This window comes from Apium graveolens, chromosome 10 (genome assembly GCF_009905375.1).
Source record: "Apium graveolens cultivar Ventura chromosome 10, ASM990537v1, whole genome shotgun sequence".
Taxonomy (NCBI): domain Eukaryota; kingdom Viridiplantae; phylum Streptophyta; class Magnoliopsida; order Apiales; family Apiaceae; genus Apium; species Apium graveolens.
The window spans coordinates 143451097-143523185 of NC_133656.1; the positions used below are offsets into that span (position 1 = coordinate 143451097).

General features: G+C 35.5%; 4 protein-coding genes, 1 long non-coding RNA gene and 2 pseudogenes across 8 annotated transcripts; 5 read left to right on the top strand and 2 right to left on the bottom strand.

Annotated features, from left to right (window-relative positions):
- The first annotated feature begins 574 nt into the window (after nt 1-574).
- LOC141688998 (GDSL esterase/lipase EXL3-like) lies at nt 575-1823 on the top strand (annotated as a pseudogene).
- A 10498-nt stretch (nt 1824-12321) lies between these two features.
- Nucleotides 12322-16156, top strand: LOC141690196 (tetraspanin-18-like). The gene is made up of 6 exons (XM_074494879.1): nt 12322-12790; nt 13591-13690; nt 13962-14042; nt 14123-14227; nt 15082-15270; nt 15792-16156. The coding sequence occupies exons 1-6, from the start codon at nt 12489-12491 to the stop codon at nt 15819-15821; spliced, it is 807 nt and encodes a 268-aa protein (XP_074350980.1). The 5' UTR covers nt 12322-12488; the 3' UTR covers nt 15822-16156.
- A 1368-nt stretch (nt 16157-17524) lies between these two features.
- LOC141690195 (uncharacterized) lies at nt 17525-22960 on the bottom strand. 2 transcript variants are annotated; one of them, XM_074494878.1, is made up of 6 exons: nt 22580-22960; nt 21406-21492; nt 21094-21167; nt 18997-20775; nt 18604-18742; nt 17525-18513 (listed from the first exon to the last, which is right to left on the bottom strand). In XM_074494878.1, exons 2-6 carry the CDS (start codon nt 21476-21478, stop codon nt 17795-17797), a joined length of 2784 nt encoding a protein of 927 aa, XP_074350979.1. In that variant the 5' UTR covers nt 21479-21492; nt 22580-22960; the 3' UTR covers nt 17525-17794. The 2 variants fall into 2 exon arrangements, with proteins under 2 accessions (XP_074350979.1, XP_074350978.1); XM_074494877.1 differs by having other exon boundaries at nt 21406-21552.
- A 1794-nt stretch (nt 22961-24754) lies between these two features.
- Nucleotides 24755-25700, top strand: LOC141692788 (photosystem I reaction center subunit IV, chloroplastic-like). The gene is made up of 3 exons (XM_074497727.1): nt 24755-25086; nt 25280-25345; nt 25451-25700. Exons 1-3 carry the CDS (start codon nt 24841-24843, stop codon nt 25550-25552), a joined length of 414 nt encoding a protein of 137 aa, XP_074353828.1. The 5' UTR covers nt 24755-24840; the 3' UTR covers nt 25553-25700.
- A 125-nt stretch (nt 25701-25825) lies between these two features.
- Nucleotides 25826-27112, top strand: LOC141691085 (putative indole-3-pyruvate monooxygenase YUCCA8; annotated as a pseudogene).
- A 21151-nt stretch (nt 27113-48263) lies between these two features.
- On the bottom strand, nt 48264-52591 carry LOC141689500 (uncharacterized). Of its 3 annotated transcripts, XR_012562403.1 has the most exons (7): nt 51997-52591; nt 51741-51832; nt 51511-51578; nt 49711-51300; nt 49269-49375; nt 48871-49185; nt 48264-48764 (listed from the first exon to the last, which is right to left on the bottom strand). It is a non-coding gene; the product is annotated as an uncharacterized LOC141689500 (long non-coding RNA). The 3 variants fall into 3 exon arrangements; XR_012562404.1 differs by having other exon boundaries at nt 48871-49370; XR_012562402.1 differs by having other exon boundaries at nt 48871-49375.
- A 7126-nt stretch (nt 52592-59717) lies between these two features.
- Nucleotides 59718-63456, top strand: LOC141693488 (uncharacterized). The gene is made up of 3 exons (XM_074498601.1): nt 59718-60834; nt 61072-61431; nt 62764-63456. Exons 1-3 carry the CDS (start codon nt 60732-60734, stop codon nt 62805-62807), a joined length of 507 nt encoding a protein of 168 aa, XP_074354702.1. The 5' UTR covers nt 59718-60731; the 3' UTR covers nt 62808-63456.
- Nucleotides 63457-72089: the final 8633 nt, after the last annotated feature.

The window sequence follows — 72089 nt, forward strand, 5'->3', positions numbered from 1 at the left end:
ATCATACTTTTTTCTTGGTTTCAGATGCATCATGGTTTCTAATCTACAGAACTGGAGTTTACCCAACAAGAATTGGATGATGTTCCCATGCCAGATGACACTTATGATTCCTCTAAACCAATTGAGTTCCTTGTTACTCATACTCAGGTGGAGCACGAGCTCTGTGAAACCATCTACAGTTTGATTGTTGTCAGCACCTTCATAGGTGGATCACTTATCTAATTTCATTCATAAACTATATCTTATATTATTTTTATGTCCTCACTTATTTGTAATACGGTCCTCACTTACACTTTTTGGAATGTGAAAACTCTTTGGCTAGCATAACTAAACTTTTAAACAACATTTTTAAATTTATTGCTTGCTCATATAGTTTTTGTACATTACCTGACCAAGTTGGTGTATAACTGTATATTAATTTTTGTTAGTTGTATATTTTATGACCAGAATATATAATAACTGCATATACCTACTATCTGCTGACATTGTAAATTTGGTTTGTTACTATAAGATTAATGAGCTGGAGCTGAGTCATGCTGCTGACATATATGACTGTACAAGAAATTAAACATGAGTGAACTTTGCTTCAGGCAGTGCAGGATTTGATCCTTTAACATCTAAGCTTGCAGTGAACATTTCAACTCTGCAGACAACATATTATTATTATTTTTAGCCTTTTGAAAGTGCACATTCAGATATTTTTATTAATCATTTTTCATTTTCTCTTACTCTTATTAAAACAATCAGTTATATCGTTATCAGATTAGATAGATTTATTTAATGAGTACATCACAAAGCTGAAAGTTGCAGTGGGAGCTCAAACAACAAGCGCGATATTGACCAACAGCCTGTTTGTAGTAGTTGCAGGCAGCAATGACATTACCAACACTTATTTCAACAATCCTATTAGGAGACTGCATTATGACTACTCTTCATATACTGATCTTCTGATCTATTCAGCATCTGGCTTTGCGCAGGTACACATACAACACGAAACCACAAAAATTGTTACTTCAGAAACATGCTATGATATAGTTAACGGTAGAGATATATTATAAGTTATAACACTCACAATTTTGTAAGAACTGTAGATCTACTTTCACATCTATTTTTGATAGATTCTGAATTTATTGATGTAAAGGAGCTGTACAAATTGGGTGCTCGTCGAATAGGTGTATTTGGAATACTACCTATTGGATGTCTTCCATCATAGAGGACACTACAAGGAGGAGTGCAAAGACAATGTGCTGAAAATTACAATGAACTAGCACAGTTATTCAACGCTAAACTGTCAGATGAAATGAATTCTCTCAACAACCGTCTTACTAACGCAAGGATGGTTTACCTGGATGTGTACAATTCTCTGATAGAACTCATTCACAACCCTCGGAAATATGGTACATGATCTATCTTTCTTTATATGTACTAGAAAATATTAAGACTTACTAGTCTGCATCGTTTTTTCTATCCTCACACCCTGTTCTACAAGTGGGGTACAACGAGTAGAGCAAATTCAAATGCTTATTGAGTGATATGTTTTGCAGGATTTAGAATAGCAAACAGAGGTTGTTGTGGCACAGGCACCATTGAAGTGGCTTTCTTATGTAAATGCCTTTGTCCAGATGTTAACAACTACGTTTTCTGGACAATCAATATCCCCAGTCCCAATATACATCAATTAGTGGAAAAGAGCCTTGGTAGACCAATCTTCAAGGAGATAGCTAAAGATAGATGCCGGATTAGTTAAGTTAATTGCGATTCTCGTAAATTAGACTTGTAATGTTTGTATTTAGTAGATTAAGAAGTTTGGGATGTATTAGATATAGTTCATTTAATTGTACATCGGTTTTATGAAATGGTATTGTTGGATGGATCGTTGAGTTAATGAATTTATTTTTGGGATTGCATAAATATCAACAACAAATTTTCATTTTTTTTATTAGCAAAGTGTTACATTAGCTTTATAAAATGTTACAATAACAAAAAAATGGGACCCATATTCCATGTAATAATTGTGGTCCTATATGTGGGTCCCACTTTTTAAAAAAAAATTAGAACTATAAGGTAACATAAAAAATAAGTTACAACTGATATCTCTTTCTGTTGCATTAGCAAGCTAAGGCAACATATAAACAAGTTAAAACACGATGTTGCCTTAGGCACCAAAGATGTTACCTTAGACCCCTAAGGCAACATGGAAAAATCTATCTTTAAGAAAAAGCTTAAAAATGGGGCAAGAGCAACATATTAACCCCCTAATGCAACGTTTTTTTGGTGTTACAGTAGGCATTTTATGGTGTAGTGTGTTGAGAAGCAAAAGCAGAAGATAGTGAATGAAGCTGAGCAGGATGGCAATGTGGATGTTTGACTGTCAAAAGACTTCACATTGGAGATGGATCAGGTCTTGGCAAGATTCAGGGAGGAATATGTCACTATTTTAGGGAGTAATTCCAAGGTCCTGACTCCACAAGAAGTGTATGATGAAGTCAATAAAGTCTACAAGGCTCAAATCAAAGCTTTTCACCTATTTGGTAGAGCACTAGAATTGACTTTGACTGGTCATCAAGACAAGATCAGAAAGATGGTAAGGGAGAAGATGGATGAAGTTATATCTTCATAAGTCAAGATTCAATCAAAATTCCAACATTTTGCTGACCAAATGGCAAGATTTGATCTGACTTCAATAGATACAAATGTTAAAATCTCAGGCAATCTTTTATGGCTCTACATGAAGTGGTTCAATAGCACATCACCAAATCTAATGACACTGGACTCAAGCTAGACCAACTTCATCAAAGCAGGTATGAGCCAACTGCTCTTTTGATGGAAGGCATCAAGAAACTGTCCAAGCCACATTTGGTACCTCAGTTTCCTCCAACTCTCAAGAACCCATCTCAACATCAACAAACTTGCAAATCCAGTCTCTCCAAAATCAAGTATCCACTCTATAATCAGCAAATGAGTCCTTGACAAATCAAGTATCTCAACTCACAGTAATGGTGTCAAGTCAACAGACTGATATTTAACTCTGGTAGACTCTCACAAGCACCTCCCAATGTAAAATTTTGTGTCTTTGGGAGCCATCATGGGTGCACTCAACATCCCACTGCCTGCACTTCCAGAAGCTGTGAGTCCTGAAATCCCTACACCTCTTATCATGCCTGCCAACAAGACTAAGGGGGAGAGAGGCTAAGTAATTAAGATCATTTACCCAAACTGTTCAAGCTGCTAATAAAGGCAAATCTCAAGCAGTTGATGTTGCCATGGAGAGGCTCATCAAAGCAGCTGAGGGACCCAGTCTGAGCAGGGATTTAATGAATTGCTCAAGGCTCTCAGGGCTTCTCTAAACAATAACTTCTTCACATACAAGAAGACCTCGGATAAGACAATAAATTCTATAAGGGTGATCTTGGTGACAAGGGATAATTTCCAGAAGAAAAGGATTGTGGTCAACATAAATGACTCAGGGGTAGACAAATGTATATAGGTGTCCCTTAACTATCTCATTACTAGAAGGGCATCTGAGTTGGACATTCTAATAAATAAAGTCCACAGAGTTATTCAAGAAGACACTCTCTTGCTAACTGAATTGAAGAAGGCTCAAGTAGCTGCTTTTCCAGAAGCATATTTACAGCCAAGCAAAGTAGTGGCATACATCTGTTCTACCACCAAACATTGCAAACACTTCCAAATTCCTAAGCAATGTGTCATGTTAAACAAAAAGCTCATTATGACCTTGGAGACTGACTTGAAGACTAAGCAGTACAAGACTGTTGAGGATGAAGAAATGATCAAGTTGTTGGGGAGATATATAAGGAATCCTGAAGCCAATTTGCCTAAAACTCAAATCAATAAGGATGACTTGGATGATGATGAGCAGAAGAAAGATAATCAAAAACCTTTTGACTCAAATTCAAGTCAATCTTCTAAGGCAGCTGGCAGCAAAGAAGGAGATAAAAAAAGAGATGCCAAGAAGAAAGGAAATGATGAGATGAATGGTGAATAGAGGAGAAGGAAGAAGAAGGAGGATAGTTCAGAACCACAGAAAAATACCCTACAAATCCAAATCAATCGAACTCAAACCGCTAAGCCAATAAACTCAAACACGCTACCACCTCTAACCTTTAATCCTAAATTCTTGTACAAACACAGTGCTAACACCATACTGAAAATACCAATCACCTCAAGCCAAACTTCTCTAAAGCAAATCTCAAACCTACTTTCTTTTAAGCCACCAACCAAAACTCATTACAAATCTGTTGGAAGAAAACCAAAGAAACTGCAAGTTACTGAGAGGGACATCTAGAATTGTTTCAATCAAAATGATTTTCTACCTCTGAACTGGTGCATCATAAATGAAGACTACTTTCAACAATTAGCTGAAGAAATGGTCAGAGTTTGGGTTGTATCATTGAGGGAAGTAAGAATCTACTATCAAGATGGATCCTACACCTTACTTGGCAAGAATTTAATGGATATATTTTCAACCATAGAGATAAAGAGGGTAAGAAGCTTACTAAAGGATAAGGATACTGGTACAATGGCATGGAGGTCTGTATTGGCTGTATGGTTGATATTAAGGGAAGAAAGAAGAGCAAAAGAAAAGGCTGAAAGAGAGGAGAGTGAAAGAAAATATATTGAAGAGATAGAAAAGTTTGAGCAAAGATCTGAAGAACTCAAGGCAAAGGGGATGAGCATAATTACCAAGGATGGACATTTTTTGAACATCAAGGTTGGCAGATTCTCAAGAATTAGAGTTGGTTACTTGAATAATTATTCATTAGATAAATGGCTCAAGCTTGTAGAAGCTCTAAGAGGGACGCAAATCATAGAGGAACTAGAAGTGCTTGTAGAATTAAAGGACCTCATTTGCAGGAAATAGGCTATGAGAAATTTGTTTGATGAATGTATCTTTCAAACTCATGTAATCACTCAATGTATTAAAGTTGTAATTCAGTCAATTTTGTGTGTAATGTTTTATTGTTCAATATAACTTGCGGTTAGTCTTGTTACCAAGCATGAATTTGTAATAAGCAATCTTCCCACAAATTGAGGGAGATTGTTGTGCAAGACATGCCTGTACTATAACAAGACTAAGTCAAATTGATATCCCTAAGAATTAGTTGTATGATAATCTAAATTTGTTATTTGTATTTTATTACTGGAGTTTGTAAAAATGTCAAAGATTAGACTGGAGTATTTTTCTATAAACAGTCTCAAGCCTAAGAATAAACTCTGGAAGAAGATCAAGAAGATCATGCCTCAGAGAATTTGTGAAGAAGCTTGGAGTTGAATAAATCTGTTTTGGGAAAAATATTCTAAGTCAAGATATCTATAAGTCACAGATCAAGTCATATAGAGAAGTCATTCGAGAACTCCAGAATGACTTATCGAGAAGTCCAAAACAGCTTATAGAGAAGTCTCACATATATAGACTAGTGAAAATATCATTAGAGATCTCAGAGATATCGACAAGTCAAAATGCCTATAGAGATCTCAGAGATATCCACAAGTCATTTCTGCATTAGAGAACTCAAAGATATCAACAAGTCAAAATGAAGATATGAAGATTGGAGATATCGATAAGTTAATTCTCTCATTAGAGATCTCAGAGATATCGACAAGTTAAAATATCTATAGAGATCTCAGAGATATCAACAAGTCATTTCTACAAGCAGAAGTTTAGAGACCTCGACAAGCCAAGTTCACTTATAGAGAACTCAGAGACCTCGACAAGTCCATTATACTTATCGAGATGTCAGTTCTCTATACAACAAACTGGAGATCTCGATACGATGATCAAGTACAGAATTCAGACAAGTTAAATAATCAAGATTATCAATCAACAAATGATCTAATCAGTTAGATTGAAAAGTCTAGAAAAACAGCTTGAAGAGTGTAAGATCAAAGGCCAAGATTAACTGACAAAGGAAAGTCACAGATTCACGGGATTTGAAAAGATACACTAAGCTAGAAATGGAATTCTTTAGAGATAACATAAAGTAGGCTTTAGTACATCTTATTGTATGCTGTGTAAACCTGTATTTAATAATCTATAAAGTAAAAACTGGTCCTTTACTTTTAATCGTATCAAACAGATCTAGAATTTCTTGTAACGCTCTCAAGGAAGAAGCTGAGTTCTTCACTTACAAAGAACCCAGGATTTGTAGCAAAACACTAGCTTGATTTTAATACAAAATTAAGTGAGTTTTGAAACATTGTGTGCACTGTTTATTTTCAGTTAACATAATATTGCTGCATTTCTTATCTGCTTTGTTCACCAACTAACAAACATTCAAAAAGCCTTAAAAATATCCAAAACACATTCACCCCCTTATGTGCTGTATTCATTACCTAACAGGAACTTCTACAATCAAGAGGATTTTCTACCAATTTTAGAAGAGATATCAAATGATGACTACACCAATTAATTAGCTAAAGAAATAGTAAAAGTCTGTGTGAAAACTCTGGGAGAAGTGAAAATCTATTTTAAAGATGGCACGGTCAACTTACTCAATAAAAAAGTAATTGAAAATTACTCAACAGTAGATCTTGAAAGAGTAATTAGTTTGATGACTGGAAATGATGCTTTCAAAAAGATGAGAAAGGTTGAACTAGCTAGAAGGTTGAGAGAAAGAGGTGAAAGACATGCAAGGGAGAAGACTGAGATGGAAGCAAATGCAATCAAGAAGGCTAAGGAAATAGGGTTGTTTGAGAAAAGATCAGAAGAACTAAAAGCTAAAGGGTTGAGTAGAGTTTCTCAAAATGGTGTATTTCTGAATATCAAGACTCATAGATTATCAAGATACATGATAAAATTTCTTGACAGTTACTCAGTAAATGAATTGTTGAAACTGGTGGAAGCTCTAAGAGGCACTAAAATAATTGAAGAACTTGTTGTCAGGCTCAATAATTTGAATAGAGAGCAACGAGAATATGAAAACTTTAGCTGATTCTATAAATTCAATTTTCTATGTAACTGCAAGATGAGTCTCATGTATAAAATATGTACTTTGTTAATCTGTTAGTTTCTTTTAATTTTAGCTTGGGGTTAGTCTTTTTATCATGAATGAATTTGTGACAAGTAATCTTCTCACAAATTAAGAGAAATTATTGTGCAAGACATGCCTGTACATAACAAGACTAAGTCATTTTGACAGCCCTAAAAATTAGTTGTATGATAATTTTATTGTATTTTGTATTTATATTTCTTGAGTCTGTAAAAGTGCTAAGGAAATTAGACTAGAAGATTTTTCTACAAATAACCATCAAGCTAAGAAATAAACTCTGGAAGAAGATCAATCCTGATCATACCTCAAAAAAAAGTATAGAATCTTGGAATTGAATAATGTTATTTTTGGAAAAATATTCTAAGTCAAATAACGACACGTCACAGATCAAGTTGTATAGAGATGTCTGTCGAGAAGTCAAAAATGACTTGTAGAGAAGTCCAGAGAGATATCGACAAGTCAATCTGCTTGTAGAGAAGTTAAGATATCGACAAGTTAAAGAGTCCATGTGGAGAACTGGAGATATCGACAAGTCAAAATTTACTTGTAGAGAATTGGAGATATCGACAAGTCAAAATCTACATGTAGAGAATTAGAGATATAGACAAGCCAAAAGCCTATATAGGGAACTGGAGATATCGATAAGTCAATCTACTTGTAGAGAACTGGAGATCCCGACAAGTCATAATAATTATAGAGAAGTTGAGGTATCAATAAGTCATTCTACATATCGATATGTGACTTCTCTATACAGTAAAATAGATATCGACAATAGCTTCAAAATTTAAAATATAAACAACTTAAAGATCCAAAAGTATCATTCAATAAACAATTCTATCATTGAATTGGAAAGTCTACAAATGCATCTTGAAAAATGCAAGATCAAGGGCCAAGATGAACTGGACAAAGGAGGGTTATAGACTTGTTAGATTGTATGAAAATTTGTTGCACCTAAAGTGATAATAGACAAATAGACTTTAGAATTTGTGTTAGTCCATTTTAGTGTAATCTTTGTAAGCTATGCATGTTTTTCTATAAAATGTCACAGGTCCTTTGTTTAGAAGTAATTAAACAGATCTAGAAAGCTCGGATTCTCTCAAGAGAAGTAATCGAGTTCTTATCATTTAAGAACGCAGATTTGTAGCACAATAAATTTGATTTTAATATAAATCAAGTGAGTTTTGATAATTACTCGTGTATTTTTATTCAGTTATTTATCACTATAAATACATACATATATATATATATATATATCTAGCTGTTGAGTTTCAAAGCCTAAAACACTATCTGATTTTCAAGTAATTAAAATCAAGAAAATTAAGAAAACACATTCACCTCCCTGTGTTACACTTCATACCTAACAATACTTAAACAAAATTAAACAAACTAATCAATAATTGGAAATAAAAACTTAACAAAATAAACTAAAACAGATTTCTTACCATAAAAGAATCATATTTGGTCAATATTTTAATCTTGATGTAAACAATATTAACATGATAAATTTTGCATGTGGAAGGCCATTGTTTTTTAGAAAAAGAACTTCTTTCATTCAAAAGAACTGTCATAACAATATATTTTCCAATAACTGGGAAGAAGAATATGTAAAAAAAATTGTATCAATTGACTGAACAAGGGATTTAGCTATTCGATGATTCTAAAAATGTATAAATCTTTAGATGAAAAATGTTATCAAAAATTTTGATTTAACAAGAAATATTTTTCATACGCGTTATTAAATTTGATGTTAAAGATACATTATGTATAATTGTTCATAAAACCCACTTCCAGTTGATTAACATCAATTTTGTTGATCGCATACACTTTGAGTAACAACTTCAGTTCAGTTATTACTATTTGCATTTGGCGATCCATCACCCAAAACATGATTTCTTTGACAACCATAACCTCATGTTCGAAAACTGAAAGTGGACCTAGCATACATATGTTCTTTACTGTTACAAATGTGCCTAGATCATCACATTTAATGATCACTGTTATTCACTAATAATCAACTTTGGTTAATTTGTAGAGGGGTGGGGGTTGAATACAAATTAAAATTTTCAAGTTAATTTGTGCATGGGAAAGAAAATATGAACACATATATTTATAAATTCAGGTGGGTTATTTTTCGACTTGCCACCTGAAGTTTATTTTTGAAGAAATAATTTGTTGCAATTACATATGTAATCTCACAGTTGTGATTTTCAGTGTTTCACTCAGAGGAGGATATCTCTCTAAAGTTCTGTGAAAATGAAAAACCTATTTCTTGAGTGAAACACTACTACTACTTGGTTTATATATCACCAAGTTATAAAGCTTGCTAGACAAAACATATTGCAGTCTTCGAGGTCCAACAAGGTTGCTTCTTCATTTTCTTTCCCGTGATGCTTGACAAATGAGAATAGATTCTATCTTGATATGCAGCCTTGAATATCTCTCCAATTTTCCATGCATGAAAATGGAATGTTTCTTATTCTCCAGAATCCAAGATCACATGCAAGTTTTTCTTGGCTACCCATCTTCTTTTATTGAGATTCCCATCAGCCCATGTACTGTGACAGTCTTAGGTTTTGATCACTGTCACGTCATATCAATAGCTATAGATCTTCATAGTTGTTGATATCCATACGACCAAGAACTTCATAGTCATTGAAGACCTTTTGCTACAGCCTTCCTTAGCCACTGATAGTCACTTGCTTAGCAGTTGATGGACTGATGTAGATAGCTGTTGATGCTCTGTCTTTACTAGCAGTTGATGACTTACTCCACTTAATCTGAATTACATGGCACTGAATATTTACACTTAATTATCCGAATATGATTATCCATTGAGTCAATATGACTTCTGAATGAATAATTGCATTACTATCTGTTTATGTCTTTCTCACATAAGATATTACAATGACCACATCATTTGATGTGCTACTTCTCCAATGGATATCCCTTAGGACGGATAGTAATTGGAGGTTACATTTTATCCTAACATAATTATGCAAATGTGATTTTTTTTATCATCAGGATTTAGGCTTGATTCCTAACAATCACTATCGTCTACGTTGCAATAATTTGAAAAATAAAAGCATTCACATTCAATTTAAACAGACCCTCATTTAAAAATAGACTTAGTTACATTTTGTTATCTTGAACTATAATGATTTTGCACGGAAATGGCTAAATCTTTATTTGTGTCAGAGTGATGGCAAATTGTTGAACTTTTCAGCAGTGTGGTGGTTCAGCTTCCCTCTCGTTAAATTTTTTGTTAAATATAACAGTTGTTTATATTTATAGATATTTATATTACAAATTAATGATAAATAAAGAAAGTACCAGTTTTCCCAAAATTAAAATTTAAGATTCATGTACGAAGTTGAGTTTTTTTTGTGTTCGTAATCAAATGGTGAAACTGAAGTTGGTATTAGATTGAGGACGTGATGCCAATTATGTTGGTGCATATTGTGAACTGAAGATTACCAAACAAGGGCAGAACCATCGCGACCCGTGGTCGCCGGCGATGGTACCTAGCCGAATATACAGATTTTTCGAGCATAAACGACTTGGAGAGAGATGAATTGAGAAGTGTGCGTGTGTGTTTCTTGTGTGTGGCTCTGAAGTATATGTGTGAGTTCGTCGATTTTGAAAACCTGAAATTTCGAAATCGGTAACATTTGATAATTTTGATGAAGGGAATATATAGATTACGGGATTTAGTTAGATTACGGGAACGTCAAAATCTGAAATCAATAACACCGCCAAATTATTTTTGATCCGCATGAACTATCAAGAACCCTATTTTTGGAGAATTTACCAGATTTTAGGTAATTTTTCTGATTTTTATTAATTGAAAAATAAAATTCCATTAACATTTAACGAATCAATTAACAGAATAGACGCAGAACCACCAAAATATCGAGAAATTCAACAATTAAATATCATTATTGTATAAATAAAGATTTAGCCATTTTCTGTGCAAAATTATTGTAGTTCAAATTAACAAAGTTTAGTTAGTGTGTTTGGTATTGTTGTTAGTGGCAGCAACAACAGCTTTCCGCTGAAAAGCAGTTAAAAAATTATTTGGTAAAATTCAAAAGCTGCTTTTCGCAAAAGTGCTTTTGGCTTAAAGTTGATGTTAGAAAAAACAAGCCCCCATACTTTTAGAAAAAGATGTTTTTAGCTTTTGTGGGAAGCAAATGCTGATTTCACCATCAAACCTTACCAAAAATATTATTATTTTTAATTTTTTGCATCAAAACATATATATATATATATATATATGTATATATATATTAAAAAAATTACCATACAATCATCTGATTTTTACAACAACACTTTGTTTAGCAGCATTTTTTTCTAACAGCACAACAATTTTTAACAGCAATCTCAAATAGAGCCTAAGTCATAAAAATATAATCTAATCTTAAAATAAATTTGGCCACAAATTAGGTAACTTAAACTAATCCAACAAAATATTAATTTTTTGAGGGGTTAATGCTCCTAAGTACATACTCACCTAAGTTAAACTTAGGTGAGTACAAAACATTTTTAATATAAATACATAATTTTTGTAATTGTAGCACTTGATTAAAAATTATAAATTTTGCTATTAAAATATACTACATACTCGTATAACTCACCTAATTACGTATTTAGGGATATTTTTCTCTTTTTTTAATCAACAACTCGAATAAACCTGGTTAAAAATTATGAATTCACATTTATCATAAATATAAATAATACTTTAAACACATATATATTTACATATTTGTAATTAATAATATTATTTACATACTTCATTGCATAAACAATGAAAGAATATATAGTAAATATATTATATATTTTTGGATAACAATGATAAAACATATTATTCTATAAACATGTTTATTTTTTGCCGAACTTAAATGTTTTCAACGAAATAATTTTTCATAAAATATTCCATATAAATTAATACATTTTTACGATGATCTAGTTGCTAACATATATAGTCTTCAGAATATCTAATAAAACTCGATCCAATTTAAATTAGAATAAAACTCGGCCTGATCCGATCCGGCCCGCAAAAAAGACCCGCCTCGAGAGCCCAAACGGATTTTGACATTTTCAGATAGTCCGGCCCGGCCCGCTCAAAGTCAAAATCCGAAAAATCCGGCTCAATCAAAACCCGGACTTTTTAAGGCCGATCAAACCCGATAGGCCTTTCGTGGATCTCTATTTCAAGCCCAACCCAAACAAAACCAAGCAAAAGAGGATAACTATCAATCACCTATTAATTTATCATCACCATAATTAAAAAAAAAAGAAGGTACTAAATAACAAAAAACCAAAACCACCCAGGCTAAAAAAAGGAAAAAAGCCAACCATGATTACACCACAACACAAGAACATCATGTATCTATACTTGTGAGTTTACAAACCCCCAATTAACACCTCAAAAATCAACAAACAATCCCTAGGGTTTTCAATTTCAATTTCACCCCCAAAATGAGAACCCCTTGTTGCCACTCATTCCTCTCTTTTCTTCTCAAATTCCTCCACTTTCTCCAAACATTCGCCGGAATTTCCCTCATTTTGTACTCTATTTACTTGCTTAATCAATGGAATCACCACCATTCGCCGCCGCACCGCCCTATTCCGGCGCCTTCTCCGTCTAATTTTGATGGTAGAATGGTAAAGTTTGGATCTTTACCGGTTCTTGATCGAGGGGAGCCGTTGAACCTTTTCGGAGAAGGTTTCGAGGTTGATGGTGGAGAGAAATTTAATTCCGTTGAGCTTCCTGCTCCCTGGTATATGATCTTTACTTTGTTTTATGTTGTTTGAATGTGTGTGTGTGTAAAGTTTTGGTTTTGCAATGTTAAATTTTTTTCGTGTTCGATGATTTTGTGGTGGTGATCAATTTATGCAATTTTCTTATGAATTTAGTGTAAATGTAATTTTGAAGTTTTAGGTTTCGAATTTCGGGGTGAATGTTAATGTTTTATTTGGATGAAATGTTGATTTCTATATTAGTTATTTCTTTTGAGTAAGTGATTAGTATAAGATGGTCATAGAACTATATGGAATGTGTTTATGTTACTTTTATTGTGTATATGTATCTTGATGAATCTTTAGGTTTATGAGTGTAGAATTGGATTGTGAATGTAAGTTCTGTTTGAATTTTAATGTTAATTAATGAATATATGTGCATGTGTATGCGTGTGTGTTACTAAAGTTTTAGGTTTCGGAATGCAAAATTGATTTCTGGATGTAAATATTGTGTTAATTTAAGTGTTATATTTGGATGGTATGTTTAGCCCTAAGTCGCTAATTGCTTTTACGTACGTGATTAGTATAATAATATAAGAGTATCGTAGAAGTATATGAAATGTTTTTATGTTGTACTTTGTTTTTTATAAGCCCTAGTTCAGATGGTATATACGATCGTTAAAGCAAGATGTGGGTTTTTGTGGAATGATGTATGAGACATTATTCGTTCTAGAAATAAGGAACATCGTGCTGTCTATTAAGAACCTTAAATCGAATTGTTTGATGCTTGTTGTAATAAATGATTAAGAAAATTGTGTGATGTTTGTGCTTATTGTGGCAGGTTTATATATGCAACTATGGGATTGGGCATTGTGCTGTGTTCTATCTCGTGCATCGGTCATATTGCAGCTGAAGTAATCAATGGATGTTGCCTTTGTTTCGTATCCTTCTAAAATTTCTTGATTATATATATCTGACCTCAATTTTGACGTAATGTTATGAGAAACAATTAATGTAACTTTAGATATTGCTTAGGTATAATGTCTCCACCCTTAAGGCTTACGTGTAAAGGGAAGCTATAGATAGATATTACACGTATGATTTTGTTTGTATCTGTTCGACTGAATTGAAAAGGAAACCCTAGAGTGTCAATTACTGCTTTTAATTACATTTTGTGCTTGTTATAGTTCTCTTTAACCACAAATATCACAGTATACAATATTAGCTGCTGTACTCATTCTGGTCGAAGGGGCCCTGGTAGCATTTATTGCCATTGATCGTAACTGGGAGATGGTACATATTTAATACAATTATAATCTTATATTTATTAGTAGGTCTATTTTCCCTTTGAAAATTCTGTAATTCTTGTGCAGGATATTCCATATGACCCTACTGGAGACGTTGATAACTTCCGTAAATTCATTGAGGACAACGCTGATATTTGTAAGTGGGTTGGTATTGCTGTAGTTATAGTTCAGGTATGCTTTTGTTTATTGTTCACATTTCCTGTTACACTACCCTGTTATATACAGTGAATTCACATTGATGCATGCAAGGACTCAAATTTGTTACTTGAATATTCGAAGAGATATTAGTTAAGATTTGGGAAAGTTTATGCTCATAATTGCTTCATATTGTTGATTCTTTTGACCGTGCATCTTCATTTTACTCTATTATAAATTTGGAATCTATCCCATATTCCCATGTGCAAATGTTAACCAAATTGTCACCTCAAATTTGAAGTTTTACCTGTATTGCGTGAAAAACTATAGAGATACCCGCATAAGTAGTGTAACAAATGTTGGAAGGTTATGACTATTTAATGCTATTCAATGTATAGCTGTTATATGAATCTTTTACAGCAACTACACAGCTTGTAACATACATATAAGTTCAGACATATTCCGTGACCAAAAATCCAAATCTATAGTATTTCATCCATGTAGTAAGTATATAAATGAACAGAAGAGCACAATTTTTTTTAGTAAATTAGACTATAGTAGTAACGAAATCTACAAATAGTTGGACCAACATAGATTTTAATATAGTCGTCGTAGGTAGAGCCATAGATAAACCTGCTACTGCTAATAATCAACCATTAATAGTGAAATTAGTGCATCATCCACTGTTGTACACTTGTACTGCATTCAAATATGGCCCAAGGTTTTATGTTAGCTATTGATATTTATAGCGAATATGGGATATTGAAGGATACATGTTCTGTTAATATGTATGCATTTAAAGAATAAAATTCATATGTTACAGAGTGTACTGTCTAACTAGAAAATACCTTTGTTATATTCATTAGAATTTTTTGTTTTTTGTTTTTAAGGCACTGGCTCTTCTTCTTTCCCTGGTCTTGCGATCCATGGTTTCTACTCGTCCAGTAGGGGACGACATTGAGGGAGATTATGATGTTAGGGTAAGAACCAGGGAACCACTTCTGAATTCACAAGTAGGCCAGGCATCTGGGTCAGTGAAGGGTGATTCTGATATATGGAGCTCAAGAATGCGAGAGAAGGTATCTCATTATATAATCTCTCTGCCTGAAGCAAAGTTTCCATGACTTGATGAGTTTTATGATTTGTTTGTTTTTCTTGTTTATAAATTTTGAAGCTCCTACTAAAAGGATGACTCGATGCTTGCAATATAAAGAAACATAATTGTTTTTTCTACCCAGTTTAGCTACTTGCTTATGTTCCCTTTAGTTTGTGTCTTTATACTATGAATATCCACAGATTGGTCTTGAGTAGAACCAGCAGTCTGAGTATATGTTATATACTATATACTGGATACTCTTACAAATAATCAAGATTTTAATGTCCAAGGAAAGATGCTAAACCTTCTTGTTACTTTTTTGATGACCAAATATTTTATGCATGAAAGCATGAAATTTTTTCGGATGAGTACTGATTTAGCACTGGAACTTGTCTAACCTGGACTTGTTCATATCCTATTGATTGTTTATGATATCATTAACTAATTAAGTCATTACTGTCCTGCATATTGGTCTTAAATCGACTTTGCGTTTTGGTGCTGCAGTATGGGTTGCATGGGGGTGATCCCAAGTAGAGCTTGCGGAATCAGAATGCTGTCTGCGCATGAAACAAAAGCAAGCAGTAAACTGTGGAATACATATCGATGTAGAACAGCTTTGTATAACTGCGCAACCTGTATCATGAGTAGTGACTCTTTTGTTCTCAGTGTCTAAACTTGTGTGAGTGTTGAGACTTCTAGCTGCTTAAGTTTATACTTTCAAAGGATGATAACTTCTGTTCATAACATTACCCCGTACAGTCTGGTCTTTTATCTTTTGTATACAAAGTCTAAATTGTTGTCCCCTTTCTTTTGTGTTTTGTAATTGCAATAAATTGTGTGATTATAGATAAGTATGAGGTTGAGGTTTATTGTGTACATCTAGTTTATGATCTATCCATGGTTTTATCTCTGTTGGCCTGTTAGGAGGAATATTTTATTATATGGTGGTGGGCGGATTGTCCCCGGCAGTCTGGCACCATGTGTTAGCATAATCTGAGTTCAGTAGTGTAAAACAAGTGTGCTTAGTCTATTAATTGTACTGTGTGGTAGCATAATCTCAGTTCAGAAGGGTAGTACAAGTGTGTTTAATTTACTAATCCTCAATCTTCCCGAGTATTACGTCTGACGTCTTATAAAAAAATTATCCCACCCTCCTCCTTTACCCTTATCCATCTAAAAACTAAAAAGAAATAAACTTTGCAGTTTCCATCTGGATGTGGCAGTGACAGGTGAAAATAAACAACGGAGACAGATTACAAGGAGATTATCATGCATGTGCTATTTCTCATATTGTCACTGTCTTTGTGCTGTGTATTCACTTAAGAATGGTTGTCCCATCATCCCAGCTTCATTTTGATAGCCAACATTTGTTGAATTTTTGAGCTTTGGCAAACTCAGAGTACAAAACAAGTCACGGGGTTGTTCCTTTAAGTTTAAACCTTTTCTGATGTGATATTTGATTGTTAGTCAAATATCATAAATTTTATTGATTCTTTCTGCTCAGAATATTCTTTTTGTTTTATTCCCCTGTTAATTTCTAGCTCTCCAAACTTATAATTGCTTTTGATTTGATAACACAAGTCACAAGTTATGTAGTTCTGCTTGGCAGTTTCTTTATGTTTTCTAATGTATTCATGATACCTCCCCGTGGGGGGGTTGTTTGTGGTCGGGTGTGTTCCTTTGGATACTGTGATTAAAGATGGTGATAAATCTGTAACTGTTTTATTATAAAGAGAAGCTCAGAATTTCTATATAAACAATGCCAATGTTAGCTCCATCACGATTTCTTTTAAACGTATCTGGTATGTCTCACTCGGAAGTAGGGTATATGAAAATGAGATATACAAGGTAAAAATAAAGGTTGTTTCTGTAATTCTAAAAGTTTTCGAAGATGTCAGAAACTATAAAATTTCGAATGAGCAAATTAGGGTGTATGCATAATGCATGCCACTGAAAAAACGTCAGAAACCCAATATTCATTATACTGTATTAACCACCGAGTTTGAAGGTTTACTTGAGCTATATCACCCATCTGGACGAGACAGAGGAAGTGATTTTTGAATCTTACCAACTGGAGTTTCTGGTAGGTTCTGCATTAATATGTCTGCACCTACTTCTTCATAAACTCGTTACGAAGACATCAATCTTCCGTGCTCATGATCAATAATGATCTCAACTGCTTGGTTTAAAAGAACGCTACATGCATTACTTCTTTAGTCCTTTTCAAAAGGACACAATCTAATAAATTCCCATTCTGGATATGTATAGACAACCTTAGGAAGCATTTATTGTTTTTGCAGATTTGTTTTTCTACAGGCTTACATTTTTGTATTGCCACACAGAATGCTGCAACTCATCTGCCATGTTAAGCAACAATTTCGAAACATAAATGATTCCAATGGTAACTTGTGCATTTTTTGAAATCTAGTATACATAATACTATTAGAGCAAGTCCAACAGACTAGCCATACCATGTGTCGAAATTAAGATACTAAGAAAAAGCCTCATCACAGTAGAACTATTAATTCTTGCACAGCCTCTTGCACAAGCTCTTCCAGCAAATTGTTTTCGATCTCTTTCCGTAAATCTACTATTTCTATCGTCAAATCTTCAACCCAACCCTTTCCTACTACCTCCTTTTTCACAACTGTCTCCACAAGCAAACTGTTTTCTCCGAAATAACTAGGAACACATCTCAACTCATTAGAAAACCATTCCTCAGTGTTGGCCCATACAATGTCCAACATTGTGGATGACGCATGATCTTGAAGCCTATCATTATACTTGCACCATTTTCCTCTTTTCCCTGTAGCTGACTCGGGCCCAGCTAGATCTTTCAATACAGAATTAACACAATCAAACACGAGCTTTTGGGTTGATCTCCTTTGCCTACGCTTAGTCTCATGCTGTGTCTCTTTGTCATCGAGGTAGCATTGGTCTCTTAATGATGGGTCTAAAGGGCTCTCATGAGAATGCCATCTTGGAAAAAGTGTATCAGGTTCCAACACATCGTTAAAGCCAGCTGCCGATAATAATTTTTGAACTAGGAAAAACCATTCTTGTTTTCCTTTATCTGATCCTACCGCAAACATATTGGATTTCATTGGATATGGAGGGGTCGTTTCTATACAAGAATCATCCCATGAAAGAGTCCGAGCAATGGATCCTATTGGCGGGGATTTGTCAATCAGGTTTGATTTAGTAAGGTGGGAAGAATGCTCCGTTCCTATTTGATGGGAATAAGCAAAGCAAACAAACATGAAGTTGAGGAATAAAGTACAAAAATCTTCAAGAAGGTTAACAGATATTAACTTACCAATTTCCTCTGGCTTTAAATTGTTATAAAACTTAGCTATGCCATGATCATCCTCGTCAAATGTAGGTTCCAAAACTGATATTGGACTTGGTTGCTCCTTGTTCTCGTTAAAATTTTCAATGGATACTGAACATTTAGCCTGCATATTACAGAGAATTCCTGTTATATGACAAAAAAAAATTAAGGACATCAAGAAAAATACAATAAACAATGACAATAGTTTTTTTTCCTAAAAGAAAGAAAAGCATTTACTAAAATATGTCTGCGCATATCTCTTATGGATGACGATAAAAAATTTATTGCTACCTTTGGAAGCAAAGTGACATATTAAGCACTAATTGCAAGATACTATTATGACCAAAGGCACACAGTGAAATCGCATAATTGAGATACCTTAGTAGGACTTGTCGCCAGTTTAGGTTCCATGCTTAACAAATCTGAAGAAGGTGCTTTGCTTGACATTTTTATGTCAGAATCATGTTCAGATGCCGCAATGCTGGGATGACATTCAGTATCAATTACAGAATGTTGGCTTGATTCTTCCTTGCCATTTTTTTTATTTCTTGAGAAAAGCAAACTCGAAACTCTTTCCTTTAATTTAAATTTCGCAGTCCTTTCCTTTTTCACCTCCTTAGTGCTTTCAGTTTTCTCTATATTAGGACCAGAAGCTTCTAGATCAAGTCTCGAACCATAAATAGTAGAAGATACAGGAACAGATTTTGACCTCGAAAAGTTCGTAAAGGCAGCGTCGCATTTATAATTTCCATTTGAATTATTAATTAAGCATGAAGTGGATCCCCTGGCCTCTTGTTTATGACTAGAATCTTCCTCAGGTCCTGGACATTTCTCCGTATCTGAAATAGCGAGCATCTCGCCCAAAGTACTTGAGCTTCTCCGCATATGTCTTTTTTCTTCACAACTTCCACTAGAGGCCATCATGGCCCACCTTTCAGACAGTCGCTTTTTGGCTTCTCGGCAAACCGAAGACTCGGGTGAATAAGATTTACGGCTAATGGACTGAGAATAACGGCTATCAGACCTGCTTTTATGATCCCAAGAATGCCTAGAAGTCTGAGATATAAGTTCAGGATCACTAAGATTTTCCGCGGCATAATCATTTTCCGATTTGTCGAATGAACTATAATCACCGATATAGCCATTGGAAAACACAGAAGAGATCAAGGTCCCATCCCTTCTATGTCCACTGAAATTTTCACACACCTTCCGTGTGACCTCCTTTCCAATTTCACTCCATTCACGTGGACCGTCATTTTCAGGCTCTCCGTGATCATCTGCAGTACCCAATGCACTTGCTAATGAGGAATGTGGCAAAACAACAGTTTTAGTGTCTTGAGACTTTGCAAGACTAGGTTTTAGTACCACTATACGTGTTGTTTGAATATGACTATCCTCAGCTTTACAGTTTGTTGGACTGGAAAATCCGAAAGTCCTTCTGTCCCGGTTACCGACCTGTTCAGTCTGGGAAGTTTTCTTTATTTGAATCTGCTTCAGTGATCCAGCAATTTTGCTACTATCTACCATCTTAGCAGGTCTAAGAACAGTAATACGCTTTGTATTACATGAAGGAGGGAAGGACTGCAAATCGCACAGATGCTGGGAGAACATTGAATTTGGCTCCTGGAGAAATCTGAGGAATAAATCGTTGTTCGAACTTAATACTTCTAATGCATCTTGGAACTGTTTGGTCTGGCGAAGCTTTTCATCCGTGGCAAGAAACTTCAAATCTGTGAATTTCTGACGGATAAGAGCCATCTTTTTCTCGCTTGCACTGCCACTGTACCTTTCTTTTTGAGATGCTTTATCTCTAACACGGTCGTAATGCGACTGCCATATCTCATAAACATCTTTAAAATTATTCTGCTCAGGATATTGACGAATCTCATGTAGTTCTTGTGACTCTAATGACTCATGTCCTTGCTGCCAATAATCCACAGGCACATCAGAATAAGAGAAATTTCTTGAGTGACTTCTTTGTGAAGCTAAATGAGGCTGCTGACATATAACGGCGTCAAGCCCCATTAACCTGGCAACTACATTGGGTGGGGTTTCTGTCGAAATTGTTTCTTTTGACATTTCTTCAGCAATGAGCATCTTTATGGGTGTTCTGATTGATATCTTATTCAAAGAAGTTCTTCCCAGTTCGGATATTATCTGTACATCACAAAACCAACATGACATATTAAGATACCTTGAAGAATATGTGTTAACCTAAGTATCAATAACAAGTACCTGAAAGGATTAAGTTCCTTAACACCACTACCAATTCCTAAAATTTTCCAAAAAGCTGTTTTTAAGTATCTAGCATTTATTCTAATTTATATTTTTTTCCAAGAAGAATTAAACATGTAATTCTCCTAAGAGATCTTGAAATTTTTTAAAAAATCATTAATATCTCATCTGTAGTTCTGATGTTTGTTTGTTCCTACAGTAGATAGTATCGTATTGCAAAAAGATATATACGTAACTTACCTCTTTATCTTCTAAAAGACCCTGGATTGGACTTATTCCTGACACATCTGAACAACTCCTTGACAGGGAGGAACCTGTTCATAGTTTATATGTCATGAGTAAGCACCTATTAACTTTCTTAAAAACAAAAGAAAAAATAACAGAATGTTCAAAACAAAATAAAAATGTCATGGAATTGATCAACTCCTAATCTCCTATAGAGGCAAGAGAGTAAATAATATTTCCTTCCGCATAACAGGTTATGGGGATAGAAGTAAATGCAGAAAAATGAGGATGAAGTTTAAGCCATTATGTGGAATTAATGAAACATACCATTACAATAAGACTTCTCCGTAAGCAGCTGGTTTCCTGGTACGCCTGCAGTCAGATCAAACAGGTTGCCCATTTTACCGAAGCATCCTGGAAAAGGTTCTTCAAATTTGTGAGTTTTGCTATTTTGTATCCCATTCATTGCAATACCTAGATGAACATATCAAAACATTACTCTCAAGATAACTTAGATAGAAGACAAAATGATAGGTGCACTCAGTGGTTAATTTCGCAAAGCAACACATAAAACGTATCCGAATAGTTTCCGAATAAGTAGTTATAGAGAAGTTAATAAACAGATTTCATAATTTCGGATTTAAACTGTAAATATATTCACACTAAGGAAATTATATACAGTGAGATGCGTACTAGTATGTTAGGAGCAAGACGTAGGGGATGTGGATCAATAAATATTAATACCCCCAGAATCAGGTCGAAAAATAAAAGGAGTATTACACTCTCTGAAAATTCTTTCAACTTAAGCTTTATGCATTGGAAATCAGTAATGTTAATACTATTAAACCATTTAACTTGATACATAATGTTGACCAAAAAGAAACTGGATCTTATGAATGTTCGTTTTCTTTCTAAAAGGACTTTTTGTTCAAGAAACAAAGAACACTATGCAAATTTCCCAGATTTACGCTAAGCATAACATATCCAATGCAAAAACTACTCTTTCACTGCATAAAATTTCAAAACATTCACATGAAGCCTCACACTACACAATTGAATAAACCCCGGAGATTTTCGATTTCAAAACACTAAATCATACAAGATCATTAACCAGATTATATGCTTCAAGCAAGACAAATCTCCTTGGTCAGTGAACAATTTTAAAATATTACCACACACAATCACCATGTATAGATAAATCACAGTAAAAGCACAAATAACATCTGAAAATAAATGTGTAATTGTGTGAGGCTTCAATCTTTACTTAACTAATAAAATAAGCTACAATCTTTAACTTGGAACAAGTAAATAAAAAAGTTGAGCAAAAAAACAAAGTTAATCATCATTAAATATTTACAGAAAATAAGTATCAAAGAATCAAATAAAAAAAACTTGACTTACACAGCCACAGGAAATCTAGATATACATCATAGAGAGAGGAAGAGAGAGAGAGAGAGGGAGATGAAGCTATAGGGAGAGGGAGAGGGGGAGAGAGAGAGACCTGGACAATAGCTATAATAGAAGAACAGTGGTAGTTAAGTTGCTGGAAAATGACATTCCGGTGGCAAATGTGGCCGGAGATGAAAAGGGTCAGGAGAGTACAGGAGTACTGACTGACTATTGGCCGGAATAACAGTAGTCTTATGTAATTAATGACTTCTGGTTATGTCTAAAGAGAGAAAAATAGAGTTTATATCTACAGAGAGAGTGTGACTGCGTCAGAGAGAGAGGGAGAGAGAGAGAGAGAGAGTTGTCTGAAGACTGAAGTAAGATTATGAAACAGTTAGATACGAGTTTTGCGGAAGATGTACTCCCTGTTTATGTATTTATGTATGTAAATTTACTGTTTGCTCCCTGTTTACATTTGTTACTCTAATGCTACATCTGATCTACGGAAACCTCCAACCACCACCTCCATTGGCTTATATATACCATTGATAAAAAAATTCCATCACGAAAATGCGATACGAAAAGTTAACATGTAAATTTAGGATTGTGTTCGATTTTCACTTTCATTATACAGACATGATATAAAATTTCATATATAATCATATTTGGTCGATGAATCTTTATTTATTCCATGATTTTGTGCAATGAAAAGGTATGATAGTGGAAGGAATCTGTGAATTTCTTTTCTTCAATTTTATTAGTTCTTTCACAACATTTATTTATTTTGCGGAATATGTAGATTTATTTTTTTCCATTTTATTAGTAGTTCTTTTGGAACATTCATTTTTTAATCGTCTTGATAATGTCTTTATCTTATTGAGTAATTAGTAGTTACATGTTAGAATGCACAATTATTTTGATATCTATATTTATGATACAAGTGATTTTGTTTGTAATTGTAATAGTGGTACACAGTTGGAACAATAGTGATGTTTGCTTGGCAAACCAGAACCATTTAAAGTGTGATGTTGAGGATGTTGCCTATAACAGGAATGTTTTTGGATTAATCTGACCAATAAGTAGCGTGATCACCAACCATTGTTCATATTTTTAGGTGAGTGGTAAATTTTATTACCTACCATATTTGTGTATCTTACAACTCAAAAATAACATGTTAGTGTTGTCATTTTCTTGCGAGAACATGCAGGGGAATCGTAATTATATACGGTGACGAAATCAGGATTACAAATTAGTCGGGATTAAAATTTTATAGATATTTAAGATCTCTTTATTTGGTTAGTCCATGTAGCACACTGCAAACATACTAACTAACAAGAAGTTCAAGATTCAGATTTCAAATCAGACACACAATGTTCTGCTTTGCTGTTATTTTAAGTTTGGGCCTAGACGAGACTACAAAGCAAGGTTCTTGTCTTTGAGCCATTTATAACTTGTAAGCAATTGAGGCCGAGTAATAAGTGTCTAAGCCAAGCCCAACAAGCCCATTAAGAGTTTGAGACCATTAACCATGTGTTAGCCACACGTAGGGCATGGATCGGAAATCCGGTCCGATCCGAAGGTTAATGAAGCGGATATAGATCAATTAAAAAAAAATCCGATCCGATAACGATCCGATCCGATAAGAACCGGATATGGATTTAGGCCGATCCGATCCGTTAATGATCCGATCCGGATAATTTATTATTTATTAAATATATATATATATATATTATAATAAATTATATAAAAAAAATATTCTAAATTGATCACTGTCTGAAAGTTCTGATAATAGATTATAAGTTAGCATATCCAAATGGTACAATAACAACAACGGTGCTTATCAATGGGTTTCATAAAAAGACAAGAAGGCGAAGTAAGAAATTTTATTTGAGTGTGTAATCCTTTTCTGAATAAGAAATTGATATCTGGATAACGAGAAATATAAAAGTTATCTACTTTCTCATCATCTTTTTGCAGGAAAGCAGATTCATGGATTTATATAAGAAATTATGTTTGTATTTTATTTTTTTAAATATAAACGGATCGGATCCGTTATCTACAGAAGGGCTATGTTCATGATTTGAAATACTACCAAAATATTGAAAACTATAAAATATATGAGTGGTTGTATGAAAACTAGATTAGCACTAGACAAAACAAACAGGGAAGATGACAACATTATCCAGATGAATAGGATATGATATAACATATGGCAACATTTTATTGGCTAGTGTAAATATGTAACAGATCATTTTTTTTGCCAAGAAACAAGAAAAAGATATTGGTTCAATAACAATTCATTGGTGTTTATTATTTTAATTATTCATCCATTTCATTATTCTTCACCCTGCAAAGAAAATATAGAATTTGATAATGGCTAGCTGCAGTATGGCATCAGCTGCTTGTGGTTTTTTAGTAACACCAAGTGTTACAAATCCCAACACTTCTACTAAGATGATGTTTAACTTACCCTGTACTTCTAGAAAGTTCCCTTCTGGCAGGCTGGTTGTCAGGGCTTCTGAGGAGGCTGCTCCGGCCGCGCCACCAGCAGATACCATGGAAGAAGCTCCTACTCCGGTTGCCAAGCCTCCGCCTATTGGACCCAAGAGAGGATCCACAGTAAGTGTGGCATGTTTTTTAATTAAATTTACGACTTATTTAATTAGTTCGTTTGGAATCAGTAACGTTGTAACCTAGTGGATACCTCACACTTATTTTAGTAGCTTGTTAACAAGATGTTGAAAGTCCGGGCACTGCACGTGTGTTATGACATGCATGAGTTCTGAGTTTTTGTTAATGTGGAATTGGACAGGTGAAGATTCTTAGGAAGGAATCTTACTGGTACAAAGGCACTGGTTCAGTTGTAGCTGTTGATCAGGTCATTTGCTACTCTCAAGTCATTGCTTGCACTTTCTACAGTCAATTAAGTTGAACTCAATATAGTTAAATGTTGAGTGGATTTTAATGTTTTTTTGACTTGCAGGACCCCAAAACTCGGTACCCTGTTGTTGTGAGGTTCAAGAAAGTGAATTATGCAGGTGTATCAACAAACAACTATGCATTGGATGAGATTGAAGAATGTTGATGCTTATGCTTTTGTTGTAATTGATATTTCATATTTGTTTCAAGCTTCTCTAAGATTGTGTATCATACCTGTTCTACTAGTGCATTCCTAATGTTAATGTTAAAGACATTTATTAGGTGTATATTATAAATCTAGTTTTAAGCCCCGAGTCCTCGGTGCAAGGTCATGTTGGTTACACCTTGCTAGTTAATTTTTGGTTTCAGATAGACCTAGCACTTATAATAACTGTGCTATCGCAAATCAAGTCAATACAATTTCTAGGTGAGATTTCAAATGGGTTCAGGGGGGGTACCACAACATAGTAGCCAATTCTATTAGAGGGGCAAAATTTTTGAAGGCCTCATAGGGCATCTTGTAACTCAGGGCCGACCCTATAGTAGGCGACGAATCCCGAGATGTGAAGTAAGATCACACAGTAGAAGAACAGAGTGAATGGCATCAACAGGGGAGGGGCGGCATGCTCTACGGTTCGGAGCAAACAAATAAATTGTAAAATATTAAAAAACGATAAATATTTAAATATCAGAGTAACTGCAAGTGTTGTTTCCTATAAAACTCACACTTCACTATGTCTAGAAAGCAGTAAAAATGTTTATTGTTATCTTTTGCGAGAGCGCAAGTATATCTGTAAAAATTTCATGCAATCTCAGATACCTCTCTACATATATACTCGACTCAACCTGAACTAGTCCTTATTTTCTACAGATTAGTATGTTGGTAACCTTCTTTGGATCAAACGACTTCCTTGTTTATCGGTGAGTCTGGATTCACAGACCACCCATAGTTAGATTGGATCATCGGGACTAGCCGTAGGAACATGCCTTAAAGAACAAGGAATACTATTTGTTGCCCTGGAAAGAGCTGACTCCATAGCTTCTTTGTGGCAAAAATGCACCTCTGATCCCTTAAAGCTTCACCTTCCAAAGCAATTATTTCAGCTTCCTAAGTTCCCATTCTCCGAACACTAACCTGAATACCCAACAAAGAAACAGTTCACCGATTATCTTGAAATATATACAAGAGACTTTGATATCAATCCACCGTTCAACGAGTGCACTCAATCAGCTTAGTATGATGACTGATGAGGTTTGTCGCCTGGGGCGAATCAAGACTGTTTCTGCATGTGGTTCTATATATCGCTCTGAGGTTGAGTACATCATTCAACGGCTTGTTGTGGAAACTGGAGAAAATGCAGAGTGGTTGTGCCTGATATCTAAGGATTACAAGCGTTCGGAGGAGAGGTTATCAATGCTTGTGAATATAAATCTAGTGAAAAATATAGTGGGAAAAAAGGTTCTAATTGTGAGGTGTGGAAATTCAGGCATGGAAGTCTCCCTTGATCTTTGCAGCCAGAATCCCAAACTATCAATGGTGTTCCTAAGCTCCATTATTAGCCATCAATGTCAAGAAACAGATGTGTTCTTTAGCTTTTGAACCTGGGGAACACAAAATACTATATGATTAGACTTTGATCTAAATATATATCCAATTCAAGATGTTAGAGACAGGGAGCTGAAGAGTATGTTATTATATGTTTACTCATCAATGATGAATGGTGACTTACCGAGCTTAAACTACCATTGATAGATTAGCATTGTGGTCGCATAAAATCAAATGAGACTTCCATGCCTGAATTTCCACACCCCACAACCAGGACCATTTTTCCCCCTGTATTTTTCACCAGACTTATATTCCTAAGCATGTATAACATCTCCTCAGAACTCTTACAATCCTCCTATATCCGGCACAACTTGCTATGTCACTCGGCAATTTCTCCAGTTGCCACAGCAAGCTATTGAAATATGAACTCAAACTCAGAGCGGAGAGAACCACATGTGGGAACAGTCTTGATCAGCCATAGAAGACAAACGTCCACATAATCCTGAGTAGGTACACTCGTTCAACTGTGGGTTGATATCGAAGTGTCTTGCTTATGCTTCGAGATAATCAATGAACTGCTTCTTTTTTGGGCATTCAGGATAGTATTTAGAGAATGGAAACTTATGGAGTTGACACAATTACTTTGGAAGGTGAAGCTTTAATTAATCATAGGTGCGTTTTTGCCACAAAGAAGCTATGCAGTCGATCGACTCTTTCAAAGACATACAACAAAGAACATTCCTTGTTCTTAAAGGCATGCTCCCACGGCTAGTCCTGATGGTCCAGCCACACCGACGAGCAAGGAAGTTGTTTGATCCAAAAAAGAAGCCATTTTTATTGAACTAAAGAAAATTAGGACCACTTCAGGTTGAGTCAAGTGTACAGAGAGGTATTTAATTTGCTAGAAATTTATACAGATATCTTGCGAAAATCGATAAGAGTATAGTTGTACATGGTTGAGGGAAGATTTTGTATATGAGGTTTGATGAAGAAGAGATTTGTAAGAAAAAACTACATGGTTTGTTGGAGGGAGAGGAGTGAATGAAGGTGTTTAAATAGATAATGAAATCATGACCAGAAGAGGTATAATATAAAGAATAAAATGGCTCGAGAACACTGATTAATGTAATCATTTCTGCATTCCTTTAATCAAGCCTTCAAATGTTAGTTACAAAAAGATAGACGGCCAAGAAAGAATAGATGTGGTGTTCATACCACTAAACCATTTTTTTACTAGAATTGTCTTTGGTCTTAATAAGGGCAATTATTTATCATGAGAGGAATCAATGTAAAAGCAGCAACATTTCCTACTAATTACCTTGTCTTTACCTTGATACACGCAAGTTGCTCTTCTGCATAGCATGATAGTATCATCACTCCTATAACGCATAGAAAAAGGAAAAGATTAGGGTGTATTACGATATATAAAACGTCTAATCTTATATAGTATGAGCTCGAGTTCTGTCAAACGCATATTACAGCATATCATATATCGTCATGAACTAGTCTCGATATGTGCTACTGTGTATATATGTTGTATGCATGTACATAGAAATATAGAATCAGGTAATAGACTTAAAGCAAGATTGCATAATTTAAAAGCTATTCAAACCTTTAAAGCGTTGGTCACAATTCATTCATTTTCATCTAGCAGTCCACCTGCCATGACCAGTGTGCGTGTGAACTGTGGACAATATGGCTTAAGTATAACCTTTCTTTTAATATAACTTTCGATCCTCCGCCTTTAAGATTTCTGATTAATTGTGTTCGTTAACGTACGAGTACCACTTATGATAATTCCACCCCTCACAAAGAAAGAAATTTAACCAATATCAGTGACATTGTAGTTAATGCGTGCCCAAAATAGCTTGTCAAAAAAATTCATTTAACGATTTTTTTTCGTAATTGGGATTGATCGCGTTATGTATGTTTTATATAGAACACGAAGCTATCAAGAGTCTCCTGTCTCCAAATTTTCAGAATATTATTGACTCATCGTAATTTTGGTATGTTGACGAAGTTAAAATATATATTGATGCATTTGGGAGAAGAACTGAATATAAGGTATCGGATTATTACATCCTTTCTTCTATGGGTCAAAAAAGAAAGATACACAGCACTAATATTGTCACAGATAATAACGGACGGTAGCTTTACGGAGTGGAGAGTGAAGTTCAAGCGACAGATTCCTAAGCCACGAGCAGAGGCGGATCCTTTAAGAGTTAAGGGTCCGACTCCCTTAAATTTTTAGTTTAGTATATATATTTAAATTATATAAAATTAAAAATGACCCCCTTATTATTTTAAAAAAATTGCCCCTACTTAAATTTTTTTATATCAAAAGTCTTTTCATTGGGGCAACATTTATAAGTGACAGTTATACATTTTTTGTTTTAAAAAATTATGAGTTACAAATGAAAGTATAAATTATAAATAGATGACAAAAAAGGATAGGAATAGATACTGAACCAGCATTTCTAGTTAAACCACTTTAACGCCATTAATTTTGATTGTGATAGAATTATAATGAATTAAAATGAAGCCAACTCGTTAATTTTCACGAGTCGAGTCGAGCCGGCTCGTTTAGCTAAACGAGTCGATTTTAATAAGCCGGACGAGCCGACTCGTTCAATTTTATACTAAATCGAGGCTAAAACACTACCTAAATTCGGCTCGTTTAATTTCACGAGTCGAGCCCAGTAAAACGAGTTCGAGTCGGATGAGCACGCGAGTTCGCCCTGATCGTATTACAACCTTGCGCAAAGATATTGAATATTCTTGGGTTTATATGTTGGTAAAATTGTTAGTGATTATAACGGTTGCAACTGCAACAATTAAGAGAGGATTTTCAACTAAAAATATTCTCAATAATCTACTATATAAGATCGTATTTTTTTTAGCCAAGCTCGAGCTTATTTCGAGCCGAACATGCCAAATGCTCGGCTCGAGCTCGTTAAAAAGATTTTCCGACCCCCCTTATATTTGAAGCTGGATCCGCCACTGGCCACGAGATTTCAGCGACTGCATTGACAACCCCACGATACTCAGCCTCAACACTAGAACGTGAAAATGTAGGTGATGTTTAGAGGATCGGAGGTTATCTCCTACAAACACACAGTATCCAGAATTAGAACGACGGGATGGGTATCTGGACACCCAACACCCCAATCGGCATCAGAATATGCAATCAAATCAGGAGTGAGAAATGCACGAAGATGTAAACGAGGGTCATGCATAAACAAATATATTTGTTGTATAGCTTAACTTATAGCAGGACAAGTAAAGGTTAAATATTTGAGTTCTCCTAGGGGTGTAATTCGAGTTGAGTCGAGTCGAGTTTGTGCTTTTAAAATTCGAGTTTGAGCTGTTTTTTATCGAGTCGAGTCGAGTCCAAAAAAAATCGATTCTGAAAATTGTGTTCGAACTCAACCCGTAAATTAAACGAGTCGAGTTCGAGCTGTTCGCGAGTTTCGAGTTTATCGGGTTTTTATCGAGTTTTTGAGCTTATCCCAATTTCACGAGTTCGAGTTTATCGAGTTTTTAAACGAGATATCGAGTTTACCGAGATTTCCGAGTCGAGCTTAATGAAATTTTGAGTTTTCGAGTTTATTAGGGTTATTTTTGAGTTTTCGAGTTTTGACTTCGATTTCACGAAAATATATGATTCTACTATATTAATTTTAAGTTTAATCTAATTTTTTTTGATCAATTTAATATGAAATAATAAAATATATGATAACATACTTAATGTTTTCAATACTCAACTTTTTTCGATCTAATTAAACAATATTCTAATATTCATAAATATTTTTCGGGTGCATTTTTTCTTGATTACATACGATACATCTTAAATAATATACGATAATAGTAACAATCACTACTAGAAATACGTCAATAGATATCAGTTTTAAGCCGATGTAAAAAAAATTGAACCGACGTCTTCGTGGGTGTAGAGAAAGGTCCCCATCTTTAACATCGGTTTCTAGCCGTTGTAAAAGATACTGTTATTCCTAGTGAACTAACAATGAGATTTACAGAAGGGGGGTTGAATGTAAATCTCAAAACTTTTTCAAATTTTGAGCAGTTTCAAAGGCTGTGTGTTTAAGATAAACAAGTGTGTGAATTGCTTTAAGCTAATACAGACAGATATATATTCAAGCACAAAAGTACAGAACACAGCAGACCTTAAAAACTTTTCTGGTGGATTTGTTGTTCCACCAGAGATGGTATTTCAGAAAATCTGTGATTCAAGAAGTTGATCACAGCTGCATCATAGTACAAACTAGATAATTTTTCTCAAGATTTTTCTAAACAGCTCTGGAAAAATTCTTATCTAATTACTAGCTGCTACTTGGTTTTTATATAACACCAAGTTTACAAGTGAAGACAAAGATAAAAAGTACAATAATAAAATAAGTTCTCCACTTGTTTCTTCTCCATTTTACTCCAGTGCATTGTTGACTATTGCCTCTTTATACTAGAGTAGAACGGCTGCTTTTTCTGATGTTCCTGAAATAGGCTACCACATCTCAGTTGTCTCTGTCAACCCATGTGCCTCTGTTTGTAGGTACAACTACCACTTGTCAACTGCTATTTAACAGAACATCCGTTGAAGCCTTCATCCGTTGATGGCTTTATCCATTGATGTGTTAGCAGTTGAAGCTCTATCCGTTGATGCACTCATCCGTTGAAGGATGTTATCCGTTGAAGCTTTAGAGACATCCGTTGAAGCTTTGTTTCTCATCCGTTGAAGGTCTTTAAGTTATCCGTTGACACCATTTCATTTATACAAAATTACAAGGCATGAAATATTTACAATTGGCCTTCCTATCTGCATATCCTTTAGTAGTCAACATGACTTATAATTTCCCTCAACATTTAAGAATTATATCTCAAATTCAGAGACTGAAATGTGCTACAACACTAGACTTATTTCTAAGTAAAGCTACACCATCAACGGATAGCCAAAGTGGTCTTATCCGTTGAGGCTACAAACACTAGATTTCTACTTAAGTGTTTTGTTAAACATATCATCAAACTAATGCACATGTATTCCTAACAATCTCCCCCTATTTATGTCTATAAGAATTGTAGACATAAATTCAAGGTTAACTTGATGATAACAAAACACATAACAAATATATGAACTGAAACTAAGTAGAAATTTAAAAGTGCTGCAAAAGTGTGTGTACTAGAAGGTAATTGAAGATTTACAGTGTTTCCAAGGGTGCTCCTCTAGCCTGAGCAAATCATCTTTTTCTTCTTTGATCCCTGGTTTTCTTTCCTAGCCCTTTGTCATTTTCCTCAATTTGGAGTTGGAGTTGTCTGAAGAATTCAGCTTCATCTTCATCACTGATATCCAACTTAGATTGCATTTCTTTGAGAGTTTCATTGCTGGCAATCTTGAGTTGGTCTTCAAGTCTGAAAAATCTTCTGACTCCTTTATCATCTCTGAATTCCATCAACCAATGAGGTGATCTGTGAATTGTAGTTCCCCTTTCTTGAATGAGTAAGGTTCTGGGCAAAGCATTGGGCTCCCTCCAAGTTTTCCTTATGTTGGCAATCTTGTTGAGAATTTCAGTCTTGGCAGTCCTGGTAAAGCCAGAATCCTTTTGTATGGCTGAAAAGACTCTGATCAAGGTAGAGTAGCCTTCATTCAGAATCCTGTAGAGAGGCCATGTTCTTTCCCCAGCTCCTTTGTATCTGAACACCAATCTCTCTGGTAGCTGTCTGTAAGCAGCAATTCCCCTTACATCCTCCAGCTCATCCAGATAGAGTTCAATATCTGAAATTTCTTTTATGTCACAGATGTGAACATAATCATCTTTAGAAATGGGTGGCTTAGGGTTAGGTTTATGTTTTTGAGTGAATTTCTTAGAGTTTAGGGGAGGTGTAGATTTGGATTTTCTTTTCTGTTTCTTTGGTAGTGGAAGAGTGGTTAAAAAGGTAGGCAAATTGATGGTGTCCCAATCAATAAGTTCCTCTTTTGGGATGATTGGTTCACCATGGATGTTTATAGTGGGATCAGCAACAAAGGGTTCAGGTATGGAAGGTAGAGATTTAGTTTCTTCAGTGTTGCCTTCACTCCTTCTATGTGCCTTGGCCTTTCTTCTGTTTTCCTTCTGCCATTCCTCTTTTTCCTTCATGCTTTCACCAAATATACTCCCAAAAACCTCATCTAAGTTTGCAATCTTGTCTTCACCCCTGACTTCAATTCCTTTCTCCTTTTCAACTAGACTTGACTTTAGCTTTTGTTCAAGCTTTGCTTATGCTCTTTTGTCAGCCTTGAGTTTTTCAGCTTCTTTCTTTAACCTTTTGGTTTCTTCCCTCTTGGCTATTGAGAATTTGGGATGTCCTTGCATCACACATATGCTCTTTCCCTCTCTAAAGATAATAGCCATATTTCTCCTTACTGCCTCATCCATGGTCTCCTTGTGTTTTATGATGCTAGTACCCAAAACTTTGTCTTCATCAGGCTTTGGAAGAGGAAAGTCCAATTCTTTCATCTGAGCAAAGTCTAGAGGGTTCTTTGTGGAGTCCTTGCTGGATCTGGCGTTGGGCTTGAGAACCATAGGTTTTAGATTCTTGAAAGAAGTCTCTCCAACCTTATTTCTCCTTTCTGGCTTGTGCTCCATATTGATTGGTTCAACCTTTGTGCTATGTTTCACAGATATTGATTTATCTTGTGTTGAGCCAAACAGCTGTTGCATCCTTTCATCAATTCTCCTCCTTTGCTCTTTCACTTGAATTTCAGCTGCTGCTAGCTGGATTAAATCAATTCCATCAGGCTTTCCTTTGATTTGAATGATTGGAGAAGTAGTGATGGCAGGAACTAGCACTTTAGATATTTGGATTTTTGTAGATGGCTCTCCTTTCCCTTCCCTTTTACTCTCCCCCTTTTTGTTATCATCAAGGAGAGGGGTTAAGCCCTGTGCTTTTGCCAGCTGCATAAGTAGATTTGTTTGAGATTGTTGGTTGTGAAGAATGGTGGCCACAGAATCTTCAATAACTTGAACTCTGTCTTCCAATTTGGCCAGCCTCTTTTCAGTATGTGATTCCTTTTTCAATCTCAACAAAATGTCCTGCATTGTACCAAAGGGCATGACTGAATCCAATTTTTCAGAATTGTAGGATTTCAAGTCAGCAATATCCTTTCTGAGTTCATCCACACTCAGATTCTGTCTTACTTGCTGCAACTTCATGAGATGCAGTGAGTCCAAGTGAGCTGTAAGGATAGCCTTTGTACCAGCATGAGAAGTTTTCTGAATGACCTGTTTGATAGTACTGATTTGTTTGACTAAGGAGACATTGAATTGCCCTGTTGTAGACTCCTTTGTGAAGGCCCATTCAGGTAGATTTGGAATAGAACTAGGGCCTTCATCTCCCCCTAAGTTCATGCTTCCATCAGAAGAAACAAAGTCATCATCATCAGAATTTACTCCAAATTCTTCAAATGACTCACCAGCTGTTGAAGGCATCTTGTTAATAGCAGTTTTGTCCCTTTGAAGAGATGCTGTTGTATGTACTAGATGTAGTGTCTTTTCTGCCTCCACATTGCCCTGTGCAGCCAATACTTGATAGGCTGAAACAGGATGAGTAAAAATGTCAGCATCCAAGGAAATGTTATCAATTACAGCTTTGTAATGTTGCTGAAATTGTCTTTCCTTTTCAGCATCATTCACAATCATTGACTCACTAGCAATGGCTGGATCCATCCTTATATCTGCTGTACCTGCCTTTCTCTCATTTTCTCTATGTTCTTGCATCAGGGGCTCCCCCTGGCTCACACAACTCACTCCCTCACCTTCACCTACTAAGGTGGTACTCCTCTCACTTACTTTTGCCATGCTGGAAGAAATAGCATGCATATTTGAGCTCTCAATCTCTCCTTTTGCCTGGGAGCAACCCAGCCTCTCACTCCAATTGTCACTCCCTTCCCTCAGTCCTAGAAGTGATTGTACAGTAATCAAGTCTTCTACACTTGGAATTGTTTTAGTTGTGTGTGTAGAGACTATCAACGGATGAGGAATAGCCGTTGAAGGTGAAACTGATGGTATCAACGGATAACTGCTGTTAAGCTTATCCGTTGAAGAACAACCACTTGTCAACGGATGAGTGATATTCGTTGAAGAAGGAAAAGAAGTAGAAATTGAAAGTGATATAACTGTTGAATCTGTGTAGATTGATATGATTTTTGGTGACACAGATCCTTCAATTACATCTGAAAGAATTTGCGGGTGATCCAACAAATCATCTAAAAGATGATGATCACCTGTATTTGAGTGAGGCTCCTCCCTGAGTTATAAAGAGGGAGAATCAGGAATTGATGGGAATAACATATCCACATCTAGAGATGGTGAAGAAGTGTGTGGTGATTGATGTGTGTTAATTGTGAGAGAATGGGGCTGTGACTCCACATTTGTTGGAGCCACATTAAACTGAGTTTGAGAAGGCATAGATACAGATGGATGTATCTGTGCAGTGTGTGCACCCTGTGTAGAAGATTGGGTTCTAGCTCTCTTTCTTCTAATAAAGGCTTTTATTGGTGAGTGTTTGGCTTTAGTGTCCCTCCCTCGTTTGTGTGTTCCTGGTTGGGAACTATTTTCAATAGCTACATCCTTTTGGGAGGATGCAGCTAGGGATATGCTAGTAACCTTTTCAACCACCACAGCTTTTTGAGAAACTGTGGCTTGGCTAGCTTGGGTAGCACTTTTCTCTCCTTCCTTATCCTGGGGGTTTCTTTGATGTTCACCCCTCCCCTCACCACTCACACCCTGTTCACTCCCCTCAGGGTTAATGGTAGGTGTTACAACTGTTGTCTTTTGAGAAACAACAGAGGTGGTTTTCTTTGTCTTTGATTTTGAAAGTTTAGTTTTGGTGACCTTGGTAGGAATCTGTTGGGGCATTGTCACAGATTCCATGGCCACACTAGAAGATAAAGAAATAGAGGGGTTGGAAGAAGTAGGAGTTGTAGAAGCAATTACCTCACCTACCTGAGGTGCATTTATGATTGGTAAATATACCAATGGCACACTGCTGTTGAGATCCATTCTCAATAAATCTGCAAGAACTCTTTTCTCTTGTGCCCATCACTTGAGTTTATTATTCTCATTCGTAATGACCAAACCTTCAGCAACATGGTTAGCCAATAACATAAAGAATCTAGCATAATAGATGTTATTAGGTCTATTAGCTTTGTTACTTAATCTAGTACCCAATTCTAGCATAACATAGTTGCTAAAATTAAAATACCTATTAGAAACAAGCATATAGAGCATATTAACAAGAGATGAAGTTATGGCATCAAAATTGCTAATTTTCCCAGAGAAAACCTTGATAAAGGCATCCCCAAGAAAACTCCATTCTTTCCTAAGGCCTTTTCTTTTAATACTCCCTAAACTAGCAGAGTTAAGAGAATAACCTATGGAATCTAACATGCTGGATACATCATTATCAGTGTGAGGTGTCATGGCATTGTTCTCAGGTAATTTAAAACATGCTAGTAAGTCATCACAGTTAACACAGTGATTTTTACCTTTGAGAGTGAAGGAGATAGTCATATCTATGGAGTTGAACTCAGCAGTTGTCCAAATCTCCTCAACTACTTCACAGTAAATCGTTGGGGCTTCCAGCATTGCATAGCTAAGTTTACCGTTTTTGATGAAGTCCATCATTTTGTGATAATCTGAGTGGGCTTCATTCTTTTCTACCAAAGCTATGAAATTGTTCTTCTCATAGATGAACCCAGATTGAGACATAATCTTTACTACTGGTGCCATTGTTGTGAGTAGAAATTGCAGAGAATAACTTGAAGGTTTTGCAGAGAGAAAATGGTAAACGCTTTGAAATTTCAAGAAAGCGTAAAGTAAAAATGAAAAATCAGAAGGGCTTATATACTTTCTCAAATAAAAAAAATATAAATAAGAGATTAAACAATAAATATGTGTAAGTGAAATTCAGCCGTTTAAGAATAAACTGTAAGTATTCTAAAAACTACCTTTAAAACAAATACATACAGCTGTATGTATGAGCATCAACGGTTAAGACAATAGAATCAACGGCTGTGAAACACTTGAATCGACTGATGTGATATTTCAACGGATAAGGTAAACTGTCATCCGTTGAAGAGCACTTCAGTTTTATCCGTTGACGGATAAAAATTCCAGAAATGTATATGACTTTCAACGGATAATTAACATCCGTTGATAGAACAATTTTGACTTTCAACGGATAGGGAATATCCGTTGATGGAATAATCTATGTTAAAAATCAAATTTGTTCTTGCAGCTAATACATTTCAGGCTTCAATTCAAATTGCAATAAGGACATGAATTTTAAGAGTAATTAAGCATACCTAGCTCACTTACCAATCTTGTGAATGTTGATTCATCAAGTGGCTTGGTGAAAATGTCTGCAATTTGTTGTTCACTTGGAACAAAATGAAGTTCCACTGTACCTTTCATCACATGTTCCCTAATGAAGGGGTACTTGATATCAATGTGCTTGGTCCTTGAGTGCTGCACAGGATTCTCTGTTATGGCTATGGCACTTGTGTTGTCACAAAAAATAGGAATTCTATCAACATGTAGTCCATAATCAAGGAGTTGATTCCTCATCCATAACATTTGAGAGCAGCAACTTCCAGTAGTAATGTATTCAGCCTCAGCTGTAGAAGTAGAAACTGAATTTTGCTTTTTGCTAAACCATGATACAAGCTTGTTTCCCAGGAATTGGGAGGAGCCTGTTGTACTTTTCCTGTCTATTTTGCAACCTGCATAGTCTACATCTGAGTAGCCAATTAGATCAAAACCAGACTCTCTAGGGTACCAAATTCCTAGATTTGGAGTCCCCTTGAGATATCTGAAAATTCTTTTAATAGCTACTAAGTGAGATTCTTTAGGGTCAGCTTAAAATCTAGCACAGAGACATGTAGAAAACATTATATCTGGTCTACTGGCAGTTAAATATAAAAGTGAACCAACCATGCCTCTATAACTTGTAATGTCCACAGACCTTTCAGTCTTATTTAATTCAAGTTTGGTGGCAGTGGCCATGGGAGTTTTTGCAGATGAACATTCTATTAAGTCAAACTTCTTTAAAAGATCATAAATATATTTAGTTTGACTAATGAAAATTCCATCACTAACTTGTTTAACTTGTAAACCAAGAAAATAGGTTAGTTCTCCCATCAGGCTCATTTCATAATTACTTTGCATTAGCTTAGCAAACTTTTTACAAAGCTTATCATCTGTAGATCCAAATATTATGTCATCTACATAAATTTGAACAAGTATACTAGAGCCATTAACATTCCTAAAGAAGAGAGTTTTATCAACAGTACCTCTAGTGAAGTGATTCTCCAAAAGGAATTTTGATAAGGTTTCATACCAGGCTCTAGGTGCTTGCTTCAGTCCATAGAGTGCCTTCAACAGATAATACACATAGTCTGGAAAATTTGGATCTTCAAACCCTGGAGGTTGACTTACATAAACTTCTTCCTCCAATTTCCCATTTAGAAATGCACTCTTGACATCTATTTGATAGACTTTGAAATTGGCATGGGCTGCATAGGCTAGAAAAATTCTGATGGCTTCAAGTCTTGCAACAGGAGCATATGTCTCATCAAAATCTATTCCCTCTTGTTGAGAATAGCCTTTAGCAACCAATCTGGCTTTATTCCTTATGACAATGCCATTTTCATCCATCTTGTTTCTGAATACCCATTTTGTGTCAATAGGACTCTTGTTCTTTGGTTTGGGTACCAGCTTCCAAACTTTGTTTCTCTCAAATTGGTTCAGCTCTTCCTGCATAGCTAATATCCAATCTGGATCCAATAAAGCTTCTTCCACTTTCTTAGGTTCCTCCTGAGATAGAAAACTACTATACAGAAATTCATCTTGAGTAGCTTTTCTTGTTTGCACTTTAGATGATGCATCACCAATGATCAGTTCAAAGGGATGATTCTTGGTCCATTTCCTTTGAGGTGGAAGATATACTTTAGATGAGGTGGCCTCAGTATTGTCATGATGTGAGACAGAGTGTTGATTAGTTGAAACTCCCCCTGAGTTGTTGGTCCTTTGCAGGGAACTTGGAGTTTTATCAACTGATGATGTAAATCGATTATCCGTTGATGAACTATGATCAACGGATGCTTCATTTTGTACTTCAACGGATGATGCACTATGTCTTTCAACGGATACTGCATTGCCTCTATCAACGGATGTAGAATTTTGTGCATTATCCAAGGGCATTTTTTGAATCCCTTTTGAAGTGTCATCTTCATCACTCTCCTCTTCACTATCATCACAATATATCTCAATGTTGTCAAATTTGAGTCTCTCATGGTGTCCCTCATCTGTTAGTCCATCAATCTTTTTATCATCAAACACAACATGCACAGATTCTATAACAATGTTGGTTCTTAGATTGTAGACCCTATAAGATTTTCCAGCTGAGTAACCAACAAATATCCCTTCATCAGCCTTTGCATCAAACTTCCCTTTATGGTCAGATTGATTTCTCAGTATAAAGCATTTACATCCAAAGACATGAAGAAAGTTTAGAGTTGGTTTTCTTCTCTTGAACAACTGATAAGGAGTCATGCCTTTAGCTTGATTGATCAAAGAAATATTCTGAGTGTAGCAGGCACAATTAACAGCTTCAGCCCAGAAATATGTTGGTAACTTTGATTCTTCAAGCATTGTTCTAGCAGCCTCAGTTAAAGATCTGTTCTTTCTTTCAACTACCCCATTTTGCTGAGGTGTTCTTGGAGCTGAGAACTCATGCATGATTCCATTTTCTTCACAGAACAGCCTCATTGTCAAATTCTTGAACTTAGTTCCATTGTCACTCCTGATATTCCTAACCTTCAAGTCAGGATGATTATTGACTTGCCTGATGTGATTGATAATGATTTCACTTGCTTCATCCTTTGATCCAAGAAAATAGACCCATGAAAACTTTGAGAAATCATCTACAATCACTAAGCAATATATTTTTCTTGCAATTGACAATACATTGACTGGTCCAAATAAATCCATATGTAGCAGCTGTAATGGTTCATCAATTGTTGTTTCAAGTTTCTTTTTGAATGATGCTTTCCTTTGTTTGCCTTTCTGACAAGCATCACACAAACCATCCCTTGAGAATTCAACAAGAGGAATTCCTCTAACTAAGTCCTTTTTGACTAGATCATTCATTGTCTTGAAATTCAAATGGGATAGCTTCTTGTGCCATAGCCAACTTTCAACTGGACTTGCTTTGCTGAAGAGACAAGTAATAGATTCTGCATCAGTAGAGTTGAAGTCAGCTAAGTACACATTTCCTTTTCTAACTCCAGTTAGAACCACTTTGTTGTCTTTCTTACTGGTGACAACACAGGCTTCAGAATTGAAAGAAATTGTATTCCCTCTATCACATAGTTGACTGATGCTCAGTAAGTTGTGCTTGAGACCATCAACTAATGCAACTTCATCAATGATGACATTCCTTGTTCAAATCAAGCCATATCCCATAGTAAACCCTTTGCTGTCATCTCCAAAGGTTATGCTAGGGCCAGCTCTCTCCTTAAACTCTGTGAGCAGGGAGGAATCTCCTGTCATGTGTCTTGAACAGCCGCTGTCCAAGTACCATAGATTTCTTCTGTTTCTCTGCACACCATAAAATCAATCAAGTTGATTTTGGTACCCAAGTTTCCTTGGGTCCATTCATGTTAGCCTTTCTCCTAGACTTCATTCCTCCTGCATCTTTAGACTTAGGTAACTTTGAGTCAATCTTGATCTTAGATGTAGTTGGTTGAGGTGTAGGGTTAGTCACAGAATCATTTAGCACATTTGGAATTTGATAAGGCATGGATTGTGCAAACATATTATTCCACATAGGCATATTGTATGGCATTTGAGGCATACTAAATGCAGCGAGATAAGGATTGTTAAAATATGGCATGTTTGCAAAATGTGCATAAGGATTCTGTTGAGACATAACAGGCATAGCATGCAGAGGTGATGCAGACATATTAGGCATGGAAGAGGGTACAGGTATGGGAGTTTTCTTAATAGATTTACAATTAGCAGATAGATGATTAACACTATTACAATGCACACAACTTTTTCTAGGAGCATACTTATCAGGTGTGTAATTATTATGTTTGTTAACCCCTACCTTCCCATTTCTATTAGATTTCCTTTTAGTTTCCTTTTTATCCTCAACCACTTTGAGCCTATTCTTTAACTGTTCTAAGGTCATGTGTCCTATATTCACCTTACTGAAATCTTTGGATGTGCTTGCTTCTTCTTTGACAAAGTTCTTGGAAGTTGAACCAAACTTTTTGTTGAGTTTCTTTAGTTTTTCACTGTTAGAAACATCTGCCTGTTTTAATTGAGGAACCTTCAACGGATGCTCCTTTTCTTCCTTCAACGGATAATTTTCATCATCCGTTGATTCCACATCCGTTGACAGCCTATCAATTAATTCCATTTTATTTTTGTTTTTATCCCAGGCAGTCTCACAAAATGATTCAATTCCTTGGACCTTGACAATTTGAGCACTAACATCCCTAGATGTCTTCCAGGCTTTAATCACCTCTTGCTCTCTCCCTAATTGATTAGAAAGTATTTCTACTTTCTTAACAGATTCAGCTAGTTCATTTTCAACAGATATACAATGTAGCTTAGTTTTCTCTAGTTCAATCAACTTATCTTCTAACACAGCATTTATATTACTTAAGAACAGATTGTTCTCTTTAATCCTACTATTTTCTTTAGCAAGAGATTTAAGAGACACACGCAAGTGATACAATTCAGTAGACATGTCATTAAAAGCATCATTGCACTCTTCTTTAGTAAGCTGTGTTAAATCAGTAGTGATTACCTGGTTGCTTGATGAACTAACTTCATTTTCCTCAGAATCAGCCATGAGAGCCAAGTTGACATATTCCACATCTTCATCCTCTTCTTCTCCATCAGCTGCCCAGTCTTTTTCTTGAGTAATGAAAGCCTTCTCCTTTTGCTTGAGTAGATCAAAATATTTCTTTTTGTAATCTACTTGGTCAAATTTCTTCTTTTCAGTAGTTGGCTTTCTGCACTCACTTGCAAAGTGTCCACTTATACCACAATTGAAACACTTGAACTTGGATTTGTCCACCATATTCTTATGAGGTTTAGTGGCTCTAGTGTTTTTCTTAAATTTCATCTTTGCAAATCTTCTGGACAGAAATGCAAGATGCTCATCAATACCATCAGAGTCATCTTGGCTGGAGTTGTCTTCATTCTCAGCAACTTGCTCCTTCCCCTTGCTTGATTCTGATTTGCTTGTGCCATCTTTGGAGTTTAATGTTGATCTCACAGTTTCTTGTCTGCATTCTTTCTCATTTTCAGCTACCAAGGCAACTGAACCTCCTTTCTTTCTTCCCTTCTCCAATACCTCATCCTGTTCCAGCTCTAGTTCATAAGTCTTCAAGATTCCATATAATCTTTCAAGAGTGAAGTCCTTATAATCTTGAGAGTTTCTCAAGGAGACAGTCATGGGTTTCCATTCCTTTGGCAAGGATCTTAAAATTTAAGATTTGAATCCTTCACCTGGTACACTCTACCATACAGTTTCAGTCCATTTAACAGCTTTTGGAATCTATTGAATGTGTCATTTAAAGATTCATTTTCTTCAAAATGAAAATACTCATACTGTTGAATGAGAAGCTGCATTTTGTTTTCTTTTACTTGTTCTGTACCTTCACACAGTAGCTGAACTGTGTCCCAAACCTCTTTGGCAGTTGTGCAATTTATCACATTATCAAACATATCCTTGTCAAGACCATTAAACAAAATGTTCATAGCCTTCTTATCCTTGTGGACTTCTTCTGTGTCTTCCATTGTCCATTCTGCTCTAGGTTTTGGAATGGATTGACCAACAACAATTGTGGTTGTAGCAACTGTGGCTACTTTGTGGGGAATGTGAGGACCATTCTCAATGCAGTTTACATAACCTTCATCTTGGGAGAGTAGATGAAGGTGCATTTTCACCTTCCAATGGTGATAACAGTCTTTGTCAAGAACTGGGATTTTTACTCCAATATCCTTCTTACTCATCTTTGTTAGTTTCCAAGAACTTTAAACTCTTTGTGTGTCAAGAGCCTGCTCTGATACCAATTGTTATTCCTAGTGAACTAACAATGAGATTTATAGAAGGGGGTTGAATGTAAATCTCAAAACTTTTTCAAGTTTTAACAGTTTCAAAGGCTGTGTGTTTAAGATAAACAAGTGTGTGAATTGCTTTAAGCTAATACAGACAGATATATATTCAAGCACAAAAGTACAGAACACAACAGACCTTAAAAACTTTTCTGGTGGATTTGTTGTTCCACCAGAGATGGTATTTCAGAAAATCTTTGATTCAAGAAGTTGATCACAGCTGCATCCTAGTACAAACTAGATAATTTTTCTCAAGATTTTTCTAAACAGCTCTGGAAAAATTCTTATCTAATTACTAGCTGCTACTTGGTTTTTATATAACACCAAGTTTACAAGTGAAGACAAAGATAAAAAGTACAATAATAAAATAAGTTCTCCACTTGTTTCTTCTCCATTTTACTCCAGTGCATTGTTGACTATTGCCTCTTTATACTAGAGTAGAACGGCTGTTTTTTCTGATGTTCCTGAAATAGGCTACCACATCTCAGTTGTCTCTGTCAACCCATGTGCCTCTGTTTGTAGGTACAACTACCACTTGTCAACTGCTATTTAACAGAACATCCGTTGAAGCCTTCATCCGTTGATGGCTTTATCCGTTGATGTGTTAGCAGTTGAAGCTCTATCTGTTGATGCACTCATCCGTTGAAGGATGTTATCCGTTGAAGCTTTAGAGACATCTGTTGAAGCTTTGTTTCTCATCCGTTGAAGGTCTTTAAGTTATCCGTTGACACCATTTCATTTATACAAAATTACAAGGCATGCAATATTTACAATTGGCCTTCCTATCTGCATATCCTTTAGTAGTCAACATGACTTATAATTTCCCTCAACATTTAAGAATTATATCTCAAATTCAGAGACTGAAATATGCTACAACACTAGACTTATTTCTAAGTAAAGCTACACCATCAACGGATAGCCAAAGTGGTCTTATCCGTTGAGGCTACAAACACTAGATTTCTACTTAAGTGTTTTGTTAAACATATCATCAAACTAATGCACATGTATTCCTAACAGATACCTTCACACATCATTTTTGTACAGCAAACTGATGTACTTTACCTCAAAGAAGACGTTATTAGCTTTTTAATAGTGCTAAATTAAGAGATTATAGGCAATTTAAACATAGCATACACAATGTAATAATAGTTATTTACATCGTTTATTTCACACAAAATGATGTTTATAACAACAATTCACATCACTACTTGGGCAGAACCGTTGTTAAAGACAATGATAGACATCGGTTTATTAGAACAACCGTTGTATATGTTTTTCTTTTACAACAGTTTATTTTAGCCGACTGATGTTATAGATTGTAATAGACATCGGTGTTTAGCCGTAGTCTATTTACTTTAATATTAAGCTATAATTTCTCTAACCGATATTATTATGTATTACCTACATCAGTTTTAGCACTAAAATATACATTATAACTGTTGTTTTTTCTTATTAGACATCAGTTTGATTATTTTAAGTGATGTGTTATATTTAAAAATCCGACTAGCCAAATTACCAATAACTAACCATATCAAAACTAATCAATTAATCGATCATAAACCAAAACTTGCCAACAATACCAATAATTTAAAGTTAACAAGCTCTGAAACAAAAACATGCATTAAACAAAAGTTATAAAATTGCAAACCATCCATAATGGTCGCATATAACATATTTATCGAATTAATGTCATTTCAAAAATATTCAAATGACAACATCGACCAATTCCTTATAATTTATCTGCCATAACTAGTCTAATTCCAAAATTCATTTCTAATCCACATTTCATCCATAACTTGTCCACATCAACTAGAAAATATAGTACCACTCAAGGAACCAAGAACTTTTGTCGTGCTCATTATAAAACCTGGCATTTAAGATGTCGAAAAAACTAATTAGTCATGAATATAATGTCAATTAGCCAATAACACCTAATAGCGATTATATAAAATCAAAAATTAATAATGCTATCATTCTTAGTGCTAGATCTAACAAGTTCATACTTGCAAGATAACTGATCATCTTTCCAGGCACTCACTTCTGCTGTCGCAGTTTTTTTGCCACAGGATCTAGTGGTTCTTCCTTGTTCATCTCAACAGTTTTCCCTTTCTTGTCGTTAGCTTTTGTTGTAGTCTTCTTTGAAGGCTTTTCGGCCAGTGGTCCATATTCGGGCACCTGATGAGAAAGTTGCACATATTTTTCTTGAGAATATCCTTGGTGCGCTTAACTTCATGCTTTTACTTTTAAAAAACAAAATACGCTATGCAAGAATATTTTAAATAGCATAATTATTTAAATAAAAAAGAACCACAAGGGAACTAGAATAAAATAGCCTAATTCTTAGCAGGACAAAAGATTAAAATAGTAAAAACGGTAAAACAAGAGTAATTAGATAAAATTCTCCCAGAAGCATAAAACATATATCACTAAGATCATCCTACATGTATAAACCATTACTCCTTTAGGGTAATAATACGTAAACATGGAATATTATACTATAGACAGTGTTGTAGAAATCGGTCATGTTGCCGATAAATCGGCCGATATATCGGCAAATTTCTGATTTCCGATCTAGTTTCACTGAATCGCCGGAGAAAACGATTTGGGCAGAATCGGGTCAAAACATGGGTCAAAAGGGTGAAATCGGGTCACAAGGATCACTAGAATAAAGCTCTTGCATATAATTCGGGAATCCCTTTTCATATCCAAGAGAGAGACAAGAGAGAGAAAGAGAGGGAGAAAGACAAACAGAGATTTGGTAGGTGGAATAATTTGACGATATATAATTACTAGTATATATATACGTATACCGGACATCTAACCGTTTATAGAAAGTGGGTGGCCGGACATTTTTTCCGGCAAAGATTTTAATACAAATATAAGCTTTTAACAGTGCACTTCTTAGGAAGTGTTGTATTTTTCTGCTTTTATCTAGATTTATGTAGACTAAGTGTAAACCACTAATACTGCACGAATTTAGAGACAAGATAGAGGTACGAATTTAGAGACATGTCCAATATATTTAGTAATATGATTGATTTCATGTGTATAAATAATTTTTAAATTAAATTTAATAAAGCATATTCGTTTTTTGCTCCGATTAATCCTTCCGATTAATCCTCGATCCTTCCGATTAATCCCCGATTAATCCTTATAAGATCATGTAACCGATCTTCCTCGATTATCAATTTCTGTAACATTGACTATATATCAGATAATACTTTGGTACTATATTCTCTAGACAAAATTATAGCAAAAAATTAATAAAGCTTTTCAGAGTTATAGGTCATAGTCAATAATAGATATAAGACTTTATTAATTTATATGGAAAACCCATCTCCAAAGCTGGTAGAAACATAAAATAAATCCTCAGATACTCATCAATTATATGCCCAAAATCTGATTAACATAATATGACTAGGTGACTGCATATTCTTTTTTTAATGAACTTCTATTTAGGATAACAAAAAACTAATCTATTACAATTGTCTAAATTCCAAACAGATAACCATTACCGTGTATCCTAATTCTAATATATTCTTAATATATAATACAAATACACTTGTATCAAATTTATAATAAAAATATATAACAATTGGTGCATTTCCATCTTTTCAGGCTACATCAAGGTACGTCCTCAGGGACTCGGTAAAGCATAATGAATTATCATCCAACATATTAAAATATTGAACTGAAAACAAACACATGAAATTTACAATAAAATCTTATTAGGCCCTGGGTACTTGCGGTTGAAATTATCAGATTCATTCTTCATCAAGCACAAATTTGCACAAGTCAGCTAACACGGGAAAAAGTAAATTTAATAAGATTCCAAGCACAAACACTCATTACATAATAAACAAGATTGTTGCACTTCCATTAAGACAACAACAAGAAAGAAATATATTGTATAACACTGCTGCGGATTCTTTGTGAACTTTGTAAGAACAGGGTATATAAACTCAAATGCTGTATAATTTTCTTCTCTCACCTGTGCATGAGCCATCGGAAAGTCTGTAAGCCTTTAGAGGTAATAAGAAGTTTACAAGTAAGACAACATCTTAGACTTACATCACAAGAACCAACAATGTTTTTTTATCTTAAAGTCGTGGCATGTCAATGGAACATAATATTAAAAGCCATTTAGATAATAATAAGTTTCTAAATGGATACTGTATTGTCCAAGAGAAGGGATAACTTGAATTTGGCAGAAAATCCAAGTTTTTGAATAGTTCGTGCATACTGGACATCAAATATAAATGTTATATGAAAATCTAGTAAGTATTTATTTACTAAGTTTTGGCTGTTAAAAATCACATATGTATCTCATTATTGGGTTTTAAAGATTTTTAACTGACCAAACCCGATAAATGTCCCATAACAAGCAGATATAAAATCGAAATTCATAATAAATTGCCGACCTTTCTTGCAGCCAATTTTGATTGTTGTTCACTCTTTTCTCCCGTACAAACCTGGACACAACATGAGTACTATATCACGACGGAAGTACAAAGGTTATAGATCTCGTACAAACCTGGACACAACAGGGCTATGTTTATTATAGATACAAAAAATTTCACACACAAAATTGCACATAATCAAGTAAAGAATAAACAAAAGATGACTCATATATGTTGCGAAAAGTTTTAGAATCCACCAAGTAATATGTACAAAGAAGATAACAATACGAAAATGAATTTTTTTAAAAAAATAAATTCAAAATAAAATTAAAAATTAGACATGGATTTGTCTAAAACAAAACTCGATCCAGGTTTACTACTAGAAAAACGTCAATAGACATCGGTTAAAAACCGATGTCTATGTATGTAAAAATCCGATGTATTCGTGGGTGATGTTAAAGACCCCCCATTTAACATCGGTTTTAAACTGATATTAAATAGAGCATATAACATCAGTTCCATGTTTAAAACCGATTTCTATATCTTGATATTAAATTTCTAATGCATATCTAATCTTCGTATATCATCATAATATGATATTTTTATCAATTTAAATATATGCGAGTTAAGCAAAATCTTTCAATTTAAATAATAAACTGATGTTACTAGTACCGGTAACAACAGTTTTCATCAAGCATTAAAAAATGTCCTAACATATAGCATATTTGGAGTTAATTAGAATGTTTAGCCAGTCCACATTTAACCTCTGGAGAAGTACTCTTCTAAATTGAGGCTATGATTCAGTAGGACATTTGAAAGTGCCTTTCAATAGTCATATTTTATTTTTATCCGACAAAAATGTACTTTTCTGGAAAAAGTGAAGTTTTGGGATGATATTTGTAAACATTACTGTGAGGGATTGCTAAAGACTCTAGGCCAACACCCTTTGTAGGTAATGTTGTTTCAAACAGAGTATACTTTTTTTTTTGTTTTATTCTTTTTGTTAATCAAGAGAACACAAGAGATTAGTGGTACAAATCGACAGACCAAGAAATGTAAATAAATGACGAATTCTAGCAGGTTCGGTGCGCTTATGTACATAACAATTCACAATAATCGACAAACCTTTTCGTATTGTATCAGTACTTACCTCACCATTTGATTGGATGCAATCGAGGATCTAATGGTTTTCGCAGCAACTTCTGTACCACGCCACTTGACTACATAAACTTGACCGCCGTAAGCACCCTACATCCATATTTTTGATGTGATGTATTAACTTACGTCAGAATTTTTGTCCGCTAAATCAGTAAGGGATTATTTCTAGTGCTTGCAGCAAGATTATTAACCTCACCAATAAAAACTGCTTCATTCATGTCCACTTCAGAGTTATCAATCTCATAACATGGATTAGTAGAGTCAAGTCATATCAGAACCAAAAAAGAACATATAGGACATTCTTGTGCCATTGCAATCAAAACAGCCATTCTTGTGTCATTACAATCAAAGGTGATGAAAAAACCATACAGGTCAATATCACAGGACTATTCGAGTAGTAGAGAAAAATCCATACCTGCAAACCTTGTTGCTTTAGAATAGTTTCTGAAGGGTCTTCACTAGTGCAAATATTTCCCACAGAATATATGTCTATATTAAGTACCGACCAGCACTATAGATATGCATAAACAGATAGTATAAAATATCCCTAACAAAAACACAAAAAAATGTTAAAAAGTAGGAAGTTGTAAATACCTCCCACAGAAGAGCAGTCTGGTCTTTGGAGGAAGATGCCAAATGTTTGCCATTATGAGAAAATTGCAGAAACCAAACTTCATCCTTGTGTTCTTGTAATGTCTGATCTAACAAATTAAACAACTCAAACTGGAAACTTAATCATTAGAAAAACAAGGTAGTGTATTTAGAGGGTTCTGTAACACTGCGCAGGGTATATAAATGGTAATGATAAACTTCAACTAAGGAAATTAATTACAGCACATAAAACTTGGAAGATATATTTTAAGTAATAGAGAGCCCTTTTAGTTGATAAAATCAAAAGTATTGTAATGATAGTGCATCCCATTTGAGATGTAAGCATAACTTGCAGAAATCTAACTTGTATCAACTTTTGCATAACAAAAGATAGCTACTCTGAAGCAAAATAAATACACAGGAATATTAAAATCACATTTCTAACCTATAATGTCTTTGAAGGAATCTGATCTCTTCCACACTGATGGTCTGTATACAATGACAGTTCACTGTTCAAAGTATTGTGAAACACACAAGCATCTCTTTGCACATCAAGAGCTTGTTCGACTAAATGCTCGAGCCTGCTTTCGGGAATCATGATAGCTGCAGGAAGCAACTTCTGCAATTTCTCTAAACTATGGCATTTTTTAATTTACTATTTTGTGTAAATCACTTGTACTAATGCAGTAACTCTTGCTAAACAAATACAGGGTGTAATCCCTAACTAAAGCATCAAGCCCTTGAAGTTCTAAGAATGAACTTTTTGGAACCCATAGTCCTTGTAAAAAATAACAGAGCTTCTTGCATATTCCAGTAATTTATTTAAGCTATGCCAATAAAACAACTAATTTCAATTAAATGTCAAATGGCTGTTTGTGGTATCTAATCCACACAACTACAAATCAACCTTCATTATGTTCAAGAGATAGCTCAGTAGCTAAGTGCTTATTATGGCATACCTTTATAGAACTACAATACGACAAACTAAGATGTGTAATATTTTAATATGCAACTCTATATACTCTCTTCACATCATATCAACAAGATTGTGTCATAAAGTCAATCGAGACAGGGTAATGATTTAATCTTGTAATTACATAAATCAGTGAGTTTTTTGAAGCATTCCTCAGCAAAACCTCCTCATTAAAATATTGTTTACAAAAGAAGATCTCAACTCATTTTCTACCACATTTTTGTTTTCAAGCAGCATAATCAACTATTCAACTTTCAGAACCCAATTCCTAACAAACTTGGCAGAATATATTATTATCTTGGTGGAATAAATGCGCTCATGATATTCATCGAGAATTATATTTGTAGCCAGATGAAAACCTTTTAAAATTCCCTGAGAAAATACACGTGGAGAACCTCGATTTCTCCTCTATTTCGATATCTTTAGCCCCATGATCAGGCCTGATCAGGTCCTAACACACTCTGCATAGATCAATATCTTCCACTCCTGTAATAACTCAATTAACATACTTAAATGATATATATCATAGGAGAGGTAAAGAGTACTACAATGTTTGATCAAAATTTAGAATTAAAAAACAAAAAGCATTTACAAATAATAGAGGGGGTAAAGGGTAAGAATCAACTTCTTCCGTAAATAAAACTAAACATCATCAGCTTTATGCTTCCGGTAAATAGCCTAGAAATATAGACATAAATAGTTTTTCTTGGGCAAAGTACAAGATAAATGCAGTAACAAAAAAATTAACAATAATATCAAAAATTAAAAAAAATTACCCATCAACAAATAAGATGTAAATAAACTGCATATAATTTCTTAAAGCAGGTTGAGTCTATACAATATAACATCATACAACAACAACTTAAGCACAAACAAAATCAAAATAATATCACTAACAGATGTTTAATGAAAGTGGAGTCATTGATTATTCCTATATCTTAACCTTTGTGCAAGGAAGAAAGTATTTTCTTGACGCGATTGTTATACTCTGCACCCTGATCATTTTGAACAAGGTGTCCTGCCTCTTTTACAAATTCCAGAGTAGCCTTATCGCCTAACTGCCTGCAGTTGTATCCCAACATATTTATTTTAACTATAATCTTTTACTGATATTATAACTAAATTATTACGGAAAAGTAATATTAGTAGCATGGCTCTGCTGTAAAAATGTTAAAAAATATGATTACCAAGAAAATTAACTAGAATAAAGGAGAGTCCAAACTCATAAGTAAACACTATTTAAATATGTTGGTAGAGGTAATGAGAACTTACTGCTTGATGCTTTCAACAATTTCGGAGTTAAAAATCTTGTCATTATCTCCCCATAGCAGATGGATTTTCTACAGTTAAATATGACAAGCAGTCACCAAACTGATTTGATATCATATGGAACATCTTCAGCATTAATCGAAAAACCTGACTTATCATAGCTCACAGATTCGTCTTGAATATAACGATAATGTTATGGACGGAGCTAAAAAACAAGGAGAAAAGAGGAGTACCCTGTCCTCCGACGACCGTAATTGAAGGTAACGCGTCCCAGATAACAGGCAACGGGCTTTCTTCACAGTAATCACCATGAGCACTACTAGTTCTTTGTAATTCATATCCAATAAAAAATAAAAACATAACAAAAAAACTAAAACAAATGTGTAAAAATAAAAATAAAAGAAAAAGAGATACAATCAGTTATTTATATAACTGAAAACAACAACAAATCTGGTAAAAAGCTAAAATTGAAATTTAAAAACCACTTACTAATTCGAGCGGAATAAGGATAAATAACAACATAGATATGCCGATTGGAACTTCATCTGCACCTAGTTAACACAAATCGAACGATTTATTGAAAACAAGAGTTAGGGTTCATGTAATTGAAAGACATAATTCGAATTAGGGATCTTAATTGTGAGTTCTTGGTTCAATTTGGAAAGTTAGGTTTTGAATTTAGGCTTCTACGTTGAGAGTTCAGAAAGATTGGTGGAGAGGGGAAGTAAAAGTGATGGGGGAGAGAGGGAGATGTTCTTCCGTCAGAGAGAGAGTTGTGATAGCTTTGATTTTTGATTTTTGATTTTGTGTTTTTTTTAAATGTATATTTGAGGATAAAGTTAAAAGAGGGGGAAGAGTTGAAAATAATCTAAGGCAAAACGGGGGAAATTTAAGAGGGAATGAAATTTTGGCTAGGGGAATGGGGAAGGCGCACTGCTGAATTTTTTTAACAAACATTTAACATCGGTTCTTCTAATAAACTGATGTTTATAAGCACAAAAGACATCGCTTGCTCAAAACCGATGTCTAAAATACTTTTTACATCGGTGAAATAAGCAACCGATGTAAAAGAGGCGATGTCTATTCTACTTTTTCTAGTAGTGGTTGTAGAACTCAATTTGGGGTTGTGGTTCTTGGTCGATTTAGTGTTGCTCGAAATTAGGGCTTATAACTTGTAATCGAACTTAGGGCCACTGAGATGGATGGAAGAGAAACGAGAGAGAGGTTTAGGAGGTGAGAGAGAGGTGAGTTGACCTGAGCAGGGAGAGAGAGGGAGTTGTGGGAGAGAGGGAGCGGCGAGAGAGATTGAGATGAGAGCTGAGATTGTCAAAGGGGAAAGGGGGGAAAAATTGGGTAAGATTAAAAATTTCGGCTAAGTACAAAATCCCCCTTGTGTTTTCATTATAAAAGAGGGGGAACAATTCCCCGTGTTTTTTTATTTTTTTCAAAACCGATTATAGACAACGGTTAAGGGTAAAACTGATTTGAGAAGATATGTTTAACATCAGATTGGATAAAAGCGATTTAAAAACTCTTTTACCATCAGTTTTTTTTGAAATCACTGTAAAAGGGTGATGTCTTTTCCTGTTTTTCTTGTAGTGAATGACAAAATGTGAATTTTTATTGTGAACGCATTTAATTTTTGCTTCTTCAAAACGGGAACCATAGACCAAGAATCATTAGTAGTTATATAAAATATATTTATTAGTATTATTTCTCACGAAGTGCAACTGAGGCTACGACTTATAAATTACATTTATAATTTAAAAGTAATATTGCAATTTGCATATGACAATGTTACCATTGAAGGGTTTCGAGAAATAAAACCCAATAGATATTGTAATTAAAAACATGAAAAATCAGAATTTTTGAAACTCACCGCAGGATCTATGTGAAAAAAAGATATTTAATTCGTAGATCAGATTGTTTACCTTAAGAAGATTTACAAATTGGTTGAATAACGCATCTCACTCTCACGATTTACGCTCAATCAGTATTCACACAAATGCTTGAACTCAAGGATTAGATATGTACTATCACAAAATTGTCTCTTCTTATTCTCTCTCCATCTTCTCTCTTGGTGGCTAGGATTTTAGTAAAAGTCTCATCTTAAAAATCATTCACCAGAGATATAATATAAAGAGTAGTAAAATGAATTATAACTCTTAACTAATTAGGAGTTATTATTAATTCGAAATTCCTATTTGTATAATAATTAAGTCACACTTAAATATTTAACAACTAAATTTCATAATTAATATTAGTAAATTCAAATATCATTGTTTATATAATTAATTAGGTCATACTTAATTAAAATTATAAATAATTTGAATTACATTAATTTAATTTAAATTTAATAATCCTTCTAGCAATCTTTGTTTGTGACCCTATAGGTTATTTTTACGTTTGTAACGAATTTAAAATCGTAAATAATGAGCGGCACCTAGTAATACATCATTGCTACCTAAGTAATAATAATTGAATCGGTGATCGATTAAACATTTCATGAATAATGTACAATGTAATATAATCCATTTGACCACATATTACAGATTAAACTAAAGGCATGAATTGTGTCATCCGCATCATAGTTTAATCCATATTTTCTTGATCAATGAGTAGACTATCACATCAAATTAAATTTGAGCGCGGCCACACATTTTATAGTCTAGCTCACACAAGAGGCCAATAATATCACTCCTAAAATTAGAAGGGTTCAATTATTTCTAGATCATTCATATTTCTCATATGATTCATAATATACCCAAAATAACTTTTATCATTACCTGGTCAAAGGTAACTTTAAATGTAATCAAAATATATTAATTCTCGTATAAAAATTTAATGATTTCAACTCTAAGGACCATTATATCATTATCACAGTGATAATTACTTATGACACAATTGATATGTAGAATCTTACATTGGGTCTGTCCAGCACCATGTACATTTACATCTGCTTGTGTTTTTGACTTAAGTATCAATATACCTATGATCAATGAGATGTAATCATCAGTCAACAAACACACCAGTCTTAATGCATTATTATTGTCCCTTAATAATAACACTCGACTAGCGACTATTAGGAATATTGATACTATTCTCACAATCTCATTTTCAAGTCACGTACTTATATAGAATTCATATCATATTCCAAGGACATTCATTAATCTAACATTTATATCGCAATAAATTAAGACATAATAAATTATAAAGGGAATAATTGATAGAACATAAACATTAATAATCAAAATGTCTTAAACTAAAACATTATAGTGTTGTCTATAGGGCACAAATACTAACAACCATCTCATTATTGTAATTTATAATTATACAATTGTCGATCTATATGAATATAAAAAGTAGAAATTGAATTTAACCATGTGATTAATGCATCAACTGGTCAAAAGATTAATTGAAGTGATAATTGAGATATCATATACGTACATTTCACCAATGATAATAACATTAATGTTAGTTGAATATTTGAATTTAAGTATGTAAAAGTCTTTCTTTCATATTGTTAATCTCTATATATAAATAAATTCTATGCTTATTATATCATCCACATAATTTGCCTAAAGAAGTCAATATGATTTGATCGTCAAGGACAAAAACAACCATTTGAGAAGTTGTAATTTGCCTAATATTACTTGTAAATATACGAAAACCTGGCAAAATAGTTTTAATGTTAATATCAATTGATAATTGGATGACAAATATATTACCAAATACATGAATATATTAAAAAATTGAAAAAACAATAATCAAGTTCGAGTCGAGTTGAGTTCGAGTTTTTAGAGTCGAGCTCGAGTCGAACTCAAAAAAACACGACTCGACTTGAGTTTTTTATCGAGCCTGAAATGGTATTCGAGCTCAAGCTCGAAAACGAGTTCGAGTCGAGTCGATCCCATTTTATCGAGTCGAGTTCGAGCCGGATCGGTTCGAATTACACCACTAAGTGCTCCTCCTAAGCCACGATATATTGTTGGATCTAATACAGGAGACCCATCACTTGCACTCAATTTGACCTTTATATCAACAAGGGTAAGAACAGGCTTACAATTGCTCATATGTTCCCGAGCAAGAATTTACTCAGCATATTTCCGCGGGGAGAGAAATATGGAACCAAGAGAACGATGAAGAGAAATACCCAAAAAATAACTGAAAAACCCGATTCTCGTCATAGCAAACTAATTGCTTAAAACAGGAAATAATATAACGAAGAAAACTAGTAGTGGACGCGGTGAGTACAATATCATCCGCATAAACGAGAAGATATGTAGTATCACTCATGTGTTTGTATATAAAAAGAGAGATATCATTCTTACTACAAACAAAATTTATTTGAAAAATTTATTACCAAGTTCGTGGAGACTCAAGACTGTTTGAGGTCATAGATTGATTTGCGTAGACAATATCCATAATGAGGAGGGGAAAAGTTGACAAAACCCGGAGGTTGGTGCATATACACGTTCTCTTTTAAGTCCCCATAACGAAATGCATCTTGACATTAAGCTGGTGAATGGGCCAAGAAAAATAAAGGGCTAAACTCAGCACTGTGCGAATGGTGGCATATTTTATAACAAGACTAAATGTCTCGTCACAATGCGCCCCTACTTGTTGATTGCAACCACTGACCACCAAACGAGCATTATATCAATGTAAAGGGCCATCTGAATTATATTTATGCTTAAATAACCACATACAATAGATAACATTAGCATCCTTGGGGCGTGGGACAAGTTCCCAAGTACCAATTTTAATCAAGCCCTTATAATCCTCATTCATAACCTTTTTCCAGTTTAGGTCCTGCATAACATAAACATGCGACTTGGGAAGTGATGAGATGTTTGGAGTTTGGACAATGAAGTTAAGTGGTATTTTAGGTTTATGGATGCCAAGTTGAGAATGTGTAGTCATTGAATGATGAATAGGGGAAGGGAAAGAGGATGAGGAGATGGTGGTGTGTGATATTGGTGGGAATAGTCGAAATCATTTTGTTACGCCAAGTATATACAATACCATAGTGAGAAAGTTTAGAGGAGTTTTTGGTGTTTATGAGACAACATGTTGTGACTGAGATGATGGAGAGGCTATAAAGCGCTCAGGAAGCAAATGATGCAATGGTACATCTTGAAGGAAGTCATAAGAGGATTGGGAGGAAGATGGAAGATTTGAGAATGGGAAAATTGTTTTATCAAAGATTACGTGACAAGATATAATGACTTTCTTTGTTTTTAAATTAAAGCAAGCATAACCACGATGATTATGAGAAAATATAAGAAATATGCAAGGTGTAGAGCGAGGTGATAGGCTGTGTTTCATAGTAGCACTCAGATTTGGAAAACACAAACACCCAAAGACTCGAAGATGGTCGTATGTAGGAAATCGACGATAAAGGATGTATGAAGGAGTATAATATCGCAATGCTGATCTAGGGAGGATGTTATGAAGGTATGTACCCATAAGAAGAGATTCAACCCAATATGTTGTAGGCATTGAAGCATGAGAGAGAAGAGAACGTGTTATATTATTAAGAATATGAATCATCCGTTCGGCTTTGCCGTTTTGTGAAGAAGTGTGTGGATAAGATAACCTAAACTGCATCCCATTATTTTCATAATATTTATGAAATAGAGTATTGTAAATTCCCGACCCATATCACTTTGAAAAACCTTTATTTCTTTTTCGAGTTGAGTTTTGACCATATTATGAAATTGAAGAAATTTAGTATACACATCAGATTTGTACTTTAGCGGATACAACTAGACATAACGAGTAAATTTATCAAGAAGAATAAAATCGATAGCATTTGCCACTTAAAACAGAGGAAGTCCGCAAATGACAATGAATAATATCAAAAGCTGAAAATGTAATATGAAAGGACAAACATTTATATTTAGAAATCTTACAAGAAGAACATAGATTGGAGCTAGTCTCCTTATTACAGGAGATTAAATTATTTTTTCTAAAAAAGCTAGACACATGATGTCCTGGATGTCCAAGGCGATGATGCCATAACTGAGAAGAGATGACAACAAGAGAAACTGGAGATGATATACTAGGTTTGGTGACTGGATAAAGATTCCCGCTACTATTACATGTCATGACCTGGCCCTCGTCGAAAATCCTTCACAGATAAATTAAGTGGGTCAAACTCGACACAAACATGATTTTCACTAATAAATTTATAGAACGACACAAGATTTTTTATAATGTGAGGAGTGATAAGGAAATTGGACAATGAAAGGGTTGGGGTTAATTATGCTATGCTAGAAACTTGGACTGGAATAGAGGAACCATTACCAACCAAAACATGGAAAGTAGAACTTAAATTTTAAAAAAAATGTAGCTTACCTCGATTTGCAGCCATGTAAGATGAAGCACCAGTATCCATGTACTAAGAGTCCACTAAATAGGCGTGAGCTGCATGACCATGTGCCTGAGGTGCTGGGCCTAATAAACCTGAGGTGTTATTATAGGGTCGAGGTGCATCTGTAGAATATGGACAGGGTGGCATAACCCATGAAGGAGGTGGCTAGTGGGTCTAATATGGGTCGATCTAACCAGGAGGTGGCTGAGGATAAAAGCTGTAGTGATGACCAGGTGCACGAGGTGCTAGGCCTGATAAACCTGAGGTGTTATTGTAAGGTCGTGGTGCATCTTTAGGATATGGACAGGGTGGCATAAACCACGAAGGAGGTGGCCAGTGGGTCTAATATAGGTTGATCTAACTAGAAGGTGGTCGAGGAGAAAAGCTGTAGTGGATGGAAAACCAGTTTGATGTTGATGACCACCACTATTATTCTGATTATTATTATGCCTTTTGTTATTGTTTCACCCACCTGGATTGTTCCGTCCCCCGTTGGTACTATTGGTTTGTAGTGCAGATTGGGTAGTAGCAGCTAGGGAGTTTCTGAAGGTGCTACAAACACGGAGGGCCCTGAAGAGCGACTACGACGCATCTCCTCACACACAAGCATGCTTCTGATAGTCTGAAAATCTGGAAGAGGATTCATGTGGTTGATTATGCTCCCAACACTATCAAACGTTGGGATTAAATCGTTGATCAATTATAAAATCAATCGTTGATCACTCACCGTTTCATCAACATCTTTAAGTTGGTCCGCAAGTGACTTAAGTTGCTGATAATAAAGCAGTGATATTAGGATAATTCATAAGATTAATGTGATTGAATTGGTTATCAAGATATGTAGCCCGAGCACTCTTGTTGTCATGAAAGAGAGACACGACACAAAGCCATGATTCATATGCAGTTGTCCAGATTTAATAATGGTGAGCAAAAGGTCTTTAGAGATTGTTCCATATATTAAAGAAAGAACAACATCATCTAGTTGTTTCCATTTGGCGGAAGAAAAATCAGAGTCAGGAGAAGACGTCTTTGGATCGTCAATGTAATCCATGACGTTGCGCGCAAGAACCACAACTTGAAAAAACTGTGCCCAGATGTGATATTGGACTTTTTGTAGATCAACAGTCAAGGGAACTAAATTCTTAATATTATGTACTGTTTGTGCAGGATGAAGAGAGGATTTTTCTTTCTCAGCCATGGAGAGAATTTTAAGAGCAGCAGAGCAGAGAGGAAAAAAAATAGGGGTAATGATTAAGAGGATGTCAGAGGATGGGGGGCTCTGTATACCATGCTAATGAGAATTAAGTCCCTTATTAGGGTTAGTATATTATCGACAATATATAACGTCGCAGATTTACAAGTATGTAAAATTTAAAACCAATTACATAATTGTTTTTACCAATTTTTGTTGGGTTAAATGCTAAGGATCAATAATTGTCATAAACTAATTAATGCTAATAAATAAGAGAGAAAGATAAATAAACTCGACACAAAATATTGGTGACGTGGAAAACCCGAGAACGGGAAAAAACCGCGGGTGGATTGTGTACCCAACCTAGAACGTAATCGACTAAATCAATGAAAGATTTTACAAGAATTGAGGATAATGATTGTAACCTAACATATGCATTATATTTAATATAATGTATATTAGTTTGTTTTCTTTGACTCTGAGTAATGTGTGTGTATATTTTTTTTTAAACTTCAAGCTTCAAAGTTCTTTCCGATCAAGTCCCTCTCCGTAGTCATGCAATGATCCCCCTTTTATAGTTGTTTTTATCCTCATCCCTTATCTTCAAGTTTGTTCCTTCTTTTTCTCCACTTTCCACTTTCTTCTCTATATTTTGAATCATGTGTACGGATAATGTTGTTCTTTCAACAACATTGCCTATTAATCCGGTAGCTTGGTGTACCAGGTCAAGCTTCTGCCACCTCTTCTTCATTTCAAAGTTACCTTTGACGGCAAGTTTATCTTCCCGTCCTGTCTTGATCACGAAGTCATCCACCATTCAATCACGTCTTGACATCAACGAAAATATAGGCATAACAATAACCCCAGATTTTGCTAATTAATTTATTTAATTAGTAAAATATTCAACTATGTATTTCTATTATACAGCCATATCACATAATATAGGTAGCGTATTTAGTTGATTCACTTCCCTAGATTAGCGTGTGAATAACCTAGTGATGTACATGCACTGTATGTTCACTTATCAAAAAGCCTTTCTCGTTATCCAAGACCGAGTTTCTTCACTTCCCCTATATATCCTCTTCCCCAATTCATTTATCATTCTTTCTTGCTCTTGTTCTCTCACTTAATCCGCTTCTTCTCCCTTCTTTCTTTAATCATGGCCAAAAAATACAACAAAAGCTCTGAAAGGCGTAACGATGAAAGTGTTCATTCCCTTTCTAACCCATCCAATTGGACTACCACCAACTTATTGGACTCGAAGGACAATCGTCAAAGTGAGATCAAGCCTGAAAGATTCGCGGAGGCCAAGATGTTGTTTCGATCAAACGGAGTCGCCGTTGTCTCAGATGCCTCCGTCCGTGCTGATTTCTTCAGGAAAGGTTGGGTATGCTTCTATTACTACCCTTTTGACATTGGGCATACATTTCCATTCACAAAATTTATTGTTGGTGTGCTCAATACCTTGAAAGTAATCTCCTGGAAAACTCATGCCTTTTGCATGGAGGGTCCTTGCATGCTTGGATTCGATTGAGGAAAAGAACGGGTTAGGTATTGATGTTAATGTTGTCAAATACTCTTATAGTTTGAAGAAGTTTAGTGGTTGTCGCCTTGGTTTTACTAATAAGGATACTGATGACCCATTAATCCTGAATAATGACACTGTTAATGACCGGAATTGGAAGAAAGATTATTTCTTTGTTGAAAAGGCCTCTTGGGGATGACGTCAATTATTTGTTGGAGCGTTGGAACAATACTGGTAAAGTTCTTGTTTTCCTTTTTTTTTTACTTTATTCATCGTCTGCTAGATTTGTAGGTGTAATCGCATGTTATATTTCATCATAATAGTTGTCTTGTCCTCTATATCATCGATATTTCTTACTTGACCCATGTTGTTCTTCCTTTGTTGAGACGATTTATTGAGTTCTTTTTGCCTTTACTATACCTTGTACTCCCATCCTCAATATTGTAACATTTTTATTTTTCTGGTTAGTAGATTGTGAGTTTGAATTTAATGAAGACGATGTTGGGGCTAAGGCCATTGTTGATAAGATCCGTGCTTTGCCGATTGGTGAAAGGTTATGGCCAAACTGCTTGGGCAAACCTATTCGCAATACTGGCCATGTCAATATCGAAAAATTTATTTTTGGCTCGAAGAAGACTCAACCTCAGCATGAGACTACGGATTCCAAGAAGTCTTTGCAAAAATCAGCTGTAAATAGGAATCGAAGTAAACAACTTCCAGCCCCTGTCATACAACCATCCCCTTCTGCTGTGAGTTTGTCGTCTGAGTCTCAGGAGAGTCCCAAGAGTGTTAAAGAAGGTGAAATGAGCTCAGGGAGAATTTACGTCAAAGGTATACGTCGAGTGCTTTCTATTTTGACGTATTTCCTTTTTTTTCTTTTTGTTTGTCACTTATTATTTTGACATGGATCAAACCCTTTTCCTTTATTGTAGAGTTTAAGTCCCTGGTAATTAAGTCTTTGATTCTCTCTAGCAAAGATCTTTTTCCTAAAAGAGTTCGTGATGAAAAATCAACTGAAACTGATTCTTCTAAGGCCCCCATTATATTAAGCCCTATTAGCTGCCCCGTTTCTAAAAAGGTCAGAATTGATCCATCTATTTTAGACACCAAACCTGAGACTGTTATCCCCCTTGTCATCCAGAGTTAGAGATGCACAAAAAGCCAGGGCCCGAAAATCTGGCCCGACCCGATCCGGTCAAAGCCCGGTCAAGCCCGACCCGGTCAAAGCCCGACCCGGTCCCGGCCCGGGCTTCGGGCCTCGACGGGCCCTATATTTTTAGGCAAAGCCCGGCCCGGCCCGGCCTGGTTAAAAGCCCGGGCTTCGGCCCGGCCCGGCCCGATTAAAATCCCGAAAAAGCCCGGTTATAATATGATTATTCTAATATATTTTCTTATATATTTATAAATTCACATTTACTATAAATATAAATAATACTTTAAACACATATATATTTACATATTTGTGATTAATAATATTATTTATATACTTCGTTGCATAAATAATGAAAGAAGATATAATAAATACACTATATATATTTGGATATCATTGTTATGAATATTTGGATATCATTGTTATCATAACAATGATAAAATATATTATATAAACATGTTTATTTTTTTCCGAACTTAAATATTTTCAACGAAGTAATGTTTTCATAAAATATTCCATGTAAACTAATACATTTTTACGATGATCTAGTTGCTAACACATGTATTCTTCGGAATCTCTAATAATACTCGATCCGATTTAAATTAGAAAAGTCCGGCCCGATCCGATCCGGCCCGAAAAAAGCCCGGTTAGGCCCGCCTCGAGGGCCCAAACGGGCTTTGACATTTCCGGAAAGCCCGGTCCGGTCAAAGTCAAAGCCCGAAAAGCCCGGCCCGGTCAAAGCCCGGCTCGGTGGGCCTTTTGTGCATCTCTATCCAGAGCTATGAGATGTCTGCTGACCCTTCCACCTTTATTTATTTGCTTGATAACATGGTACTTCCTCAATCCATGGAGGCTTTGTCGGCTAAGCCTGTTGGTTCTATATTGAATGATGTTGCTGACTTCTCATTCCACGCGAGTGATGTTACAAGCTCCATTAACTACTTTTCCTTTACTTCATACTTGCTTTATCAACTTGATTATTTTCTTCACAAATTTGCTACTTTTTTCTGCAGTCTTTCCAAAGTATGATGGCAGCTCGAGAAGTTTACGAACATGAAATGAAGAAACTTAAGGAATTGGAGGGCGAGCATAAGAAGTGTGCGGAGAAGATTCGAGCAGCTGAGGATTTGGCGTTCAACAATCTAAAGGCTATGAAGGACGTCCAAAATGAGTTAGAAGAATTTCCTCCAAGGCGCAGTCACTAGAGAAAGACATGCGTGATGAAGTAGAAAAAGTTGTGCACCAGCAAATTATGCGAACTCATGTGGACATGATGCTTGAATACCATAGAGGTGAGTGGAGCTCGTGGGATGTCCAGGAGACCGTTAAGATCTATAACGAAGCTTTCCCTGATGATGCTTTTAGTATGGATGAATTTGGTGGTAACGGTGATGGTGATGAAGCAAAGTCTCCACGAGATGATGCTTCCGAAGACAAGTGATTTAGTCTTCTTATCGTATCTTTTTGCTTAAGTATTCTAGATTCATTTTCTGTCTAAATTTCGAACTTAGTTCCTCGTCGTCATTTTTGTGATACATTATTTCCTGTTTCGCTTTCAAGTGGGGATCTTGGCTTTTATTTTCTTCAAGTCGAACTTTTGTGGTAATATTGAGTTGCTTTCGCTTGCAACATACTTTGCTGGAAATTCCTTAAGTATAGCACCTTAGCTAATGAATTCATGTTGTTCCAAAAAATAAAATGTTGTTGATGATGTTCTTTAAATGCTTTAAACGCCATACAATGTGTATCCATATGTTCTTTTTTAGCAAAGTAAAAGGTTTGGACTTCTCGTAGAATACGTCATTATTCTGTCATCTTTCGTTATTACTTTATCATCTTATGTTGATATTCTGTTGTCTTACGTCATTATTTTGTTATTTTTTGTTAATATATCGTTGTCTTTCATTGATATTTCATTTTCTATCATTAATATTTCGTTGTCTTTCGTTAATATATCATTGTCTTTCGTTGATATTTCATTGTTCTTCGTTAATATTTCGTTGACTTTCGTTAATATTTCGTCATTTTTCGTTGGTGTTTCGTCGTCTTACGTTGGTGCATGCACTCGTAAATATATAAAGATTTTATTGTAATGGTGGTAATCATATATTTTGGATTACTACATTTGTTGAACGTGAAGTAATGTAACTGTAATCGGGTGCTCAACCCTTAGTATATTTAAACAAATGCTAATTTATAGTAGAGATTATAGGATAATGTTTTATAGATAGAAGAATTTGAGTGTTGTATGCATAATGATATAACAAGAATGTCTTAAATAGCCAAGTTAGTAGTTCAGAAACACTTTATTACATAACTTGTAACTCATGATACAAAACATAACAGATTGAAATCATGGTCACAACATAACTTTCTCAAATAAGTCATCACAAACAAATACTAGCAAGTTGAAAACAAAGTCATACTAAACGTAAGCTAACATCGACAAAGAACTATGTCCTAATGACTAATTAAAGATTTCTAAAAACAAGATTAAGAAGTAAGATAGAGGACTTTATACGTGATAAAGTTTCAAGTGTAAAGAATTCCAGCTTCTCGACACTTGGATTTCATCCATAGTTGACAACTCATAAGCCCTACGTCCAACAATGGCATTAATGAAATAAGGCCCTTTCCATGTATCGACAAACTTCCCTGTTATTATGTCTGCAGTATTTTGAAATGTTTTTCTGAGCACCATATCACCAACCCGAAAATTCCTTATATGAACATGTTTGTTATAGGTATTAGCCACCCTCTTCTAGTAAGAGACTAGCCGGATCTTTTCCATTTCTCATAATTCATCCACAGTATCTTTATCATATGACAATTCTGTATTGTTCACGTCATTCGTCAGGAGTCCATATCTTGCTGTTAGTATCATGACTTCCGTAGGTAACACAGCTTCAGTCCCATAGACTAGACTGTATGGTGTATGTCCTGTTGAGGTTTTGGGAGTTATCCTATCTGACCACAACACCCAAGGCAGTTCTTCAGCCCACTTTCCTTTACGAGCCGTCAATCTTCTCTTAAGGTTGTTGATTATAATTTTATTGCTTGACTCAGCTTGTCCATTGGCTTGAGGATACCTTGGTGTCTATTTAATTCATATTGATGTTCCAACGCTTGCAAAATATTTCAGTCTTTTCGCTTATGAACTGTGAGTCATTGTCACATACGATCTCGGATGGCACACCAAACATGCAAATAATGTTTATTTTAATGAATGAAACAACCTCTTTTGATGTCACCTGCTTGAACGCCTCCGCTTCAATCCACTTTGAGAAGTAATCAGTTATAGCCAACATGAACACTTTCTGCCCTGGTGTCGGTGGCATTTTTCCTACGATATCCATTCCCCATTTCATGAAAGGCCATGACGAAATGGACATGTTGAGATATTCAGACGACTGGCGTATGACAGGTGCGTGTCTTTGACAGGCATCGCATCTTTTTGTATAGTCTAGGGCATCTTGTCTTAGAGTCGTCCAATAGTAACCCAAGCGTAAAAATTTTAACAAAAGATTTCACCCGTTAGTGTGGTTTCTGCATTTCCCTTCATGTGCATCCCTTTATACCATGTCTGCCTCATGTTTTTTAGACATCTATGGAGCAACCCCGTAGAGGATTTCTTAAATAATTCTCCATCTATGATCGTAAACCTTGATGCCTTCATCCCGAGAATCCTTACCTCATTGTTGTTGCTTGGCATTGTTCCCAACTGCAAATAGTCCTTATAGGTCTTGATCCATCTATCCGCGTCCAAGTATGTGGCCACTTTGGGATCTTTGGCTTCATAAGACCCCTTGACGTGATTAATTATGAGCAGAGAATCACAGTTGATGTCAATAGCTTTAATCTTCATGTCTTTAGCAACTGTGAGTCCCATGATTAGTGCCTCGTATTCATCTTCGTTGTTTGTAGCTTTAAAGTTGCAACATATTGATTGAGCTATCATATCCCTCTGTGGCGATATGAGGACAAGCCTCAATCCTGTCCCGTTTATATTTGACGCTCCGTTAGTATACATTGTCCAAGGCTTTGTGTCTATTCTTGAGAAGGCCTATTGAAACTCTTGTTCAGTAATTGTCATTTGGCTTGGACTAAAATCAACCACAAAGTCAGCCAAGGCTTGCGACTTGATAGCCGTTCGTGCGTCATATATGATGTCGTAAGTGCTTAGACGTATTTCCCATTTGGCCATTCTTCCCGTCAAATCTGGCTTGCTCAAAACATTTCTCAAAGGAAAATTGGTCATGACATGTATTTTGTGTGACTCAAAAAAATGCCTCAGCTTAGTAGAAGTCATAGCTAATGTAAATACCAACTTTTCGAGAGACGTGTACCTTGTTTCGGCATCTACCAAGGTCTTGCTGACATAATACCCAGGCGATTGGACACTTTTGGTTTCCTTCACAAGGATGCCACTTACCACATGATCTGTTACAGATAAATAGATGAAAAGGTCTTCACCTTGAATAGGCTTGGACAATAGTGGTGGTGTAATAAGATAACTTTTCAAGTCGTCCAAAGCAGCTCCGTGTTTATCTGACCATACGAATCCTTTATTCTTTCTCAACACATCGTAGAAGAGTTTACATATATCAGATGATCTTGAAATTAACCTGTTTAAGGCCGCGACTCTTCCCGTCAATTTTTGAGCATCTTTGACGTTTGATGGGCTCCACAACTCAAAAATCTCCTTCACTTGCTATGGGCTTGCGTCGATTCCCTTTCTCGTTACCATATGTCCTAGGAACTTTTCTGACGACACAGCAAAGTTGCACTGGACGGATTCAACTTCATGTTGTATGCCCTGAGTATATTGAACACTTCTTGAAGGTCACGAACATGATGTTCTGCATTGATAGACTTGACAACCATGTCATCAATGTAGACTTCAACTGTCTGGCCTATTTGGTCTTTGAAAATTTTATTGACAAGTCTTTGAAATATAGCTCCTGCATTCCGTAGGCCAAAAGGCATAGCCAAGTAACAATATATCCCCCTGTCTATTATGAATGCATTTTTCTCACAATAAGATGGTTCCATTTGAATCTGATTGGTACCACTCGACGCATCTATGAACGTCAACAACTCATGACCAGCCGTCGAGTCTACCATTGTATCAATGTGTTACAATGGATAAGGAACTTTAGGGCAAGCTTTATTTAGATCAGTGTAATCAACACATACTCTCCATTTTCCATTTTTCTTTTGCACTATGACGACGTTTTCCAGTCACTCGGGATAATCCACTTCTTTTATCATTCCAACTTTCATGAGCCTCTCCACCTCATCATTTTTTTTTCTCTCTGCTGCAAATTTCCTTCATTTTTACTGGACAGGTATGAAGCTGGGGTCGACGTTGAGCTTGTGCGTTATAACTTCCGGGTCTATTCCTGTTATGTTATTGTGCTCCCATGCGAAGGCGTCCATCCTTGTGGTCAGAAAGTTTACTAAATTGGCCTCAACTATTGGAGAGAGATCTTCTCCAATTAACAATTAACACCTTGTCTCCCGTCTTCGGGTCTACTTCAGCCAATCGTTCTGATCCTGTAATTGTTGCGACTGGTGCCTCATTTCCACGGTGTTGAGCAGTTGGATTTAGACATGTCATGTAGCATTCTCGAGCCATGTTTTAATCCCCTCGTATTTATTGAGCTCCCCATCGTGTTGGTAATTTCAACACTTGGTGGTATGTTGACGGCACTGTTTTCAAATTATGGATCCAAGGCCTTCCCATGATGATGTTGTAAGTCGAGTCCACATCTATAATACATAATTTCTCTAAGAGGTTAACTCCTTGTGCATACGTTGGCAATGTAATTTCTCCCAAGGTGTGTTTTGTTTCACCGTTAAACCCCACCAGTGTCGTCGACTTTTTAATCATGTCACTTTCTGCTAGGCCCATTTGTGTCAGCGTGCTAAGCATCATGATGTTGGCAGTGCTTCCATTGTCTACTAATATCCTTTTAATTAAATAATTTCCCACAGGTAGGGAGATAACTAGTTCGTCTTGTTGGGGCTCACGTATGTTTCTTTTGTCGTCAAACATTAAGGATGGAAGATTGTTATTGCCAACTCCCACTTGTGTAATTCGTATGTCTGTTTCTTTGGACACTCTCTTAGCTTGTGAATATATTGGTCCACATATTTCTGACCCACCCGCAATGAAGTTAATAATCTTGTGATGTGGTGGAGGTGGTGGTTGTCTTAATGACGTCATGTTGTCCTTTCTAGGTGATACGTCCTTCCTAATATGAGGCGTTTTCTTTGACGTCATGAACTCTGTGAGATATCATTTCCTGGTTAGAAATTGTAGTTCTTTTCGTAAAGCCACGCAGTCATATGCCTTATGTCCGGAGTCCCCGTGATAATCACACCATAGCTTGGAATCCGGGTTTGCTTTAGGCTTGTTGCTCTTTACTGGCCATTTGACTATTCCTCTCAATTTGGTGAACTCATTCATCATTGCTGAAGGCGTTATCGTGAAGCCATAGCTGTCATAAGTTGGTAGTAGGTTAGGGTCTTTCCTCCAATCACCGCGTTCTTCCCTTCACCGGTCACTAGATTCTCCTGCTGAGTTTGTTAGGGCAAAAATACGCGCTAAATTTACACGCAAGTATACGCGTTTGTAAGTAATATATAATTCTTTCGAGTTCGTTCCCACAGAGACTGGTTTAGGTTAAGTTCAATTTATGTACCTTTGCAACTATGTATGGTTACCGCTCAATGCTAAGATAAATAACAAATTGGATTTTGATTAAACTAAGAGATTATACTAAATAGTATTAACTAAGAGAATTGAGGTTGAATTACTTATATGAGACAAACATGGGGTTCTAATTTCATTAAATACTTCATTCAAAGTCATTGTTCTTAACCTTAGCATGTGATGGTGATGACAACTAATCAAATAACACGAAACTAGTAAACGCCAACTGTCGTTGTACGAATACCCTACTACCAGACATCCACAGAAGAGATAGAAGCTGAATAGACACCAATTATGTTGAGACCCTATATATCTATAGAATTTGACAACATAAAGGTTTAATGAACAAGTTATCTATCGTGATTACATAGGGCAAGTAAGATGGTTAAAATTACCTATGAATCATGCATAATAAATACATGAACCTATTCTAGCATGGCAAGTTCTAAACCTCTATATTCATTTTCGCTTCAATAGAGATTAACACGCTATCTTATATGTTAGCTACGCACATAAGACGAATTAGCACAACCAATACTAAGATAATAATCAATCACCACACACCAAGGTATTGAACAAATTAACTATAGAAATTCATAAATAAATCTGTTAGAACCCCACGATAACGATTAGTTCATAATTGAACTCATCTTCACTATGGGTTCCAATGAAAATATGATAATAAACAATATAAGAGTACTAGGATTCAAAGACAAATCGAAAACGAGCATCCAAGTACTATATTAAAGAAAACAAAAGTCTTTTTTTCTGTAGCCTTCTCGTGTTCTCTAGGTCTTCTTATTGTTCTCCCCTCGCTCCTTCTTGTTAAAAACATTTTTTTATTGATATATATAGGCTCCAGGATGACCAGGACTCTCAAAATCTTCAATTTCGACTAAAATCAGGATTCTGGCGCAGAAACCGGGCGCGGGCGCGCTGGAATAGTGATTTCAGCGGCGCGGGCGCGCTGATTCTGGCGCTGCCGCGCTGGCCTTCTGGATTTTTTTTGACAATCCTTCTTTTGGCCGTATCTTGAGTTCTGCTCGTTAGAATTAGACGATTCAACTGCCCACGCGAAGCTAACGATATTCTATAGAACTTGAGAATGTCCTAGGCTTCCAATTCTGATCTTGTTTCAGAATATTTTCGTAAAAATCTCTTTTCTTCATTTAACTGACGCCTATAATGCACAAACATAAAAATACATCAAAAATATCAACAACTTGAGTCCAATATACCAACTTAAGCCTATAATGAAGCATTCCAAGTAGATATAAAATCCACTTATCAGAGTTGACATAAATCTCATCCCTGACAAGTCTTGTATATGGCTTGTATTCTCTAGACCTTGGTGTCGTGATTTTTCTTGACAGTTTGTAGCACTTCTCGTCATCTTCCATTCCGTCCTCTTCCAGTCTCACTTGTTCCATAGCTTTGGCTTGCACGTCATCCATCGTTCTGCAGGGGTACTTTGTTAATTCTTTATACAATGGAGATTCTCGTTCTAACCCCTTCCCGAATGCTTCAATGGTCGTAGGGATATCACAGTTGGTGATAGTCACTTTTTCCCTATTAAATCGCGTCAAGTAGTCACGCAATAGCTCCCTATTTTGTTGGACGATTTTGTATAAATTGCTGGTAGTCTTCTCGAAAACTCGAATGCTAGCAAATTGCATGTTGGATGCGTCTATCAAATCAGCAAACGTCTTAATGCTCCCATGTGGGAGGTTCACAAATCATTGTAAAGCCGGTCTTGACAATGTAGAGCCAAACCCTTTGCACATACAAGCTTCCTTCAAATCTCTCGTAATTGAACCCGTGAACATTCGTTGCTTATATTGTGCAATATATTCTAAGAGATCACTCATTCCATCATATGATACCATTTGTGGCACCGTGAAACGTTTTGGTATTTCTACCAAAGCGATGTTGACATGGAAGGGCGAATCAGCATAACTCGTTGGAGTCGCCTTCTCTAGTGGTTTTGGAACACCAGGAATTCTTTCGATTAAACTTCTCACTTCTTGTAAATCTTTTTTGAATTCTTCTGCGATTTGATTCCGGGATCTGGTGCTCCTATGTCGTGATCTTCTTCTGTCAGTATCTCCTTGGCGATCATCACGATCTTCGTATCGTTGCTCGTCATATTTCTTTTCCATGTCATCGTCTTTGTTGGGCACATCCTCCATGTGTTCTATATCAATAACATCATCTGCTTCATTCGTTGGCCCTTCATGTTGGTCGTAGTCTTCTATGTCATCCATATCCAAACGTCTGATCACTATCCAAACGTCTGATCACGCTTGGGATTGTCTTCTTCGTCGTAGTCTTAGTTCTTGATTTGGCCGTAGTCAGCTCTTTCTTCAATGTCTCATTCTCAGAACGCATCTTCTCCATTTCCTTTTGTAGCCGTTTCAATGTCCAGCCAATTTTTTGTTGTTCTCAGCTTCACCCTCCTGATTTGTAACTTGTTCTCCGTCGTTTGCCATCGTAATGTGTCAATTAAATCCTTAGCAAGTTTCCCACAGACGGCGCCAATTGTTTTTACCAATTTTTGTTGGGTTAAATGCTAAGGATCAATAATTATCGTAAAGTAATTAATGCTAATGAACAAGAGAGAAATGTAAACAAACTCGACACGAAAGATTGGTGACGCGGAAAACCCGAGAATGAGAAAAAATCGCTGGTGAGATTGTGTACCCAACCTAGAACGTAATCCACTGAATCAATGAAAGAGTTTACAAGAATTGAGGATAATGATTATAACATAACATATATGCATTCTATCTAATATAATGTATATTAGTTTGTTTTCTTTGACTCTGGAGTAATGTGTGTGTATGTTTTTTTTGATAACTTCAAGCTTCGAAGTTTTTGCCGATCAAATCCCTCTCCGTAGTCATGCAATGATCCCCCTTTTATAGTTGTTTTTCTCCTCATCCCTTATCTTCAAGTTTGTTCCTTCTTTTTCTCCACTTTCCACTTTCCACTTTCTTCTCTATATTTTGAATCGTGTGTACGGATAATGTTGTTCCTTCAACAGCATTGCCTATTAATCCGGTAGCTTGGTGTACCAGGTCAAGTTTCTGCCACCTGTTCTTCATGTCAAAGTTACCTATGACGCCAAGTTTATCTTCCTGTCTTGTCTTGATCACGAAGTCGTCCACCATTCAATCACGTCTTGACATCAACGAAAATATAGGCATAACAACAATGTCTGGAACATAACATTCACAGCTAAGGAAACTATGATTAATATCTATATTTACATATCTTCTTGCACTCTAGTTAAGGCCTAGCTCAGTGCAGTATAGTTTTGGCATATTAATGTTGTTGCTTGTTACAAGGAAGTTAATTTAGACTTAGGCTGCACTTTGGCCAACAAAACTATAGCAGATGGAGTAACTTAGCTTACACAGCTGTTCGAAATTCATACTACTTTGTCACTGCAATCTGCTACAAGTTGTTAAGATATAAAGATGATAATTACTACTACACATGAAGAATCGAAAGACTGAAGGCTACTTTGTCTTTCCCAAAAGCTGAAGTGGATAGAAGTCCCAGGACTAATGCAGAGAGGAAAATGTAAGCTGAAGTGGCTATACTGTCACCGCAATTTAT

What these genes read in the sequence shown, in the direction of transcription:
- LOC141692788 (XM_074497727.1), top strand. Translation starts at nt 24,841, where the DNA reads ATGGCTAGCTGCAGTATGGCATCAGCTGCTTGTGGTTTTTTAGTAACA. An exon ending in GACCCAAGAGAGGATCCACA is followed by an intron (nt 25,087 to 25,279) that starts GTAAGTGTGGCA and finishes GGAATTGGACAG; the next exon opens with GTGAAGATTCTTAGGAAGGA. An exon ending in CAGTTGTAGCTGTTGATCAG is followed by an intron (nt 25,346 to 25,450) that starts GTCATTTGCTAC and finishes TTTGACTTGCAG; the next exon opens with GACCCCAAAACTCGGTACCC.
- LOC141690196 (XM_074494879.1), top strand. Translation starts at nt 12,489, where the DNA reads ATGAGAACCCCTTGTTGCCACTCATTCCTCTCTTTTCTTCTCAAATTC. An exon ending in GTTGAGCTTCCTGCTCCCTG is followed by an intron (nt 12,791 to 13,590) that starts GTATATGATCTT and finishes TTATTGTGGCAG; the next exon opens with GTTTATATATGCAACTATGG. An exon ending in TTGATCGTAACTGGGAGATG is followed by an intron (nt 14,043 to 14,122) that starts GTACATATTTAA and finishes ATTCTTGTGCAG; the next exon opens with GATATTCCATATGACCCTAC.
- LOC141693488 (XM_074498601.1), top strand. Translation starts at nt 60,732, where the DNA reads ATGACACTGTTAATGACCGGAATTGGAAGAAAGATTATTTCTTTGTTG. An exon ending in GGAGCGTTGGAACAATACTG is followed by an intron (nt 60,835 to 61,071) that starts GTAAAGTTCTTG and finishes TCTGGTTAGTAG; the next exon opens with ATTGTGAGTTTGAATTTAAT. An exon ending in AGGGAGAATTTACGTCAAAG is followed by an intron (nt 61,432 to 62,763) that starts GTATACGTCGAG and finishes TTTTTTCTGCAG; the next exon opens with TCTTTCCAAAGTATGATGGC.
- LOC141690195 (XM_074494877.1), bottom strand. Translation starts at nt 21,544, where the DNA reads ATGAATGGGATACAAAATAGCAAAACTCACAAATTTGAAGAACCTTTT. An exon ending in GTCTTTTAGAAGATAAAGAG is followed by an intron (nt 20,776 to 21,093) that starts GTAAGTTACGTA and finishes TGTGATGTACAG; the next exon opens with ATAATATCCGAACTGGGAAG. An exon ending in TTTAAAGCCAGAGGAAATTG is followed by an intron (nt 18,514 to 18,603) that starts GTAAGTTAATAT and finishes CCCATCAAATAG; the next exon opens with GAACGGAGCATTCTTCCCAC.